General features: G+C 38.7%; 3 protein-coding genes across 4 annotated transcripts in view; 2 read left to right on the forward strand and 1 right to left on the reverse strand.

Annotated features, from left to right (window-relative positions):
- Positions 1-256: 256 nt before the first annotated feature.
- SLC6A19 (solute carrier family 6 member 19) lies at positions 257-20,462 on the forward strand. Its single transcript, XM_042869353.1, has 12 exons — positions 257-538; positions 7,338-7,478; positions 8,117-8,254; positions 10,075-10,256; positions 10,726-10,836; positions 11,584-11,696; positions 13,509-13,637; positions 14,794-14,950; positions 15,860-16,064; positions 16,704-16,863; positions 18,831-18,993; positions 19,787-20,462. Exons 1-12 carry the CDS (start codon positions 337-339, stop codon positions 19,994-19,996), a joined length of 1,911 nt encoding a protein of 636 aa, XP_042725287.1. The 5' UTR covers positions 257-336; the 3' UTR covers positions 19,997-20,462.
- Positions 20,463-22,283: 1,821 nt separating this feature from the next.
- Positions 22,284-43,083, forward strand: LOC122178959 (sodium-dependent neutral amino acid transporter B(0)AT3-like). Of its 2 annotated transcripts, XM_042869535.1 has the most exons (12): positions 22,284-22,464; positions 29,878-30,018; positions 31,610-31,747; positions 32,481-32,662; positions 33,073-33,183; positions 36,781-36,893; positions 37,200-37,328; positions 38,113-38,269; positions 39,462-39,666; positions 40,969-41,128; positions 41,483-41,645; positions 42,849-43,083. In XM_042869535.1, exons 1-12 carry the CDS (start codon positions 22,320-22,322, stop codon positions 43,062-43,064), a joined length of 1,860 nt encoding a protein of 619 aa, XP_042725469.1. In that variant the 5' UTR covers positions 22,284-22,319; the 3' UTR covers positions 43,065-43,083. The 2 variants fall into 2 exon arrangements, with proteins under 2 accessions (XP_042725469.1, XP_042725470.1); XM_042869536.1 differs by lacking the exon at positions 41,483-41,645 and having other exon boundaries at positions 42,849-42,943.
- Positions 43,084-49,004: 5,921 nt separating this feature from the next.
- Positions 49,005-72,089, reverse strand: part of TERT (telomerase reverse transcriptase) — a 28,543-nt gene continuing 5,458 nt past the window's right edge. Inside the window, exons 4-16 of the mRNA XM_042869223.1 lie at positions 68,542-68,731; positions 65,012-65,194; positions 63,514-63,675; positions 63,053-63,148; positions 61,198-61,283; positions 59,332-59,445; positions 57,483-57,554; positions 55,492-55,677; positions 54,111-54,237; positions 53,684-53,745; positions 52,089-52,213; positions 51,784-51,921; positions 49,005-49,118 (exon numbers count right to left, since the gene is read on the reverse strand). Of these exons, the coding sequence (XP_042725157.1) occupies positions 49,015-49,118; positions 51,784-51,921; positions 52,089-52,213; positions 53,684-53,745; positions 54,111-54,237; positions 55,492-55,677; positions 57,483-57,554; positions 59,332-59,445; positions 61,198-61,283; positions 63,053-63,148; positions 63,514-63,675; positions 65,012-65,194; positions 68,542-68,731 (1,645 nt within the window). The 3' untranslated portion in view covers positions 49,005-49,014. The remainder of the gene's footprint in view (positions 49,119-51,783; positions 51,922-52,088; positions 52,214-53,683; positions 53,746-54,110; positions 54,238-55,491; positions 55,678-57,482; positions 57,555-59,331; positions 59,446-61,197; positions 61,284-63,052; positions 63,149-63,513; positions 63,676-65,011; positions 65,195-68,541; positions 68,732-72,089) is intronic.

Consider the following 72,089-nt stretch of genomic DNA (forward strand, 5'->3'; position numbering starts at 1 on the left):
GAGTGGCAATGACCTTATAAGTGATTACAGTTTATAGCCAAATTATCTCCTGAATTACATTAACTGAAATCAATGCCTTATACTAGATGAACAGACTGTTCCATAAAACCTTGGCAGATAAAGCATTAATAAGTGTTGGAGCTGACTTGGTCAATTGGATGATTTGCTGACGCTTCTTTTTACCACAGCTCTGCAGTTTCAAGTTTAGTGCCAAAGGTTCACTACATATAGCTGAAGACAGCAAATAGATGGTCTCTTTTTGTGCAGATTTCTAACTAGCTGCCTGTTTCACAAACTCCTTGCTGTGGGAGCTTTTTCAGGAAGGAAATTTAAAACATGGTGAAGTTACAGCTACCCAATCCTGGCCTGGAGGACAGGATACCTTCTCACACAGAACTTGAGGTCCTTGAGAAAGAAGAGGCAGACTCCAGACCTAAATGGGACAACAAGGCTCAGTACATGCTGACATGTGTAGGATTTTGTGTTGGCTTAGGAAACGTGTGGCGGTTTCCGTATCTCTGCCAGAGCCATGGAGGAGGTATGCCTTTAATTTATCTTAACTAATGCTGTGTGTAAGCTAGGCTTAAATTCACTTTTGGGAAACAAATAGTGGAATACTTTGTTTAGAACAGGTCAGTTCCTATAGAGACAGTGATGGTCTTCTCTAGAAGACTGTCTGATGGAGAGGTTATTTCACAGGTTGTAAACTTCCACTAAGTCATGTTGGTGACAAGAGAAAAGGGACTGTTTTTATTTTGAGAAATGATTGATGCAATCAGCTTTGTACTGTCATGTAGGCAGTATGTTTTCTCAGTTTAAAATTCTAATCATGATCCTAAATGATCTTTTCATAATAGGGTCTTCACTGGTCTTGGACTGATCTGTGAATTGCTTGTAGTGTCAGTGTGCAAATGATTTACGATATCAGCAGTAAAAGCACAAAAGTAATTGACTTTTTTTTATTATTTTTATTTTAAAGTTAGTGTTATTAAGTCATTCAAATTCTGAATATATATTGTTTACCATTTAATTTACTGTGACTTCTTAGGGTTCAAGTTAGAACTAAATGACCATATTTTAAAATTCTCTGATTTGCTGTTAGTTCTTAAAAATTACCTTAAGCTGGATCATTGCTTAAATATTATACAACAACATTAATATCCCATTGTGTCTACTTTCCCTTTGAAACAGTATTACACGTGTAGATTTGTCTCAAACCTGATTTTTCTTTAAGGGAAGCAATATGTAACTTATTTCAGATGAAAAGCTGAATTGAAATGAGCTAAATGTAGGTATGTTGACAGAGAAACTCATTTGCACGTGTTCCCCACATCTACTGCTCTAGCAAGTGATAGATTTTGGGCAACTCTTGCATGCTGAGTCAAGCTGTCAAGTTGGGGATGATGCATACAACTATACTTCAGCACCAGGAGCTTGCCATGCTCTCAACAGTTTTCTGAAAGTCTGTTCAGCCTGCTATCAAGTTGGCATCTGCATTGCACTCCAAGATATGAGTAAAGTGTTTGCTTGTTGGGAGTATTTGATCCTGAAGGAAAAAGGAGCAAATCTGTGTCTTAAAGATCCGTATTTTGAAGTAATTTTCATTAAATGTACATAGATGTTTAAGAATTGATCTTCTTAGTTGGAGTAGGGATCAAGAAGGGCTTTGTCAAGAGTTACTGATACAAACTCAGGGGCATCTGGCTACACATTATTCAGATGACTTGCAAGCATAAATGTTTTTATTACTAAGTTTTTTTAAACATTGACTGATGTTTAGGGCATACAGAGTGAGGTGAAGGTCACTTGCAGCATTGCCAGCTCTTGTAACAAAAAGGTTACAGGTTGGACAAGAAGAGTCATAGCCCTCATTCTGCAGCTTTTTCCAAGTTAACCCAGACAAAACCTTGCAGGTTGACTTGGAAGCAGGCTAATCCAGCACCTGAGATGGTTTTTACTATTTTTCAGCATTTCACTGCTGAAATATGAGGAATATGAAAAACGAGGAGAAAGGAATATCTCTGCCTGTACCAAGATTTCTCCTTACAAGGTTAAATGTTTAAATAAGGGCAGCACAGGCCCCTCAGGCGCTCCCATTCCTGTTTCCCAGGGATAGCTCCCAAATGCAGTAAGGGCAGGGCAAGAACCTGCTACCTGAAACAGCAACTGTTGGCTGTCACACATCTTGTTTGGTGTCATCTGCAGGCTGCTCAGATCTGCTGAGGCCTTGGTGCCTTACTGTCAGCAGGTGGTGTGTGAGGGGAAACATGAAGAGAAGAGACAGAGGATAAGAACAAGTCCTAAGTCATCACAGAACCATAGATTATCCCATAAAGTACATGTGGATTCAAGGTTGTGTAAGTTGCATCATGAAGATACTTTCCAAGTGTCTAGAATTGCAATCTTAGCTTCTTTGTCTTTAAAATACAAGTTACATGGATTACAGTTTGGAGCCATTTAGCACCAGTGAGATCTGCTAGCAAGGGTGTACATTTTAAGCAAGGATTCTTTAGGATTAAGTTGGATGTCCATCTCGTTTGTGAATCAGCATTTGCACATTTGATAGTCCTCATGAAATGCAAATGACGTACAGGGATTTACAAAATATATCCTTGTCATTTAATGAATTTCTTTGAAGGTGGATTTTTTTTTCAGGGGGTTGTGAAAAATTGCCTTTGTTGGAGGTACATAGGAAGACAATGTTATATAGACAACTCTTATTTTCAAATGTTTGTATTTAAATACAGAATTATTTGAGGGCTGCCTCTTCCTGCACATAAAACTGTGGTCACATTTTAACTACATCCAAACACAGAAAAAGAAACTGATGCTTACACAATTTGCTTTTGTTGCTGTAGATTATAAGTTCATATTTTTAAAAATGAACTATATTCTACTGTAAAAATAAAAAAGTACAATAGAGCATATTCCATCTTTTTAAAAGTAATGTGAGTCTTAAAATCTGTAAATACATCATTACCACTGGGAAACTGGACTTCAATACACACATGATGTAAAAGCTGCAGTGTTTGCCCCAGTGCTTTCACTCGTGTAATGAGATCGAGACTTCCTCTCATTTGATTGCTATCTCTGACATTACACATAGCTTTTGTTTAATCGTTATTGAGCAACATGTCATTTAATCAACTGTTAAACATTTTTGTTTCATCCCTGATGAGTATTATAAAAAAGAGGATGTATATTTAATGTTTAATCCATCAATAAAAATAAGTCTCTAAGTCTACAGCTCACGTATGTCTCTAGTAAACGTTGCCACTTTTTCATCTCCATGCGTGACACACTGAATGAAGTGGTGACAATGACACCAGCAGTCAATACAGGGTAGCTTCCTCGCTGGGACCGGTATTCTAACTACTGCTGAACATTCAGGATATGATAATGTAAACATCTCAGCCTGAAATTTTATCTGTGTTCCCTTTTCTGTGAAAGCCCTTTTTTTTTTTTTTTTTTTACATTAGAAAATCTTAGATTGCACTTCTTATGAAAAAAAAAAAAAAAGCAATAGTTCTACAGATGCATAGATATGTTCTGTAATACAGTACTGAAGCAGGATCAGAATGCAATATCTCAGCTGGAAGGTCTTCAGACTGGAAAGATTGCTCATTATTTATATACGTTTATAGCGTATTAATTACTATTATTGGGTAACTCTATGAAAGGCATCCTTTTTCTTTCTGTGTATGTGCAAAGAAGGTCATGGAGTCCCTTTGCTCTCTCAAGAGCATGCCATGTTTAAATACTTCTTTTACAACACATTAATAAAAATACCTCTCATATGTATCCTGAGGCCTCAGGAAATCCACTAGAAGTTGATGGAGCACTTGTGGCATGTCCTCTCACCATAGAAGATGGCTTAATATTGAGAAACTTGGAGCAGTACAACATGCTGTCCACGGAGAGAGTTCTTTGTGTATGGATAATGCTATTCCTGAATCTTATTACCTCAGAAAGTGAGGCTCAGTGTCTATCCAATCTGCTAGAGCTGGGTGAGTGGAGGTGCACTTTGCAGTTAAGATTTGCAAGAATGGCTCAGCCATGGAAAAAATGAAGCCCAAGACAGAATATAAATCAGCCTGCTTCCTATCTGAAAGTGAAAAATTGATACTACCTTTGAATGATTTCTAAAGGAAATGCTTCTAATTCTTCAGAGGATGGCCTGATCTTCCCTCTTTTGCTAGCCAAGGTGATAATTACAAAAATATATACTGTTTTTCTTGATAAGTATAAGAAACAAGTGGCCATAGGTTAAAACGACTATAAAGGCTGTTTACTTCCTTATACAACAAGATCTTTGACCATGGTGAGAATTTCTAAGTCCTTAAAAGACCTCACTGTTGCCTGATTAAGAACAGAGATTATTAGGAAATTCATCTTAGGAGAACTATGTGCTGGTCCATTCTTGTAAGTTGAGATTCAAAAGGTGAAAAGGAGTGCAAATGAGGAGTATTTGGATCAGGTAATTATACAGATACTCATGGTGGTCTACAGCCCCTTGTGAGGGAAATGGAGGGGCAGCAGTGAGCTCTGCTCTCTAGCAAACAGCAACAAGGCCCAAGGGAATGGGATAGAGATGTGTCAGGGGACGGCCAGGGTGGGGATTAGGGAAAGGTTCTGCACCTGGAGGACAATGGGCATGGAAAAGGCTGCCCAGGGTAGCTAGCACAGCCCCAAACTACAGGAACACAAGGAGTGCTTGGACAACACTTTCAGATTTGTGCATTAACTCCCATTTTGTCCTGTGTGGAGCCAGGAGCTGGTCTTGATGATTTCCTAGATCTCTTCCAGATCAGGGCATTCTGTGATTCTGTGATCCATTGCTGAGGAAGGTCTTTAGCAGAGAAAAGTGAAATTGATGTATGGTAGAAGCCTCTCCAGCAGCCAAAATGGAAACTAATAAAGCAAGATCAAGATGGAGCAGGCATACAAACTCTGTAGGGTCAAGTTGTAGACTATTATAAAGTGTCTTGAGATTCTGGTATAAAACTGAGAGAACACTCTGGAACTAAAATTGCTGGTATAAACACAGTCATATTGTCCTTGTCTCATCTTACCCTCAGGAGAGCTCTGGGACAGAGTGGGACACGAGGGCAAGTGTGAGCCAACCTGATGTGAGATAGGAGAATATGACCAGCTTTTATCTCCATACATAAATAACTTGATCTCTATGAAAGGGCAGAGGTTGTGTGTGGTGAGGCTGTCCCACTGACACTCCCATGCAGAGAAGAAGTCAGCAGGATGTACAAAGATGGATCACAGTGGTGAGAGAACACTAACCACATACACTGCATAAGTCCTACTATCTGTAAAAGCAAGAATGAAACAGTTGGGAGAAGTTACTTACAGGAATAGGGTGGAGTATCAGTTGAGTACAAACTCTCCGGAGCCAAATCTGCAAGCACTGCATGCCTTATCAGATTAAGAGGGGCCCTTAAGCGTGTATCAGATCACGTTCCAGCACACCTAAGCAAGTCTATAAAGACAAAATGGGACAGCTAATTAACTGTTCTGCATTGTTAGCAGTAGTGGGTAGCAGTAGTTCAGTTTCCCCAAGTATAGGCTGGATCACCATCCTCCATTCCTTTCTGGTGTTACAAATGTCCTGATTTTCCTCTAAAGTGAGAGAGTAACAGTCTGGGCCACCTTGATCTAACTTGTAGCTGCAAGGCTCTTGATCTTGCAAGGACTGCCTGGTCCCTGGAAAAGGGAAAAGAAGCTCAGACATGCAAAGTGGGGAAGAAAACAAATGGAATACTGTTCTCCTTCATGATAATGCCTACGTACTGCATTTACCAAATCAACAGAGTGACACAGAAGAAACTGAGAAAGAGTCAGTAGAGCTGGAATTTTAGCAAAATTCCTTACAAATATCAGTTCATTTTTTTCACTAGCAAAAACCATTCCCCAAATTATTCTTTTTGGCTCTCTTTTGAGGCCTCTTCAGTCTGTCAGTCCTGCTTTTGCAGTGATATCAAATGAGCTACAGTGATTTTGAATAGTTTTAGATTTTTAGGAAGAAGTTTTTGTGTTGCTAAATGAAACGCTCTAAAGAAGTCTGGGAAAACTGTGTCTGTACAGTTACTTTTTGAATCTTGATTCAACAAAAACATATTTTCTAGTTCATCAGTGGTTATCATTCAACCTGAGGTGTGGCATGCACATTTTCAAAGTGCTCAGCATTCTGAATAGCATTTTATGCATTTAAATGTCAGTATCAACAGTGTTTACCAAATCTTTAAAATGTAAATCAAAGATAGGTGAATAACTAGAATTGTTTGAATTCTATAAGAGTAGAAAGAAAAGGAGCATAGTTGGCTAATTTCACTGTAATAGTGACCACTTGAAACAGCAATGTTGATTTTAGCAGACTTCAGTTAAGCCCATAGAAAATTTTAATACAGATTATTTGCCATGTATGCCATTATAAAGATATACAGTGAAGCAGCTGAACATATACTATAGATCTTCCAAAAATATTCAACTGCCTTGGATTAAAAACCGTAGTTCCCATTCTTCAAATTTTCTCCATGACTTTCTATACAGTTTTCATTGCATACATAAGGAAAAAGTCAACAGGTACCCAAACATGAGCAGTTCATATGGCGTTATGCATTTTTTTTGTTCATGTTCCTGTATTATTTACCATCTGTGATTGGAAGCTGATGATAGTTTGTAATGACATTTAGCTATAACTCTATTAAGACACAGTTTTCAAGCATTTGCCTCTGCACTTTGGTATTCCAGTGTGGTGTTTTATGTTATCTCCATGTCTGCGGAGCACTTTATTAAGAAAAAAAATGAACAAGGATTAAACTCTGAACTTCAGATCTCTCCTACTAAAGCATAACACTTGTTTTATACAGTTTTCAGGAAGAGTTATTGGCCATTTTATGGAGACAACCTTATTGGGGCTGGCACCTTGCTCCATGCTCCTGCCTAATCGTTCTTAGCTCATTCAACAACAACTACTTATAATTTGGATGATTCACGGTTATAAAACTTTTACAGAAAAAAATGAAAGTCATTCCAGGAAAGTAATAGTCTTACCTTCATTGCCAATCCAAAGGTGGCTCCTTCAGAGTTTAACCTTGGAAGTGAATAATTTAGGTGTGTGTTTGCCACTTGGGAAGAATAACAATTCCCATCTGGAATCACACACACAGTGAGGTTTCCTGCTTGGACATTATTCAAAGGCATTGTAGATAAATTAGAGAAGGGTTTCCACAACTCACTGTTCGAAAACCCAGAAGAACTGAAGTTTGTGCTTTACTGTTGTATGTCAGTGACAGGAAGCTTTTTTTTTTTCTTGTCCATTACAGGAGCCTTTATGATCCCTTTCCTGATTTTGTTGATTCTGGAGGGTATCCCCCTGCTTCATCTTGAGTTTGCCATTGGTCAAAGGCTAAGGAAAGGCAGTGTGGCAGTTTGGAGTTCCATTCACCCTACCCTGAAAGGTGTTGGTAAGTCTGATGAGAATATAAAAAGCCACATAATAAAGCACTAGAACTAAGAACAAAGCTTCAGACTTTTCTTGTAGTGTGCCATATTCTGGTTGGATCAAACGGTCGCCAGAGGAACTTTCCAACCTGGACCATGACACTCTGTGATTCTGTGATCGTCACACACTTGAAAGGGATACAGACAGTTAAGATCACCGATGCAACAACTGTGTCTGTTAATCAATTACAAAAGATATTGCATGTGGAATTTTTCTAAATTCTTCAGAACCTAATTGCTCTCAGGACCTAATCATTAGCATTTACTCTCTCACAGAGAAGTCACCACAGGTTACTGGGGAGCAAATGGAGAAGGAGAGATACTAACTTGATTCCTACAGCTTTTCACAGGCTTTGCCTTCTGGCAGCTGAACATTCCATAAAAATAAGATTAGTTCACACACCTCTACCTACCTCTGTGGTGACACTGGAGGAGAAAGACAATCTGGGTCACATTTAGGAAAAATTCAGTTGATCTGTACATATACTTAGCTTCTCAGATTTCCTAGATATCAAAAGGCAAAACTGTGAATAGGAACTGTCCTCACTGGTGGGAGTTAATCTGCCCATAAACTTGGCTCCTAACTTCTGTTGTTTTTCAGGCATAGCAGCAATGTGTGTATCTTTCCTGGTGAGTTTATATTACAATACTATCATTGCCTGGGTAATGTGGTATTTCTTCAACTCCTTCCAAGAGCCCCTGCCTTGGAGTACCTGTCCTCTCACTGATAACAGAACAGGTATGTTCTATGAAATGTTGCATTTTGCCTCATAGCACATTTATTTGTCTGCAGCAACCAGACTAATGAGGGCTTTTTCTGTAAGACAACAGTAAGACAGGCCAATACTGTCAGGAATATTGGGCTATTTTAATATTTGTGTTCTGTAAAAATGCACACTATATAAAGATCGATATTTAATCTTTGAGGCCAGCATGGATGCTTTACATGAGACTTTGAAGCTGAAGTCACTGGAAAGATTTTGACAGATGTATTTACATTCAGAATATCCATAAAGTGCAAGTTTAGCATAAGCATTAACATTTTCCAGATTTAAATGTGGCCCTTCGTAACTCACATATGCCAGCCTGATTGAAATACTGCTGAATAGCACTTCCATGTTTCTTACAGCAGTTATCAATGCTAATATTAAGTAGCAGAGATACTGTGAAATGGCAAAGTAATCTCATTAATAATTTGGATTTACAAAAAAAGAAGAAAAAAAAAAGCTAATTATATTTTGAATCTTCAATCTGTAACCAGGAGTAAAATGGATAATTTGTTCTCCGTACTGATTTAAAATAGTGCTGAGAGTTTCAAAGCAATCTGTAAGTTATGAAACAGTGTCTACATATTGTAGTCAGCTTTGAGCTTCTCACCTGAACAGAAATGTAAATCACTGATAAAAATGTGGGAGGAAATATAAAGGTTTTGTCTATACCAGTGAGAGATGCCAAGACAGCAGGTTTCACGTACACAATGCAAAAATCAATTTCAGTCCCTGTTTGTGCTCTCCCATTTCTTTACCAAAAGCCCTTTCATAGCTCATTGAAAAGAAAAAGAAATGAAGAAGAAAACATATGCATGATCTACATTAAATATCATTGTCTCATGACATGTGAGCAACTTTGTTGTTCACAACCAGCCCTGCACAAGATTGCATGGAGCAATGGAGCAGGTTGTTCCCATGGATCAGTGAGCGGCTCTTTAGGGCTGCACTCCTCTTCTCCAGCATCATGCAAGGTCAGGGCATGGCAGAGCATTGCACGGCTCAGCGTCTTGCAGGCAGCTGGAAGTCCAGCTTAGAATCATAGGATCATAGAATATCCCAAGTTCAAAGGGATGCATAAGGATCATGGAGTTCAACTCCTGGACTCCAACTTGAGCTGACAAGTCCATAAATGATGCCCTACAAGGCAGAAGGATGAAGTACTGCTGACTGGTGGGAGGTGAAGAGCCCTCAGGCTGCAGGAGGCTGTAGGCAGGTGCCCAGACTTTACCAGGCAAGACACAGCAGAGTGTACATTGAAAGCCCAAAGCAGTTCTTTGGCTTGTTTTTTTTTTTTGGTTGGTTTTGGTGTTCTTTGAGATGAAGCGTGAAAAGTGCACAGCCATTATAAAGGTCATCCTAGCTACTTTTCTTCTGCATAAAAAAATAATCCATTCAATATACATGCATGTATTCTCATAAGTCCTCTACTTATTTTCCTTGGCACAAGAGGATTCTAATTGCATTTGTAGGAAGAAACAAAAAGCATATAGAAGGAAGAATCTTTGAAAGAGCTTCAAAGAATGGTTGAATTAGCCATGGATCAATCCTCTCACTTTAACTAATAACAATGACAAGACATGAAGAATGACTAAGAAATAACAATGACAACTGTACCCCTGTTAAATAATACTCTTTTTGAAAATTTAAAATCTGTTTAGCAATGAAAATTTTAAGGTCTGTTTAGCAATGAAATCTTTCAACAACAAATTAGTTGACTTTACATAGTACAGTTTTGAACACCGGTATTTATTATTTAACCTGCAGAATGACCGTAATTTTGTGGTTACAGATTACATAGAAGAATGTGCCAAGAGCTCTCCCGTGGATTATTTCTGGTACAGAGAAACATTAAACACCTCCACTTCTATTGAAGATTCAGGCACTATACAGTGGTGGCTTCTGTTATGCTTAACATGCGCATGGGGCATACTGTATGTGTGCACAATCAGAGGCATTGAAACAACAGGAAAGGTACTCTATTTTGTTTTATATGAAACAGATGACTTTCATTATGCTGTTGTGAGACCTTATTCACACGGATCTGAACACAGTGTAGAAACTGCCTGTTTCTTGACTGAATGCATGTCTAAAATTTCAGGTGTCATCATAGGGTACGTTTTTTGAAGGAGAAAGCTGAATGAGATGGAAATTGATCTGATTTAACCTGATTTTATTGATGTGGACATTGGCTTGAGCAGCTCAGCTTCCTTGTCCATAGAGACTCTAGAATAAGAGTCTTTAAGTATCACCACCTTAACGTTAACGTTTGCAGGATTGAGGCACTTGCCTTTTGCTGACCATTTTCTTCAAAACATATCTGTACAAATTTACCTGGGTGTGTGCCAGTCCTTGATATCATCTGTGCAAGTAAACATTATTCTGAGACGCCCTCAGCTAAGTGCTTCATTCTAAGTGTTTTATTTACATACTCCTTGTGCAGGCCGTGTATATAACATCGACTCTTCCATACCTTGTGCTTACCATTTTTCTAATCCGTGGCTTGACACTGAAAGGATCAGTCAATGGAATCGTGTTTCTCTTCACTCCAAACGTAAGTCACTGCTTAGTCCATGCCGTATCGAAACCACGATGGAGTTCTCTCTGTAATTAACAACTGAGTGAAAACGAATCTCCTCTGGTCGTGCCTTTCTGGCTGACCCTCAGGCATCTTAAAAGCCTTGATTCCGACAGGTGAATCAGATGTAAAACATACACAGACACATGTATACTCTCTCCCCATCTCCTCCATCAAAACCTGTTATAAAAAATGGAAGGATCATTGCAGATATGCAAGGGAGCTCTTTCAAGGGAGCTTGCTTTCTTTTCCAGGGATGCCTGGCATTCTAGTTAAGGGTGAGTCTAGATTGAAGGCACAAATCACATAGCTGGGAGGAAAACCATCTAATTGGGATAGCTGTACAAAAGAACTACTAGGATGGTTTAACTGTGCAACAGATTTTAAACAAAATTTGAAAAGATTTTCATGTTTGATGAGCAGACCTCTGAGTGGTCACTGCTAATGCAAAATAATGACCTTTCTGAAATGGGCATGGCAACTGTCAGCTATTTACTAGAAAGTCAATTGTTTATCAGTTTTCAAAATACTTGTAGAAAACCTGCAGATAGGCTTGCATTTGAGGGGAAAAAAAGAAAAAAAAAGTAAGTATGATGAAAGAACAGACAATTTTTACACTCTTCAAAAATGTAAGCACTGCATGTCTGACATTCTTGTTGTTTTAAATTCCTCATACTCAGCCTAACTAGAAATGTTACATAGACTGTATGTCTGATGCCCCAGGTTACTGAGCTGGCTAACCCAGTGACATGGCTGGATGCGGGTGCACAGGTGTTTTACTCTTTCTCCCTGGCCTTTGGAGGCCTCATTTCATTCTCCAGTTACAACCCTGTTCAGTAAGTATTCAGGCAAAAGCCATTTTTTACATGACTATTTAATTCTTTCAAAAGAAGCCTATCCACTTTGGCCCTACTGTTATGCAGTAATCATGAGACTGGGACACCATCCTGTCTACCAGGTAAGGCACAACTTGTCTTTCTGATCCTGCTCTCAGGAGCCAAAGATTCCAGGTCCAAGGGCTGGCTGACTTCCTAAAGAACAACAGTGTGGGTCATGTTAGAAAGCAGGGACTGGCTACGTGCCACAAGGCGGGAGCATGGCTTTGCTATTCCTTTTCACACAGCTAATGTTACATGCATTTCAAAGCAATTCACAGATGACAGCTGTAATCTTTTGATAAGGGATTAGAAGAGGTATTTAGGAATTTTTAAATTCAGATTCAGTCGCTTCCTTTGTGCATGAGATGGGGCCAAGAAAGAGATGGAGTACAAACACTCTTCACCCAGGGACTAACCCAACCAGCAAATTATGATGTAGTGCTGCATTCTGCCTCCCAAAATATTGGAGCAGCCATCAATGCTTCTTAGTGCCTGCCATCCTTTCATCATTGTCTTTTTGAAAGGCAAACTTCATGGCATTCTCTGAGCCCAATATTACTGACAAATATCTCCAAATTACCACAGTTTAGTGCAAGCTTTTGTTTGCTTTTTCCTCTTGGCTGATTTCAAACCCAAATCTTTCACCTTGCAGCAGAATACTCTACTTGTGTCCTACAATAATATGTGCATGCATACATGCATGTGAGGCACAAATGCAACTGGTTTGGTTGCATTTGTGTCGAGGAGGAGCCTGAGCATCTCACCTTCTCTGAAAGAAAGAAATACATTATATAAGCCTGTCTCACGATACAGTGAAAAAAATGACAGCAGAAATGGCAGAGAACTTCAACCCAGTGCCCTCAACCACTTACATACCTTCTTGCAGTGCTATGAATCAGGAAAGATCACAAGTCTTTGCTGGCTTTCGTCGCCTCTCGAAGGTGATCATAAAATTAAATATGACAACATCAGATTAATCCCAATAGCCCTGCCTTGTCCAAGAGAAATACAATAACCAGAGTTTTATAGCCTTCTAATAAAACCATTAACTAATTTCATATTGATTCTTTACCTATCCTCTCAGATGAAAGTCTCTTCCTGGCTATGTGGATTTTCCATCTCAGCACAGACAAGAGGAGAAATGTCTGCAGCAGAAAAGTCTTTACAAGGCAATTTAGCTTTCTCAGCAGAATAAATTACCTCTCCCACTTTCTCAGCCTACCATTCCCATAGTATTTCCAAAGTTTGGAGACATTTTGAGCCATCTTGCATCCAACGGTCAAACAAAACTCTTCCAAAATACTGTTGGCTACTGTATCTTCACCATACTACAGTTTACTGGAAGCTTTTGTTTGCTTTTTCCTCTTGGCTGATTTCACACCCACATCTTTCACCCTGCAGCAGAATACTCTACCTGCATCCTACAATATGTGCATGCATACATGCATGTGAGGCACAAAGAGGAGGAGACATACTTTTTTGCTCCTCCTGTTCCACTTGCCATGGAAGTTAGAAAAAAACAGAGGCAATTATTCCTTATGCACAGGGTTATTTGAGGGGGAAAAAAAAAGAAAAAAGAAAAGCATAGCTATTAGTTTGCTTAAGGCACTGAGTTTGAATTCACTAAATCTATCTTTAGCAGCTGCATTACAGTAACCTTAGAGCCCATACTGATGTACAAAAGCATCTGTAAACTACTTTTCTGTTCGTCTTGGTAGCCAGTTTTGGGGATGCATTTGAAATCCACTGTCTCTTCTCTCTGAATTGCAGCAATAACTGTGAGAAAGATGCTGTGATTATCTCTGTGATCAATGGTTTCACATCCATCTATGCAGCGACTGTCATATACTCCATCATTGGATTCAGAGCCACAGAAAGATATGATGACTGTTTCAACACGTAAGTTATTGAAAAAGCAGAGTATCCAGATGTTTGTTTGGCTGAAGCACTTCTCTTAGCATGACCATAACGCCTCTATCATTTCTGAGTAATTACAGCTCACAAACACGTGCTTTTGGACCACCCGCTACCCCCCAAAAAAACAAAAGAACCTCACAGGGAGTGATAATTGTATGAGCTACTTCATTTCCTACATAGATGTTGTATAAGCAATCACATTTTACATTATTCCTCAGCGTTTCCAAAAGTAACAGGGGAGGTCATTCTGTATTTGAATGGTGGTGGCTTTTTTCCCTGAAACACCTGAGATATAACTGCAGTTAATGTGAATATCTGCAAACATCAAGGCAGATTCAGTTCATGACACATTTTTTTCATCAGAACACACTATAATACCTACAGTTTTAGAGTGAAATGAAATAATGCTGAGAAATGGCCACATCTGGACTACAGTGTAGGCACTTAATTACTGCTAGTGACTCTGCATGCTACACAATTACCCAGAGCTAGAGTAACTAATCTTCCCATTTTACTTCATTTAATCTTTATCAAACACAGAAAAATTGTGCAGCAACTTTGCTAAAAATTGCAGAATTCAGAATTATCTCTGTCAGCTGAGCCAGTGCATGGCATAGATGCAATATAACCTTAGTCAGTTCCACATTTACTCTGCTTGTCACAGAGGTACCTAATTTCAATGGAGAAACTGAGTCTCCTTTCTCAGATGGGCTGCCAGGTGTCACAGGTACCAGTTAGCTCTGCCATACCCAGCTGGGAAAGTCCATGATGTGTAACTGCAAGCACCTGACACAACCCCAAGAGCTTCCCAGGCTAAACGGCTAAGCACATCCATTTGCAGTGCAAAGAGGAGCAGCCAGCTGTTGTAGGGATCTCCGAAGTGTCTGATCCCTTCAGCTGTGATCTGGGTCCTGAAAGACATCACTGGGCTCATGTGGGAAAAAGAAAGGAAGAATTTCACTTGTGTGAAACCACTGGACTCCCCAATTTCCTAATCTGATCCCGAGCAGCAAAAGCTTTGATTCCTTTGAAACTTCTTTATGAAAGACATTGTGCTCTTAATAACTCAAGGATGAAAATGAATTCTGAGGGTGTTACAAATAAGCACTTTCAAAATACCTGTATCTCACTTTTACAGAAATATTCTTACCTTGATAAATGCATTTGATTTGCCAGAGGGCAATGTAACCCAAGATAACTTTGAGCAAATGCAGCAGCTGTGCAACATGACTGATCCTGTCACTTTTGCAAGCCTTAATTTTGAAACCTGTGATCTGAAAAGTTTATTAAGTGAGGTAAGTTTTACACTATATCTCATACCGATACCACTTATATTGCAAAAACTGTAGTAACATTTTTACTTTTATTCAATTAGCATTTTTCATTATGAGTGTGGGTGAGTTTTTTTGGTATTGCATTTTTTTTTTCTTTAATTATATTTCTACTCACTGTGGTTTGCTTGGAATGCTCTTGGGCGAAATGTTTACTTCTGTTTATTCCAAAGAATATTGTTTTGCTTTTGAAGAGAAAGGCATTTTAAAAGCAGTTCAACTCCTCTGAAAAGTCCTTTCAAATATGGCCTGGTGTAGCTGCTTGCTGCTGTTTTGACATTTCTATACAGCTACTGGCTGCAGCTATGGTGGCAGCTTCTGGCACATGTGATGTACAAACAGCTTTCCCAATGGTCATAAAAGCTTCTTTTGGCTTATATCATCCTTTGATGAACAGTTCATCACTGCTACCACTTTCCACCACAGTCTCACTTAGTAGTAGTGCTTTATGGATGGCAGAACTATGCTAGGATAAACAGGTAATCAAGGCTAACTTGGAATTATAGAATCACAGAATGGTTTGGGCTGAAAGGGACCTCAAAGTTCAACCACTGCCACGGGCAGGGCTGCCCCCCACCATTTCAGCTGCCCAGGGCCCCATCCAACCTGACCTTGAGCGCCTCCAGGGATGGGGCACCACAGCTTCTCTGCATTGGAAATGAAATCATACAGCTTTTTGTTTTTTGGTTCCATGAAACAGGACTTGTATTATAATTACAGTGAATACATGGCTGCATTTGGAGATCTTTGTGAAAAAAAAAAGAAAGTATAATTATTGTTGCATGCTGTAGCATACACCAACTCCAGTGAATACAGATGTACATTTGTGATGTTAGTGAAGCTAATTTTTGAAGCTTCTGAAATCTTACACAGGGAGTTGAAGGAACTGGCTTAGCCTTTATTGTCTTCACTGAAGCTATCACCAAGATGCCTGTCTCACCTCTGTGGTCCATCCTCTTCTTCATCATGCTCTTCTGCCTGGGTTTGTCATCTATGTTTGGAAATGTAGAAGGTGTGCTTGTACCTTTACAAGATCTCAAAGTCGTACCCTCTAAATGGCCTAAGGAACTCATTACAGGTAAGTGCTTTATCAGAGACAAGTGATCTCCACCCCCCTCAATTAGCAACTGATATGCTAAAAAATGCAGTGCTACCCAAACAGATTTATGGGCAAGTTTCTCCTAAAACTGATAAAAAATTTGGGGTATATATATATGTATATATATCGATAAGCATACACATATATATATATGCAGAAAAGTTTCAGTGAGGCTTTATTCAGTCTAAAATCAAGTACTGCCCAAAAATGGAAACAAAGGGCCTTCCCTTAGTCCTTGAGTCATAAAGCCCATAGCAGTGCCATGTGAGGAATCTTCTGGAATAGAAGGTATTCTGAGCTTGAGCACTTTGTGTCAGATACCCAGAAAATGCCCTGCTTCTATTCAAGGGGATGTGTCTCAGTTCTCTACCAGTCTTGTTCTCAGTTGCCTAGCAGGCACTTTTCCTCTGGAAGCCTTCCAGAAGGTGATGTAGTTCCTCAGCAGCAGTGGCTGCCCTGCTCACCTGGACATGGCCACAATGTTCTGATACAAGCAACTCCTCAGCACCCACAAGGAACCCAGAAGCCCACCACTAGTTTCACTAGTTTTTTGTTGATTCTTTGGTTACTTTTGGTTTTGTGTCTAAATGTACTGCTGTTTTGTATTGTTTTTCACAGGTATCATCTGCGCAGGGTCTTACTTGATAGCTTTCATTTTTGTCCTGAGGTCTGGCAATTACTGGCTTGCTCTATTCGACAGTTTTGCTGGCTCCATTCCTTTGCTAATAATTGCCTTCTGTGAGATGTTTGCAGTTGTCTACATTTATGGAGTAGACAGGTATGAAACACAAGTTAAACATCACTAGCCAGTAGTGTATATATTGAGTAGTTGTATAGCTGCAGTCCTGCTGTAACACAGTGCACATCATTTCTGTTATAGAAGTCACTGGAATTATGCAACTGTAGTTTAGGGTGGCTTGTATGATTTAGGTTTCTAAAAAAATTCTCAACAAGAAGAAATGATGCTTTGTTAGGGATTTGGTGAGGATTTTTGTTTGTATATGAAAGATATAGACTCTTTCATTAATGCACTGGTGACAGATAATCCTCTGTAACAATCAGCTAAAATAAATACGTTCCTAAAATGCTAGAAGGGAATATCAAGCATTACCAAGTGCCCTAGAGTGCATAAATGCCACTGTAACTCCTTAATGTTGTAAATATCATTTACAGTAAACCTTTATCAGAAGAACTGCATAAAATATTTCATTAGCAGAAGCAAAGCATAAGCACGCTGGCACTGAGCTAAAAGCTTAGAACACAGGTATATTCCAGGATTGTTTAAAGCAAATGCCAGATGTTACTGCCCAAAGCAGGCATCGCCATGCAGATTACAGATACTGCTTTACAACAGGATTCTAATCCAAGGCTACCGAGATATGTTCCTGTTAGACTCAAGACCTTATCAATTCCAGCAGCAAGTAATTATCCTAGCAACTTTTTAGAGACTTAGAAAGTTCAACTTCTCCATCTGCCCATTCATAATTAATACATAAGAAATAAATACATTAAAAAAAAAGTGTAAAGCCTTCAGTCACTCATAGGTTCTTGCTCAAATCTGTATCAGCCCAAGCTGTGCTGCTCCTAGCGATGGGCAAAGGACCTCTGGCCCCTGTTCCCACACTGAGACTTTAATGCTGCGTGAGGAGGTGAGAGTCTGCTTAGATAAATTAGCTCCCTGTCTCAGCTCCTCATCACCATGTTCCACACACACTGGTGGGCTCTCCGGCCTCCAAAGCCCTGAGTCTTCCACAAGATGCGGTCCTGCCTTGGCAGGAGCTGTGTAGAATGCTCCATCTGCATCCCTCAGAGCTTGGCAGGCAAGACAGAGCACTCTCCGCAGAGGGACAGAGGACATTCATTCAGGGAAAGGAAGGAAGTGGATCCAAATCTGGATCTGAAAATTCTATTCAGGAATGCTGATTAGATCCCAACCAAGCTTCTTTAGTTTTGTTGGCTAATTTGGCTTTCGTGTGTGGCTGCAGGGGACCATGTGTGCCTAGCTAGGGAAGATAAAGGAATAATAGAGGCCTCAAACTGCCAAACTAGTTTTTATTTAATAGTGTGTGCACATAGCACTGCATTATGTGTGGGGGTCATAAACAGGGTTCAGGATTGTGCTCACAATATCTGCAATACAGGGATGGATTCTTCTTGGGAGAACATATTTGTTCCATTTTCTACTGTGTGCTCAGTGCTTAACCTGAATGACATATTTCTAGGTGCCCTTAATGAGCAAGTATGAAGATGAAATACTACTCAAACCAAGAAAACTGATAGAAATCCAAATTAAGCAAGCATTATCCACAGAATGTAATTTTAAAAATTATTCCAACTTGCTTCTTTGGAATACTGTGTCTTTCCTTTTAATCGATGCAGCTCTGAGATGCTTACAAAAAAACCCAACCCTGAAACAACTACCTGAAACTCCACCTACACTACCTCTTATTCTGAAACTATTTCATATATGCTTCACAGAACTCTTGAAGAAAGTACCTTTCCAAAAATAATTTTCCTACCTTACTTTCGGGAAGTATGAATTAGAAACTTATAATTACAGTAATCTCTCCCCAGATTCAGGCTGTGTGGGTCCATCTTGGGTGTCAATGTCAGTCCTCCACTCACACAGACATCAGCAAAGTATGGGGAAGCACGGTTGAGTGTCACTTGAACTCTCCTGCTTCTGGGCCTGCTTTTGATCCTTACGTATTTTTATTGTCCTGAAGTTCCTGTTCTTGCTCCTAGGTTTAACAAGGATATTGAGTTCATGATTGGACACAAGCCCAATATATTCTGGCAGGTAACCTGGAGAGTTATCAGTCCTCTCATTATGTTAGTTATCTTCTTATTTTATTTTGTGGTGAAAGTCAATGAAGAACTGCTCTACAGTGTTTGGAATCCTGAATATGTAAGTATAAAAAACCAAAATATTTATTTAGAATTACTTGGTATCTCCTTCTTCAATGTAAGAGTCATAGTCAGTTATATTCATCTTTCATCTCAAATAGGTTTCAGATTAAAAAAAAAAAAAAAGTTAAAATACAAAATTAATAATAAAAGAGTAGCACTTAAAAAAATAAGTCCTAAATTCAGCTTTACTGAAGTGAACAAAACCCTCAACCATTAATCCAATTTTGAGTGGGGCCTCAACAGGACCACTTCAACAGATGTCTGTTGCACGGTAGGAAGCATAGAAGAGCTGGAAACATCATGAATTTTCTGTGTTGACAAAAGACCATGTCTGTGAAAGCATTTTGTATTGGTTACTGTGTCCATCTAAAAGCACAGAACAGCAACGGTGCTGGTTACTCATCACCGACTGAAGAAATTAATATTCTCCTAACCGGATTTCTTCTTTCGTCTTCTAAATATACTTGCATCATTTAAATTACAGCACTAAATCACCTACTTTTCCTTTCTTCCTCTTGAAGAACAATAGGCTGTATGTGGTACCAGGACAACAGAATAAAAACAAAGATGAGGGGTTCATCATTTTCTGCAGGACTTCATCTCCTCCTTGCTTATCTGTTTTTCTCTTCTCTGGCCTTATGAAACTGGAAACTGCTCTTGAATCAGCAAATCCATGTGCCCTTGTGGCTAACTGCTGCTGCAGTACTGTTTCTCTTCTGTTAAAATACTGAATGCACATATTTTCAGGTATTTGCTCCTCTCACTTCATATAACTTGCTTTATTCTTTCAGGAAGAGTTCCCAAAACCACAGAAGATTGGATATCCTGGCTGGGTCTATGTTATTATTGTAATCATCGCTGGTGTGCCTAGTTTGATCATCCCTGTCTTTGCCATCTACAAAGCCATCAGAAATTGCTGTCAGAAGAGAAGTGATCGTACAGGCCTTATAAGCTCAATATCTGAGACGTCTGTTAATGGCAACTTAAAGAATTCAGCATAAAAGCATGTAAAAATGTGGAAGAATGCCTTGCTAAGAAAGCCAAAAGATTTTCTTTAAAGAATTCAGAATCAAATTTATTGCCATAAAAGGATAACTACGTGTTGTTTCTACGTAAGCGCTTGCTTACTTAGGAATGCAAGGTACAGTGAAGAAGTGATAGCTTGGATCCTGGGAGCCACATTTGCAAAACAGGCCAAATAATTTCTCCTGCTTCTGGTTTTGAAGCCAGTTTGTTTGAAACTGGCTTGGAGGACTCTGTCTGGGGATGCACTGCGCTTGGCAAGCTTTAAGTGACTCTTCCCTGTCTAAACATTCTGGTTGGGTGACCAATCTGAAGGGTAATTTATACTGACTTCTATTGCACGTTAAATTGTTTTTACTTTACATGCCACTGTGTTGCACAAAGCCACCACTATTATATCTCATTCAGAAGTTAAAAATATTTAATAAAAACATTTCTAAGAACTAGACAGATTGATTCATGTATAATTCTGGGTATTTTATTATTCTCCTGTCCAAGTTCCTAGCAGCCTCAAGTTGCACCACAGGAGGCTTATATTGGACATCAGGAAGGATCTCTTCACAGAGAAAGAGATCAGTCATTGGACAGGGCTGCCCAGGGAGGTGATGAAGTCCCTGCTCCTGGAGGTATTTAGAAGATATGTGGCCATGACACTAAGGGACATGGTTTAGTGACGGGAGCCAGTAGGTCAGGCTTATGGTTGTACTTGGTGATCTTGAAGGTCTTTTCCAACCTAGATGATTGTATGATTCTCTGGTTCTATGATATCTACTCTAGAGGTTATTTTTAGACTACAGCTACACCAAATAAGACAGTGAAGTACCAGGCAATATATTTATTTGCATTTCAACTTAAAAAAAAATATTCTTTGAATATTAAAAATATGAATATTAATATTTATGCACAATAATAATCTGAATAATAATATCCAAAGGATAATTAAAGCAAGAGTGGGGTTGTGGTTGGACTCAATGATTTTTAAGGTCTTTTCCAACCTGAACAATTCTATGATTCTATGAATATATTTTATTTAAAATCTTTCAAGTTGCTATTCTGTAATAGGAAAGGCAGTCAGATTTTCCTAATGAGCTGAGTCTGAAGCAGCTGCAGGGGGCAGGGATGGAGGTACTGCCAGGACAGCCCCAGCACAGCACTCTCTGGTCTGGAGCACAACAGCGGTGGGGGGGAGGGTGGTAGGTGCTGTAGCTGATTTCTGTGATGTGGATGTTCTATAAAGGTGTGGAGTGCAAAACAGCAAAACCCTGGTATTTTGGAAAGAGAACATTAAAGTTTTTCTCACAGGCTTTCAATTGAAGGCAAGCACTCAGCTGTTACATTCCTCAGTAACTATTTAATGAAAAATAAAAATAGTCACTTGGGATTCATTGACAGGTGGGAAGTGATTAACCTCAGGCAGTTATGGTGAAAGCAGACAAGATTTTGATGTCTGAACATATGTGGTCTTGTCTAGAGAACAGTCCCATCTTGGGTTTGCTTAGGAACAAATGTTGAAGGGATCCTGAAAGAGTCCCAGCCATAGTGTGTTGTACCTTTCAAATAATTTCTGTCAGTCACAGGTATGTGTGTGGATGTTCAGAGGGAAAAGCAATATGGAGGACAGCGATCTATGCAGCAGGAGCTGTGTGGCTGCAGCTGGTCTGTGTGTCCCAATGGCAGATCTTGAGGTGGGCAAAAAGCTACTGCAAGTACAGCCATGAAAACACACCTTTATCAGGTTCTATTTGAGGTTTTGGTATAACAGCAACAGGTAAATCTAATTAAGACTAATTTAGTAAAAAAAAAAAATCACTTTTTGTACTTACCAAAGATGTCTTCAGTCACTCAGCTAACAAAAAGTCAATGCTTCCTTAATTCACAGATCTACACATCTTACAATGTTAATGTCTTAATGCTGTAAAGGTCTCTTTTTAATTATATTCAGCGTCACACTTCTTTGATGGTATCTGAGAACAGAAGGAGAACAGAAAATAAAAATCTGTTTGATCCCAAGTTACCCATTAACAACATATTCCTAAGTTCCCTAACTATAGAAGGAACTGCAAAACATCAAGAGTGGTCACTCTGTCTATATAATAATAATTCCTGGTTTGGTATTTAAACTGTGGCACTTCCAATGACACGTTCCTTTGCATTACATAAAAACAAAGCACCGCCTTTTTTGGAGAAACCCTTCTGTCATTCCCCATAAAACCTGCAGCAGAGACACGTTTTGAAGAATCTTCCCATTTATAAGGAAAGGGACTAGAAAGCCAAAGGTACTTCGTACTAGAAGATTTACCAATGGACATGCCACCTGAAGTCCCTAAAGAAGATGGCAGACCAAAGTGGGATAACAAGTTCCAGTATATCTTAAGTTGTATTGGATTTGCCGTCGGCTTGGGGAACGTGTGGCGGTTTCCATACTTGTGCCAGATACACGGAGGCGGTAAGGCTGAAGTGGGACTTTGCCAAAATATTAAGCCACGATTCCGATATAATTGTGCTAACTTATGATGGGCATGGAACTTACATATTTGCATCACTTTCTTTTTAGCTATTGAGTTCTCAAATTCTCATAAATATTTGGCTTTCTCTTTAGATTGGCTTTCTCTGTAGAAATACATTTTGTTTTTAAAGGATGCATTTGTTTAGGAAATAAGACCAACTTGTTGCTCAGCTCTGACGCTGCTGCTACAGTCCTGATGGGAGGAGGAAGATCACTTGCAGTTTGCTACCTTTAGGAGAAGCCAGAAGTCCTGATAAGGCTTTAGTGAGGCAGTTCCCCCAACAGTTGGCTGTGGTGCTTAGCCAGGGAAACAAGAATCACTCCTCTCCCTTCTCTGCCACCTTCAGGAGGTAACCCACAAGCCATGGCTGAGTGAAGCTAAATGGCACTTTTTGATGGCTGTGAAGCTGTCTGAAATGCTTGGCTGATTTAACACAGGCAAGCTGATGCTGACACCTGCCTAAGCTTTTCTGTGGGCACCATTCCCATGAAGAATTGCTTTAGAAGCAGCCAATTTAGTAAATACGAACGGATCAGAAATAGTAAGCTCACTGCTTACAGCAGCTTTTGAGAGGTACCATGGTAACTTGTCTCAAGTAGAGCAATGTAGCAAATTCTTCAAGCCCAGTTTTATTTGTTATCGTTCAATTTACGAGATAAGTACAAAATTGAAACTGAGAGAAACAGGCAAATGGCAGGAAAAAAAATGGTTCAATCTAATTCTATCAAGGTATCTCCATTGCTTCATGAACTACATATATTTGAATAAGCCAAGGAACCACAAACAGATGCTGCCATTAATAGCAGGAGGTATTTCAGAAAGAAACATAAGGACTCTGTGAGCATCTGAATGAGTGAAATCAAGCAGGCTTTCTCAGCATAAAGCATCCTGCCATGCACAAACACTGCACGGGGAAACAGAAGGAGATACTGCTACTGATGCTAACACAACCTTTGTGCCCATTTTTCAAAATCAAGATGAAAAAAAAATGCAGAAGATCCTCAAGACTTATTTGAGATCTGGAAAATGCATGGTATATGGACTGAGTTAAGCATCCAGCCCATTTAACTCACCAAGTTGAAAATGAATGAATCTATTTGCCCTAGTTTACAGATGAGGACATGGAAATTATTTTGACAGCAGGGAGGTCTTTAGCAGTGAAGATGTAACAGCTGGAAGCCACTGTTGCACTAATTCAAGTAAGAAAAAAGAAGCAGCAGTAGGTAGGTGTTTCTCAGGAGACCTTATACTTTATATTATTTATATTCAAAGATGGGAAACCCAGTGAAGCACTCTCAGCTACTTACCATAACCAGGTGGCTAAAAAGCCATAGCTGTTAGCATGCTGTTTCTCTGTCAATTGAAATGGCTGGAAAAAGCCTGTCACTGCAGCTAATGACACACACATAGTGAGGCAGAATACACGCTTTTAGAGGAACATCTACAATGCAGAAACAGTATGTGGCTGAAGGGGGGGTGTTCTGGAGTTGGACAAACAACCTGCAGCATCTCAGATGGCCTGCCTGAGAGCAGGCAACTGAGCATGTCCGTGAACCCAGCACGTCCAGAGCAGAATTTTTGAGTCCTGGGACAGCCTGAACAGCAAAGACAAAGCAACACACGTCTCTTGGGAACAGCCAGCACTTACACGGATTCTTCAGGATTTCATTTTTCCAGAAGTGAATTTCAGTTTTTTTCTCTTGTAGGTGACTCAGTATTTTTTGATCCCACTCTAAACTACTACTGTGAGTGAAAAAAAGGTACAGTCCTACAGCTCACTAAGCTCTAGGAAATGTGAACCAATGACCTGTGCTAGTGACAAGTGAAAGGAAAGCTGCTTGGTGCCATGCTAAATCCTATGCTAGCATGTTTTCAAATGACTCATAAAGTTTGTCTTTAATTAAGCATCTTAACCACAGGAAGCCAGGAAATAAGTCTGGGCCCCTCTATGGAAAGTTAAAAACTTAAGAGAATGCATAGGATGGAGAGGGCTAAGAAGAACACTGACAACACCTGGTAAGCCAGTGGCACGTCATGCTACTGCCAACACAAGTAGCTAACAACAGCCTGGGCAGGAAGGCAGTCACAGGTTTCTCTCTGCCTTTGGTTTCAGATGCTCAGCTCAGCAGGGATTGTGCTGGGCATGGCTTTTCTACTCCACCTGTTTCTGTGGTCCAATGCTTTTAGACTCAGACAAACCCAGTCTGATCTCTCATGTGCTCACGCCCAACACTTAAGGCAACCATTTCACAGTGAAAGAGACTGAAATGAATGAGGAAGATATGAAAGGGTACAAAAGTTATGTACACCACCCAACACTCTCCTCCTGCATCCTTGCCCTACACACTGCTCCCATACCAGATAGGCCACAAGACTGAGGGCAAGGACACCTTAGAGAGCACACTGTGACCAGAAAGTCTGTTTGCTTCTGTGGGCGCTGATGTATCTCACAGGCACTGGTAGGACAAAAAAGGCAGGTCCTAGAAGAGTTTTAAAGATAATAAAAATTGGGAAAAGCTACAAGGACAAAGGCTGAGTATTCTTTTTCACCTTAAGAAGTCGTTTTATCAGTGAAAAAAAATGATAAAAAACAGAGCAAGGAAGCAGAATCTGTGACACCATCCAGAGTATTTAAGGGTGGTGAGGCACTGGAACAGGTTGCCCAGAGAGGTGGTGGATGCCCCGTCCTTGGAGGCACTCAATGTCAGGCTGGAGGGGGCTCTGAGCACCCTAACCTGCTGTAGGTGTCCCAGTTCGCTGCAGGGGAATTGGTAGGAATGGTCTTTAAGGATCCTTTCCAACTCAAATTGTTCTATGATACAGATACTCTGCATTACTACAAGCAGTGGCACAAAGACAGTGATGAACGAAGCTCAGTGTATGGTCACACGGCCAGTATTTGGTCATTGGATTTTAACAAAGGGCTCAGAGAGCTCAGCTGATGACTATAACAATTTGCTGACAAAATTCTCTGGGATTGATAAATAATTCATCCTGGACAGCAGGTGTTGGGAGAATGTAAGTGATTGATGAAGACCAAAAAAGAAGACAGAGCTGTTAGATTTTACAAACGTGCCTAATGTGGTTGCATTTTCATTCAGCCAGTTTTAGACAGAGATGCGATTTGGGGTTGCACTTTCGAAAGCAAACAACTCAGATGCAAAAGCCCAGTAGATCTTCAGGTGTACTGCAGTGTACCTGAAGATGTGAACAGCAGCATAATGGTTAACCATAAGACCCAAGAGGTGGTGGCTCAGCACCTCAGCCCCAGCCACGAGCACAGCAAAACCTGGTATGGAAATGTCATAGAAGATCCAGTCTATGGCTGAATGTCTTCGGGGGTGTAGATCACATTTTCACTAATGATCCAGGTGTTTAAGAGTCAGGCAATGCACTTTTCCTCATTTCTAGATCTTTTAAAAAGCAAGAGATAAAAATAAGTGCTTGTATATTTGTTCCATGTCAGCTGTTCTCCTCAGACCTCTGAACCTTATTCATCGCACATTAGTGTTACTCAGTAACTTGGATCTAATATAATATCAGTTTTGCTGACATTTATCACCTGCTTTCGTTTACTGATTATTTGGATTTATTGCCTGAGTTAAGTTAGCTATTTACTTTTCATGACTAATGGATATGAAGGCTGTTTGCCACAGCAAGCGGAGACAAATACAAAGGTTCCCAGGCAACTGGGATTGAAAAGATGTTTCTAAATGGTCTGGTATATATTTTGTCACCTAGAACTGAGACTCAAACAGGTCATATAGGCATATATCTACATACATATGTACATGCATAGACATCTGAAAATACTTAAAAAAAAAAACAAACAAAAAACCTTCAACTAACATACTGTGAAGTTGTACCTGATTACAGCTGGTATGCACTGGTCTAACCAAGGGGTATGAAAAATTATGCGCGTAGTGCCTGAGCCCAGAGAATAACTGGAAAATGCCTTTAATATAAATCACAGTTCTTTTTAGGAAAATAAATACACCTTAGACTCCTGCTAAAAGGGCAGAATGTCCACGTGCTTCTGAGGGAATGCTTTCCAGATATTCATAACCTATGGCCTGTCTGACCTTTTGCTAAAATCTGAATGACAACTTGCAAAGAAATGCAGTTGCTTGGCTCACTGCATTCAGAAGGAACTAAAATCTGAAACAACACATAAGCCTAAAAGATATTGTATAAAAATAAACAGATAAAAAGAAAAAAAAAGTATATTGCAAAGAGCAGAACTTTTCACTATTTGACAAAACAATTAATTCAATGATCACCTGCTCCAGCTTTTCACTGAGGAATTGAGCAAGACACAGTAATAGTTCAGGAAATTAGGTTTGCTTCTGGGCTCAAGAAATGGAAAGAATCATCACTGTGAGGAATCACAAAACCCCAAGAAGCTCAGGTTTCTTGGGCTGTGTCCTCATGAAGAAGCAGTACGGACCTGGAAGAGCAGGTCTGTGGAGCAAAGCAGCTGTCCTTGAGACCCAGCATCCATGCCATACACATCTGAGGGTACTATCTTTTAATTTCAGGCTTGCTTCAGCCTGAACTTGGTCCAACCAAAAGTTGATTTGTGGATGGAGTGCTTTACACACACTTCCAATAACAGGGCAGCTACTACAGTGACTGTAGAGCTCTCCTCATTCTAAAGGCTCTTTGCAGTTAGCAGCAATACGAAGCATGACATGCCAGCACTCCTCATTGCTTGGGGCTTTACCATAAACAGAAACAACTTACCAATAAGCCAACTCTACTGCATTTCTGTTGTGCCTGTGCTACACATCATATACACACTGATACGTTAACTATCTGTGTTTGGATGATGAGCTCTGTTTTGTGACACACACTCTGTGGTAGGTACCAACATGAAACTTCATTCTACTTCTTGCATTTTCCTCTTCCTAGATCTCTGATAGCAATGTTCAAAAGATATACAAGTTCTGCCTTTTGGCATATCCTCCTCTAAGGATTAAACAGACCCTCGATCATACAACACCAGTGGGTTCTTATTCACCATTAGTATTTGCCACCTTTTTTATTCTATGTGTAGGAGATTTTATTGAGAAGGAGTGCAAGCTTCAAATGCTTGAGCAGACTGTGCTTTTCCTATTTTCCTTTTATCTAAAAACAAAAGCAAATAAATAACTAAGCCTGTGAGCTGAACCTCTGCACTCTGAGCCACCTATTTGAATTTGGTTTGAGAAAGATTAGTTCCATGAACTACTTTTAACCCAATCTTTTGCCATCTTTTCACAATTGCAGGCATCACACTTTTTACATTGCTTTCATGAAAAACAAATATTTTTTTTCCCCTCAAAGCATGACATTATGTTGCAAATACAACTGGAGATGCGTACAAACCAACACAAAGTAAAAGGCCTTCTATCTGCAGAATATTCAAATGTGCTCTGCTGTGAACTAGCAAACAGAGGAAAGAGAAATAACACAGGGCAGTTTGCACTCATTACTGCAGGGTTATTTCCATGGAGGTATGATACAGGAGATCGGTGTCTGGTGGAATGGCTGCAAGGAAGAGCTCAGAATCCTCAGATTACTTGTTCAGGAGCCACCACCCAGAGATGTGACAGCCCAACCATTTGACTGCCAGCAAGGCAGGTGCGTTGCAGAAGTGGCTTATTCTGACAATCTCACCAGGCCTTGAACAAGAGCACAGGGCTGAGGGAGGGGAGAGGCTACAAAGCCCCTGGAAGGGCATGAGAGTTCCCTCAATATTTATACAGCATATCCAGTGACTGCCTCCAGTCTAGATTTCATCACTTCAGATAAATGAGCTGCTGTGGTTCCCACACTCTTCTAAATCTCTTGCTTTGTACCTGGGTACTTAAGAACCTCCTCCAAATAGGGGGGACTGCCAAGCAGGGCTCTCAAGCATGTCAAGTGGGGACCTCATGTCCTAAAAGTCAACAGTGAGACTCCTCCAAATCTGCTTCTTAGTGTTAAAACATCTTAGGAAACCAGGTCACAGAGATGTTTGTTTCTACCTTTAGCAAATTAAGAGCAGTTCCTCACTGAAAGGGGCATCATGTATGTTTTTTTCCCCATTTATTTCTTTGTAGAAAAAGTGAATAAACAACTCACCTTGTCTGGGTGTTGCATATAGTTATTGCAATTATCTAGCAATGGGTAGCCACGTTATTGCAGTTTCTAGCTCGAAGTGATTTGATTTATGTGCTCCACCTTTCTAAACAGTCATTACAAAACAGAAGCAGCTCCAGGAAGAGCTCAAATCCATGGTAACTCCCCACTGCCTTTTTCTTGCCAAGGACTGCTGTGCTCCCTCAGCACGAGGACTCTGGTGATAGCATAATGAGGTGCAGAATTGCCATTAGAGTGATGAAAGGGCACAGAGGTGGCATGAGCTGGTAGGAGGATAGGAAGGTGTGGACATAGGATTTCTATTTTTGTTTCCCCAAAGAAAAACTATTTTGTGGGCACAGTGACTGATGGCCATGTCATAGCACTAAATTTCCATCTCTTAGGCCATTTTGACTCAAGTGGACAGGTGGGCAAAAGGGATGAGCATGCCAGTGAGTTGTCACTTGGTCTCATAAAGATCAGTGTCTGCGTAAAAAACAGAGATCCAAGGCAGTGCACACCATCATCCTGCAACGGCCAGAAGTACATGCTGTCTCCCACTCAACAGAGAGAAAGATGAAAGAGGTAAATGACAAAGGATACAAACCCGGATTAAATCAGATGTCATTGCTCCCACAGCTTACAGAACAGTTTTCAGCTTGTTTCCAGTTACGCAGCACCTATAGGTTCTTGTAGAATGTCATGCAGAAACTTGTTCTCCTAGGGGCTTCCAGTGCAAAGTCTTGCTTTGCCAGAGGGAAAGGGCAACCTCTTTGGTTTTGGTCTGACCATTCTGCAGAAAAGAGATCACAGAAAGACATCAGAATGGAATGACACCTGCATTTCAAGAACTGTGGTAATTGTTAATGCTTTACAAAAGTTAGCCATTAAAACCTCTTCAGTGTTTAGAGCGCATACTTCCTGGCTTGTGTATCTGCTGCTATCCCCCTAGCAAAAGACAGGGAAATGGTGGAAGGGGTGTGGATCCTTAGAGCTTGTGCTCATGAGATGTCAGAGTGCTGAGGGGATGTGCCCTGCAGCATTAGTGGTCCTGGCCTTTCCTCCTTCATTACCACCAACAAAACCACCCACAATCAGCAGCTGTTCCTGGGCAAGCATCCACATCAGCACTGCCTTTCTCAACACTTCCTACAAAGACTTTGTTACAGCCGTGAAGTAGAGGAGATAACAGCAATATGAATGAGGTGCAGAAAACTGTGTGGCTTAATTGCACTTAATTATGCTTTCAGGGGCGTTCCTGATTCCATACTTCATCGCTCTTATCTTTGAAGGAATCCCACTGCTGCATCTTGAACTTGCCCTAGGACAGTGCCTGAAGAAAGGCAGCATCAATGCTTGGCACACCATCTCACCTTACCTGGGAGGAGTCGGTGGGTATCTGAGCTGAAAGAACCACGGCTGGGCTCCCACTCAGCACTTATTTCCTGCACGGCTGCACCTGATGCTCATCAGGATATCACTCCCATCAGGTGTCACTCCAGACAGATGGGAGCCTAAAACATGAACCTTTTAGCCTTTGATGTGGGTGCATGAGATAGGAAAGCTAGGGTGTGTCTTGCTGTATGCAGGAAAATGGGATTGGTGCTGACAACTATGCCTGTGGAAGAAAAAGAGTAGGTAAGAAGTTATTGAGGGGTAAGAGGGCAACTGGGAAGAACCAGAAAGCAGCAGGATGGGACCTCCAGCTAGATTCTTCTCCTACTGCTTAGCAGGTCCAACTTCCCTTTGCAAAAAAAACAGCAAGCAGAATCTGTGGTGTTGATACAGAAGGAACAGAAGATAGTAGTTTAGTGTGTTTCTGCACAGTATGGGATAAAACAGTGCCCTTGTGCAGCTATATTGTGCTGTGAAACTTCAGTCTCTTTTGGTCTGCTGTTAAAGTTGTGTCATGTTGTAAAATAAATAAATAAATACTGAATTATATGCTATGTCAAAGCACTCAATCCTCATCTTCTAAATAAGTAGTTTAAACCTCAGACTTTTCCTGGACCAGGTAACATCCCACGTGTTTTGTAGGAACTGCGACAACTCAAAACCCAGTGTTTTGGAGAGACCACCTCAGGTAGATCTAATGTCTATCTCAATTTTTACTTTTATTTTTATTAAATGAGCAGCATTCTGTACTTGAGCTTGTCCTACCTGCCCTATTTCTATGCTGGCTGCTCAGATTCCTGGTAACCAGGAGCCAGTGGCTCAGTCTTCACCTGCTCTGAGCAAAGTGTCATCTCCATCTGGAAGCCACAGGGGATAAAAACCCTGCCTAACTTTGACCTCAAAGCAAGAAACCAAACTACAGATTTAGTGGGATCCCTTCCAGTATGAATTTTCCTAGGCTCTATCCAAATGTGAAGCCACTTTCAGAAGTGGGTGGCCAAAAGTCAGGAGTTGGGTATGCTTCTCTATCTGAAGAGGACTCTATGGCTCAGGCAACCTGAATGTCTGAGCCCAGCAAGCCAGAACTCTTAAAGAAGGCAGCTGTTTCTCACATTTTTCATATTAGACAACCTCAGTGAAATCACAGAAAACTTGTTTCCGTCCCTACAGCTGAAAGTGACTCTGGCACAAGCTCAGATGTTGTCTTTTAAGTGCTTATAGAGCTGAGTGTTAAAGACCCAAAGTTGTAGGTCCTATGTCTCCTGTTTTTGGTGCCACAGTGCCCTACTCTTAGCATTTGTCACCTACTTGCTCAGGTGGCTGCCTGCTGCCACAGAGTCTCCCAGAATGGAGAAAGGCTGAGCCCAGGGCATGAAGCAGAGGAGCGCCAGCCTTCTTACAGCAGTGCTGGTGGAGCCAGGGGCTGCGCATCAGAGCCGAGGACACAAATACACATCATCCCTTGTGAAGATCTCTGGAAGAAAAAAAAAAAGATCTTGAGAAATTAGGAGATGGGAGATTCTAAGAGCAAGTGCTATGACTGGTAACTTTTCCCTGGTTTTCTAAGCTGAAATCTGTCATCTGCAGGGGTTGCTTCATTGATGGTGTCGATTCTGGTGAGCTTATATTACAACACCATTCTAACGTGGGTGATGTGGTACTTCATCAACTCTTTCCAGGAACCCCTTCCATGGAGCACCTGCCCTCTAAATGAAAACAGAACAGGTAACTGCTGCTTCAGTGTCACTGCAATTGGAGCATCACAGACATTAGAGTCTGGGGACTAGGGGGAAAAGGGAAGATTGGTTTACTTGTTTTGCTGACATGATAGTACAGGGACAATTTGAAAGAACATCCTGTGCTCTCTGACTATGGAGAAACAGTCTTTTATCAAGGCACTCATGACTGTCACCATAAACTACGTATCAAGACATATGAGACTGCTGACATAATTGCAAAGCAAATTTAAGACTTATTTCAGTAACTGGTTTAAAGGAGACTTGTGTTTTCATTGGGTAGTGATACCTTGGTTATTACAAGCCAGAAAGTCCGCTACTCCTTTGATTTCAGAATAAAAAATGAGGTTTTTAAAAATAAATAAAATAAACAATTTTTGAGATGGCAGAGAAACCATTTGAAGACAATTAGTTACACATTACCCATTACAAAAATACTAGTAAGACTTAAAAAAGCATATCTAAAGACTGAATAAAAAATAAAGACTGTTCTCTGTTCTTTAAAATGACTTTTTGGCTTTTTTTGAGTAACATTTCTTTACCAAAATTGTCTTTTTTTTCATGATAAAAAAATATACTGCTGAACTTGAATGAGACTGCATGTAAAAACAGCAACCCTGCTGCTCTCCACTCCTGTAGAGCATTGTTTCCTTGTGATACAGTGAGTGGCAAAATATTACCACATTTCAACGTTTCTTCTTATGCACGCCATCCTTTTCCAGGGCTCAACAAAGAATGTTATGAAAGTACTGCAGTCAATTATTTTTGGTACAGGAAAACTTTGAACATAACACCTGACGTCACCGACAGCGGCACATTACAGTGGTGGCTTGTTTTGTGCTTAGCAGCTTGCTGGGCAATTGTGTATCTCTGCACCATTCGAGGGATTGAAACCACAGGAAAGGTAGGCGAAGGACACAGAAGTAAACAGCTCAGGGTCTTATCCTGCGCTTTGGATGTCATTTTCCAGAGTTCATCAGTTTCATCAGTTTCAAGTACCACTTTAGACCCATTTCACTGTGCTCCTTGTCCAACTGAGTGGTAACAGCAGCACAGATTGCTCAGAAATATGCTCCTCTCCTTTTCCTTTGCAAATGCTTCTTGCCCTACTAGTTCCCCCTCACTGTTCTAAGAGCATTTTTTATTTTTAAGAAATTATTACTAAATATTATTGAAGTAATTTATAATTTTTAACCATGCTCACTTGTAACTGTTTTATCTAAAAATATTAGGATGGCACAAGGCAAAAACTTAAAAAAAGATCCATTGATGTTACTCTTAATAACTTTGTCTTAATTATCACTTTCTGACTAGGCAATTTATGTAACAGCAATATTTCCTTACTTGGTCCTAACTATATTCCTTATTCATGGACTCAGTCTACCAGGAGCCACCGAAGGTCTAGTGTACCTTTTCACCCCTAATGTAAGTATTACCACTATCGTCAGAAACACTACTTTTCCTTTTTCACCCCTCAGATCTCATGCTATACATTCATTTTGAGGTTCTCTCATTTTTTTTCTCATCTTCTCAAAGGGGTAGGAGTCTTAGGTCCCTTTATATGCTGGTCACTTCAAAAGGGCCTCTTAACACTGCGCAAACTCAAAGTGCAGTTGGACTGCCAAGTGCTTGCTGTGAGCTGTGGGCATCCTCATTGCTCTGCCTCAGCGCTAAAAATCGCCGTAAAGCGGAGAGCTGAAAAGAAGAAAGGCAGCACCCACTGATAGAGCAACCTCTGAGCTTGGCACACAATTGCAGAGCTGGCCTTCAAGTCCCCAGCAACTGCCCTGTGAACACCATACCCCTCCTCTGTGGTCTCAGTGCCCACAGGCAGCCTTTGCCTTACTGAACATGTCCATCCTCTGCTTTTCTGGGGAAAAAACTGACAAAACTAGTGTGGAAAAATTCACTGATGAGTTACCTGCAATGGAGAGGTGTAAGACCATCACTGTTGCTTGACTACACAGCCCTGATTGACTGACACTGAAGATGTTCTTAGACCTCCTAGGGATCTGGTGTCACCTCGCTTTCCCATCTGTTAAGGTGTAAAGGGAATACTGATTTCACTGAAAGGAGCACCACTCTCCTGTTCTGAAGGCATTTGTTGGCTGTCAAGGCTAGATGTGGATAAGCCACATATTCTGTAGGTAAGCTCACACATTACATTACATAATTACATACTGCTCGAGTGGGGCAAGTCCAAGACCTTTTCCCCTCCCAGCAGGGATACGCAGTGGTGTGAGAGGAATGGGCTTGTACTGCTGGCAGTACTCCAGGTGCCCAAATGGCTTTGGTCATGGTTTTCAAACTGAAAAATAGAAAACCACGCAACTCCTATGCCAAACTCCTATGATAAAGCAGTGGAGAATGGGTATTTGGCCAATTCAGCTGTAAGAATAAATCAACACCAGCATCCTGAATGCCATCCAGGTGATTACGGGCTCTGAACTGTAGCAAGGAGCTGTTGGGCTCTCTCCCATGGCAAAGTAGTAATCAAGGTGGCAAATCATGCTGAAAGAGCATGAGGCCAAGGTATGTCTGTCCCATCTTTAACTCAGCCCACCAAGCCACAGCTCAGAAATACTGGATATTTTCCTCCCTAACCCTCAGGTTATCAATGCCCTGTTCTTCCTCAAATGTAGGAATTTTAATCTCCCTTTCTCGCTCTCTCCTGTCCCTGCCCTCCAGCCTATGAAAGTAAATAAGCTGTTGGATATGTTCATACAGGTTCCTCAGAGTATCTAACCAAAAACCTCTTTAGATTTCTCTACAAAGCCTCTTTTCCTCTGCTCTCTCACTTGCTAATAATTCTTTTCTCCTTCTCTTTTTGGGATTCACATTACGTTGGCTGTTTGATCTGAATGACTTTGTTTTATTAAAAAAATATTTTCCAGTGTAGAGGGGCCTGCTCTTACAGGCAGCAGAAAAAGGATTCTATCAAGCCTTTATGGGGCTCAGCTTCCATGTTTTTCCGCGTCTGCTCAGGAGCACAAATACTTTTTTTTCCAGCCTCTTTCACATCTGAAAGAGTTTCAAGGATTGTAAATACCTGGGGTGTTCTACATCAGTGAGTGCTTACTTTCCACATTACTCCAGTGTTCACTTGTTCACATTCTGATTTGATATCTTCATCTATCTGTTTCTAGTTACAGCACATTTAGTCTTTTAAAAACCTGCATGGCAAATTACTGAAAATGCAAAATAACTTTTAGGCTCTTAATTTTGGCTTATGATCAGATAACAACCTTGTCACGATGTTCTAAAGCTGAGCAGTATTGCTCAACTTACTGCACTTGCTGGATTTACAAGGGTCTTTTCTAGGAGGTCTCAGTACAGCCCCCCGAAACAAAGGTGGGCCCAACAAAATGCAGTGATGTTTGGACACACGTAGATTAGTACAGTGAGTTGGTCACGACACTTTTCACTTGCCTTTCTACTGATTGTTTTTTCAAACTTTGAGGTTGATTAGCATGTTCCAGTGTCAGTGCATTGCATCTAACACCAAGCTACACTAACTCCAACCTCATATGCTGGAAGACCCGACTCAGGAAAGATGGGTTGGTAGCAACTGGATCTATCAGCACCAATCATTGGCTTGGCAGCAGGCAGGCCAGGCAACAACGTGAATACTTCATTTCTGCATAGCAGTCTGTTTCTGGATGTGCATAAGCTCCTGTCGGTAAGCACTTCAGCATTGGAAGGTTTGGTTAAAATCTTCCAAAGTAAATGTCCTAACAGGTCTGTTAGCCTAAGCTGAAGCATTTCAGCCAGCAATGGTTCCATGTATTTGCTCATTAAACTATGCTGTATGAAATGTAACACCTGTTTTCCTGTGGTCAAAGCACTGTCACACACACTGCCACAGCATATGTGGTTCATCCAAACTGAGGGGAATGCATTACTGTAATCCTTCAAGCTCAGACCAACTGTAGAGAAATCCAAAATACTACAACCTTTCTTTGGCACACTCTTAGTCCTACACATGACAGTGGTGTACAGGGTCAACAGCCTAGAGATGTAGACACGACACACAAAACACACAGTTCAGCCTGAATGACGGAGATGCCACATTTCTCTGTGCTCAGACTGATGTAAAACAAAGTGATGCACTCAACTGCCCAGGTATTACTTGTGGGGCAAATGATATTTAAAACACCAGCTCTTAGCTGATACTCCTTCTGGTCCCACAAGTTGATACGGGATTGGAAAGTAGTTGACCTTGCAGAGTATGAAAATAACATATTTCTTTGCCAAATGCAGGAAATATATATTCAACACATCTGTATTGTGCACGTTACTAACATTTTTGCTTTACTTTTAGACTAATTTTAATGGTAAACTTTAGTCCAGTTATTTACTTAAAATTGCATACTATTCTTCGGAACCAAAAAAAAAAAAACAAAAAAAAACCCACAGATTTTTTTTCAGTTAATTTCCTCTATGAAATCTTCCCTTCTTAAATCAAATTCCAAATTTCACTCTGTTAATTTTCTCTTTTTCCTTCTTTTTCCTATGCTACTTTGCATTTCTGTTTACATAGTAGTTTGAATTTAAGATGCGCATTCTATTTTTTTAATGAGTACTCAATTCTTGCACTTTTAGAGTTTTTGTTGTTGTTTAGTTTTTTAAAATGTGATGAAGGTTAAGTATTTGTACAGTTTGAGGAAGATAACAACCTCAGACTGTAAGTTACTCACTATGTATAATAACAGGAAGAAACACGTTGAAGAAAAATGTAACGTACTGTCTCCATTGTGTGCCTATTACCTGTGCAGAAACACTTCTATTATCAGGCAGAAGAGCTGCATAACTGCATTAATGAGTTTTAAAATGAAACAGATTTTATACATATTTTTAATGTGCCTTCAGAAACATCTGCTCAAATGACATATTTTGAACTAATTTCCACTTTCAGTGTATATAGATGGCATCACAACTCACAGTTTCGCACATGTGAAATAGAGCAGCCAAGGGAACAGAAAGTTTAATTCCTAAATAATGCATTCATTCCAATTATTTCAGCTGAACATCCTGAAAAATCCCCGTGTGTGGCTTGATGCAGCCACCCAGATTTTCTTCTCTCTTTCTTTGGCTTTTGGAGGGCTTATTGCGTTCTCAAGCTACAATCCATCAAAGTAAGTGGAACTGTGACCTTTACAACTTGGATAGGCTCTTGCAGCACTTCATGCAATTTTCTAAATTTCTCAAAATGTGGCATACTTTTAGGGGATCTCAGCAGCTGCTGTCCTTCCAGGTTTTAGTGATCTATTTTACCATTTTAACAATTTTTTTTTTCTTATGCTCAGCAAATATATTTGGTATAGATTAATTTTTTGCCTACCATACTAATCGTTAATGTGGAAGTCTCTTCTATATCCTGGAGGGGGTGTGGATAGATAATACTTTTTTAGCCAATTTGCTTATTAGAATTCTACTTCTAGAAATGACTGCGAAAAGGATGCTGTGACAGTAGCCGTTGTGAACAGCATAACATCCCTCTATGCTTCCATCCCAGTCTTTTCTGTTCTGGGATTTAAAGCAATCACAGGCTATTGGGACTGCTTGGACAGGTAAGAAACTTCCATTCCAGTGCTATATACCGTAGTTTCTACACCTAAACAGATAATGTGTTACTTGAAAACATGCATTTCACTGAAAAACATCCGTATGGAGAAATCTAATAGAGAAATATAGATCACCATGGCACTGAGGAAAGAATGATCACAATAGCATTTGTATGGAATAAAACATTATAGAATAATATACTGGAATTAGTGTATATAAAAACACACAAATTAAGGATCACATATTAAGCTAGCATTAGAAATAGTAAAAATAAAACATTTTTCTATTCCACAGGATTTGTTATTAAACACAAGTGGTGGAAATGATGTGGATGTATAAAATAAGACTTGAAATATATTTTAGAGATCTGTGTAAAGTACTCTGAATTTGTATCTCAAATAAGTATTAATGAATATTTTCTCCTAGTCATTTACAAATGATATATATTTATTTTATATATATAAATACATTAAAAATCTGTATATAGGAGGAAATATATATCCCTCATATATATATTTTATAGATGAATATATGTTATTTATAAAAATATGTAAAAATATAGAATATGTATATCCTCATATAATTATTTATATATATATAAATATATATATATCTATACATATAAATATATATATATACCTATACATATAAACACTTAGGAAAAAATTGCATACATGTATATCCTTGTATAATATTTTCTTTTATGCTATAAATAACAACACTGGAAGTAAACAATTTTCTATCAAAGTTCAAATGCGTAACATTTGCATATGTTGGCTTCTCTGTCAGGAATATTATCAGTGTCATCAATGAATATGATCTTCCAGAACAAAGCATTACACGACAGAACTATACAGACTGGATCACGTTCCTGAATTCATCAAATCCAAAAAAACTCGCTGGTCTCAAACTGAAAAGCTGTGACCTTCAAGAATTTCTTGATCGGGTACCATAATTGCTTCTCACAAAATAATCCTTAAATAAATATATATATATATATATATGCAGATAGAAGGACCAGCCACTTTGTTTAACTCACTTGTAATTTAGTTGTAATTAATATTTTTTATGAAATCATAACAATTTCAAATATCAGCACCACTGTAGGGCAGTGTGAACTCAAAGCAACCTCATACGTTATTCAAAATAGTACATAATAATCATAGAATTAGTGTTCAAAGGGACTCCTACACAGAGCATACACGACGGACACTGGATTTAGTTCTACTCCAGTTTAGAGGAATAGGCCCAAGAGAGAAAACACAGCTAGCTGAAAGATTATAGAGAAAAGGTGCTGAGTGAGAGTTTCCTAAATCCCTATTTGGCAACTGAAGTATCAAAACTACATTAAAACATACACTGTTTGCCTCTGATCCCATACCTGTGCAAATACAAATTCTGATCTGTGATGATGAACTGTCAATTCATACCTAATAGACCATTTAAAATTAAAATGGAGCTCTTCATTCCTACTCCCACAAACACTTCCCACAACTGATTTCCTCCAGTGCTGACTGCTACATAGCCTGCTAGACTAGCCAGCATCCTTGATTCCAGAGAAGGACACAATATAAGAGGTGACAAAGTTAAAGCTTCACAATTTCCACTGGTTTTACACAACTTTTTGATTGTCAGATGCCATATTTTCATATACTCTGGTATAAATATTTGTATCCCTTTTTGACCTTAACAGGCCAGCTTCAGAAACACATTTACAAACTGTACAGCTTATTTAGGTGCAATGACCAGAAACAATCACTCTGATTATCTTGCCTAGCACAAACCCTAAAAACAATAGCATTCTCAATTATTCTTAGTTTAAGTCAAACTTGAACTAGACTGTATCTCAGAAAATAATACAAGCTGAAATTCTGATGTTGACGTTCAGAATACGAAGATACGTGCGTGTTACAGAATCACAGAATCATAGAATAGTTTAGGTTGGAAGAGACCTTAAGTACCACTCGGCTCCAAGCTCCTGCCATGGGCAGGGTTGCCACCTGCTCAGATCAGGCTGCCCAGGGCTTCATCTGATTTTGAACACCTTCAAAGATGGGGCACCCACAGCTTCTCGGGTCTTGAGAAATTACATTTAGCCCCTTATAACATTTATTTGAATTTCTTTGTGAATTCCACAGAGCGTATCAGGATCTGGCCTGGCTTTCATCGTGTTCACTCAAGCCATTATCCTAATGCCAGGCTCACAGGCCTGGGCCATCCTGTTTTTTGTAATGTTGTTCAGCTTGGGCCTCTCTTCCATGTTTGGAAACATCGAAGGAGTCTTCACTCCTCTTCTAGAACTTCAAGTTATATCTAAATCAATACCTAAAGAGCTTCTGTCTGGTAAGGTATTTGGTTTGCTTTGTTCAAAGAAGGTGACTTCTGTATAGATGCATAATGATCAACTGCTTAGTAAATATTGTAAAGGGATTAAGAATTTGTAATATTAACTTAATTATTGTGCAGTGCTAGTCAAGGTAGTGGATTGTATTTGCAGAAGATAAAGACATAGATGAGGTAGCACTTTGGCATATGGTATCACATTGCCCTTGCCATTGTTCTTAGCTTGCAAGAGGTCTTTCAGTCAGTGAGCGCTCATTCAATTACTGGGACTGGAGCCAAGCTTGCTCTAAGTTGTTGCAAACATCAGGAAGAGCCTCGTCTCCACTGTGGCCTTCTGACAATAAGACAGTATTAAGGTAACAAGTGACATCAGCCAGTCTGCCCAAGAACTTGCTGTATCACAACATCAGCATGACTGTAAGACAGATCACTCACCCCAATTTCATTCAGAACTATAGTACTACCAATTATTTTACATTTACTGAACAGATAATGAGGAATGACTGCTTACTGTTCAAAGCTAGAGCCTCTTCCAACTTGAGACACCAAATCCAGCCTTCTCTTCAGGAATTGGGCTCTGAGTTGAATTTGTTCATTTTGGCTTTCTTTGCTGAAACATAAAAGCCTGCATTAGCAAAAAGAAACAGAAGAGAATAATAGGAGAGATCCTACTGGATTGGTCTAGAAAAAATTCAGCAGTTTCAAGTAATGGATTAACACCTGTCTACTGTATCATTTTAAATTAATACATGGAATATTGCTACCATGCCTTTTCTAAAGTCTTGCTGGGGCACCTAAATTAGATTCTTCTAATTTAGATTCTTCTTCACAACTTTTTATGTAAAAAAACCAAATCTATCTGCAACTTGATGAGGTAACCATCCATATGCATGTACTTCCATCTCGGGACATAAGGACGTATCCTTCTCAGCTCTAGGTCCTTACCCACCACAGGTCCCAGCTGTTTATGTAGACCAATGACTGCATGAACATGAGAACAGCTAAAGCTCTCTGCATCAGTCAATAGGCAACATCCAAAGACTACCACAAGGCAAGGCACAGTGCAGAGTACTTGCTTGGAACTCTAGTAACTGAAGAATACTTGTCACAGGAATGCTTTCCTCATGCAAAAGAATGGTGTCTTTGGTCACCACAGAGGAGAAAACTGAGTTTAGGAAATGGTATCAAGTAGGTCCGTATAAGGAAAGAGAATAAAAGTTACTCAAACATAAGTAAAAACAATTTAGAACAAAAATGATCTCAATTTCTGTCCTCCAGTAACAAGTATCTCTTTTTCTTCAGGTATAATATGTCTAGCTTCCTTCCTTTTTGCTCTGTGTTTTACACTGGGTTCAGGGAGTTACTGGATTGACATTTTTGACAGCTATGCAGGCTCAGTGCCTCTTCTAGTTATCGCTTTCTTTGAGGTGATTGGGGTTGCGTACGTCTATAAAATTAAAAGGTAAGCTGGAAACTTTTTTCTCTTAAGAGGTAAATTTTCACTCTGGTATTTGAGTCCTGATATACGTTGGATTAGATGCTACAGAATTGCTGTAACATGTTTATTACTCACTATAGTTAGAAAACTTACTCAGGTTATGTAAACTGACATAGCCACATTCATCTCTGGGGGGAAAAAGGTTCTAGTTCTACTTTCTTAAATATTATGAACACCTACAGCAAGTAGGAAAGGTATGGAGTAGAAAAGATTCAAGGAGTTGTGTCACATTTGAAACTTACAGAAAGACTACAGAAAGAGAAAACAAAATTGTTACCCCTAAGCTCTGACATCTTTATATACATGCCTCCTCTTAAGGTTCAGTAAAGACGTGAAATGGATGACTGGACGAAAACTAAATCTCTACTGGCAAATCACATGGAGGTTTATAAGCCCTCTGCTCCTGCTAATTGTCTTTGTGGCCTTTGTTACTCTCCAAATACAGAAGACACCAACCTATGCAGCCTGGAACCCCAAATATGTATGTTCTCTAATATTTGCAATACTTAACAGAAGTGAATGTTTTTCTCTCCCACCGGATCCTTTAAAATCATTGCTGTTCACACAGTGTAGTCTGAAGTGATAAAATGCTCAGATCAAGAAGGCTCCAGTATGTACAGACATTACAAGGTTACAAATAATATAAAATGGCTTTCCTGTTATCAAAGTCTTCTTTCAGAGAAGTCTTGTGTCACCACACTCCATACCTCTCAGAGATGCACGTGATGCAGAGACTCCATATTTTCATAAGTGGCTCATATGTATAGTAGAGCTTCAGAGCTGCATGACAAATACCAGGGATGGAAACATTTTCAGAGGCTCAGGGGAGACCTTATTTTCTCTTGACAATGACATGGAAGGAAGTTGTAGCAAGGTAGGGGTCAATCTCTTCTCCCACATAACAGCAGTAGGACAAAAGCTTTACACTGTGCCAAGGGAGGTGCAGGTAATGTATCAGCAACAATTTCTCCTCACAAAGAGGGGTGAGGCACTGGAACAGGCTGCCCAAGGGGGTGGCAGAATCACCATCCCTGGAGGCGTTCAAGAAACATGTAGATGTGGTATTTTATGACATTGTTAGTGGGCTTGGTGGAGAATGGGTTGATGGTTGGACTAGATGATCTTAATGATCTCTTCTAACTTGAATGATTCTATGATTTGCCTTGAGAACTACTGATACCACTGGGACACTGATGAATGTATGACTGTGCAACTTGGACAGACAAGGAGGCAGTGGTCCAAGAACAGTGCTGGTTAATTCTGTGCCAAAGTCTTGCTGATGTTGAAAACACTTAATCTGAATGGGGGTGACTCGTGTCAGTTGCAGCTTCTTGTGTCTCTCTCAAATAGAGCCTGTGGAGGGGATCAGAAAATCGATTCCAGCCTTACACTGCACTCAGATTGCAGTAATCCTCAAAGATTGTCATGAGCCTCTGTAGTGTGAATAGAGGCAGAGACTGGAATAAGATCTACAAAAGAAAAACTATTAAAAAAATTTACAGTTATATTTAGACTCACAAGAAGTGAGGCCAGAGGATATGGCCACTGAATGCTATCATAGAGGAAAAATGAAACTTCTGCTATCTTTAAACATATATGGAAATCATAGAAATGTAAGTGCCCTAACGACTTTATTTATTTTCACTTTTTTTTTTTTTTTTTTTTTTTTTTTAAATCTCCATAGGAACACTTCCCTGTGAAGGAACAGAAAGTCTATCCACCTTGGGTACAGGCCATCTGTGTGCTTTTGGCTGCTCTTCCTTGTATATTTGTACCTCTGGTAGCAGTCATCCATCTGATCAAACGAATGTGCAGAAGGAAGGACCCAAGCCTTGTAACACCAGAAATGTTTTCATGTCAAGAAGTTAACAGCAACTTTCCTCATTCCCCCGAAAAATAAATATTCTTTCTGTCTGTAAGTAAAGATGACAGCTTTTGTTAGACATGATGTGTTACTCAGCTAATATGGTTAACACAGTTCTGCTTACAGCCTACCATTAGCACTCGATAACAGTGCTGCTATGTTCCCTTAATTTTCAACCAATTTCACAACATTTGTTGCACCTGCATCCTGTCCTGAATCCTACCTACCAAGAAGCACCAGTTCCACTGCCTTAATTCTATTCACACGTTACCAATTTCATGTCTCCTTGCAGACAGATTTTACAAACCTTGAAAGCCCACCAGTTATTTCAAGTGTCCTCTGTCTTTCTTCACTTATTCCAAATAAATGCGGTTCTTAAGGATAAACAACATAAAAATTAAAACCCATTTTACACAATTTTCTTTCACCAATCCCCCCACTTAGAGAGCTGGAATGAGAGCTCATGAAGGGGACTCCTTGCTTAGTCTACTTTTTGCAAATTCCTTTAATGCATTTAAATAGTAGTTATTTTATGATTATTCTATAATCTCAAGCATTACAAATAAAGCATCAGCAGTTAAAAGAACATGCACTAAGCAAAGCTGAGTAATTAATTTTGCACAAACATCTTAGCTAGCACATTCCAGGGTTTACTGTAGTGGAAAATACTGTGAGAACAAACATTCCCGAAGATTAATCCTTACTTTCTCATATTAAACATGATAAATTACTACTGTGATAGAAATGTTTGGAAGCATCCTAGTGTGCTGCAACGTTACATGACCATGAAATACATCTTTACTTAAAAAGAAGTTACCTTCTACTCGCCTGCAGATCCTGGCCATTCTGATGGGAGACAAGGGTTCCCTTTGCAGACATACTTTTGAGCAACCAGTAGCCTGTGAAAAAAGACTGGAAAAGCATGGGAGGATAAGGCATGACAAAGGCTTAGGTGGAATAATTAATAGAGCCAAGAAAGATATAGGGATTTTGAGAATAATGGACACAGTTTTAGTATTTAGCCTTGTGCTAGGCTATGTATTAATAGAGCTTTATAAGGGATAAAAGGGATTTGAACAGAAGTTGAAAAAGAACGAAACCAACTCAAACCCCTCACTGACATGTTGCTTCTCTCCATGAAAACACACCAGTTTGCAGCTGATTCTCTAGCAGCGTGGAAACAGAGTTGTCTCTGATTCCTTTGCAACAGCCTGAAGGGTCACAACAATGGAGGCCTCATGGAGGCATGACCTTGACAAGATGATGACTAAGAGACACGAAGGAAGGAGACAGGCCCACCTGACGGATGAAAACAATAGTGAGGGAGAGCTGCATCTTTCACAGCACTTGTTGGCACGGGTACTGACTGCCAATGCTATTTCTGTGAGAAAGTCAGCAGCAAACCACAAAGCCTAATGGAGAGAGCCATGCTGAGAGGATCCAGAAGCTCATGACAGTTTTTGCTCAGACATTAATATTGATCCACTGTCAGTGGAGCTAGACTCTCCAGGCAATCCATTTCGAATCCAAATGCCTTTCCCAACCACACCAACTCTCACTAGATGTGTCAGAAGCTTGACAACAGCTAATTCAACCTACTCACTCCCTAAGGTTACCACTAAAAGCTCAAAGCAGTACTACAAGGGCAATCTCCCTGTTAGTGAGACATGGTGTGCAGGAACAAAACATAATGATTTGCTCTAACAGAAGAGTTGGAGAGATCTGACAATCCTCACGCGCATGGCTCTGACTCCTTCCTGCTCCTGGGCTCTATAACTTATCCCTGGATGTGCCCCTCGTGTAGTCCTAGTTACATCAATAACAGCATTGCTGCCTTTGGCTGCTCAAGACATTTCTCCTGTTGTAATACTAAAATAGAAAAGAAAATGCCAGAACATCTATTTTTTATAATACTTCTGCAAACTGCTGACTGCTTTTAGAAGGGTTCGTTGCTAAAAGTGAGCTTAGGGACACCAGAAAATAAAATTATAGAAAAAATAGGGGAAATTATGCACATAACAGATAACTAACTACATATCACAAATTAAATTTGAAAGGTTATTAGCTAAATTAGATTTCCATAAAGAATAGTCTCAATAAAATCTGTTCATATAAAAACTAACTACGTAAATAGAAATTTTAATTGAAGTGTACACTATACATTCATATGTTTGATTACAGATAGATGTTCATTAAAATCATATACACAGGGGTATGTCATGAGGCTTAAGATCTTGGTCAGAGATACGCCCATAACAAAAACTGCAGCTAAATAATATAGACACATGCTGAGAAAATAGTGAAGCTATGTATAGATTCAAAGACTTGAATCTTCTGGATGTATCTCGAGTCACTGTCATGACACAGACAGTGGAAATTTTGAACTCCTTGACTTCTGAGCTCCTCATTATAGCTGCTCTGATGACAAAGTGCATGGATCACTGGACATATGCTTCAGTCTGCAAAAGGAGGCAAAGGAGAGAGACTTTTCCGTCTCAGTAACTGAAGTTCACAACAGGGAAATGCACGAGGTTAAGTTACTCTTTAGCTGAAGCAGGCATGTAGAAAATCTGCTAAACAGCTCCTTCAGGAACACTGCCTTGCTGTTCTTGTGCATTTTGGATGTGATCTATACCAGAATTCCTGTGCTAGAACTGTAGCCTCATTTCAGTAAATTTTAGTGCTACAACCCCCCCTCTCCTATTCACAGAAAACATGGTATTTTATGAGGACCTGTTCCCTTAAATAGCATGACTGACTTTCTCTTGAGTAGCATAACTGAATAAGTCTTTTCCTAAGACAGAATAGAAGAGGATAAAATTCTTTAGGCAGGGCTGCAAGTAGAGCTTGAGAGTAAATCAGAATGAGACATAGCTACAGGCATTGTGATTTTCAGCCACAACAGAATTTCTAGCCTTAAGATATGAATTTGTATAACAAACTGAAGTATCTACTAATACAAAACAAACAAAAACCCCAAACAAAACCAGAGCAAGAGCACTGCAACTGCACCAGAAATGAGGAATCTTCCAAATGATCCTAAAACAGAGAAAACCTGTAGAGAGAGGACCATACTCCTTCTGGAACACAAGCATTTCCCTACAATGCAAAATTTCATACCTACCTCAAAATGAAATTCACAGTCTGAAATTCCTTTCCTACAGGAAGCAGTGAGGATACCTTTGAAGCATGTTGATGCTTCTATTTCCTCTAGAAGTTTGTGTCAAGTTTCTCCCTTCCTGCTCTGCATAGAGATAGTATAAAAAACAACTTTTATCCCAACCACACTTCCTCCCCAAAGTGGCCCAAATAAAGTTTCTGACTCAGATCATAGGTTGCACAATACAGTTACCGTGGCTGGCCTCGCTCTTAATCTTTCTACTTACCTTTTCCTAAACACTGAAACAATTTTAACATTTCCCCTTACCCATAGAGTCTCCTGAACTTTTCCCAGCTTTCCAGTGATTGTTGAAAACTCACAGCATAGGTTCAGAATGTTCTTAAGCAAATTATTTTAGTATTTCCAGCCCAAAGTTACTCAATCCACCACGTTTCCTGTCACCAGTTGCTGTTCATCACACTTTCTACTAGTTAAGCAGAAAATGTTTTACCATTGTGATATATTGCACCATTTATTTTAAAACAGTTCATTACAGAAGCAGCTTTAAGGAATATTCCTACCTTCTCTTCAATGATTTGGACCAATCATTTTAGTGCAGTAAGCCCATGCTACTGTTAAATTCATTCCTTAAACATGTTCCCAGCATTCTCTTCATCAGTCCTGAGCTGTAGCAGCAAGTTTCCAGTACAGTACCGTACAGAGTGCCATATATTCTACAATTTTCCATTTGCAAAACAAGTACTAGTTTCAGCACTGCTTTCAATGGCCTTCTTAAATAGGCTATTTTAAAAAGAAAGTGAATTCTGAGAAATATTTGCATTTGTTTACAGATAGCCTTCAGAAACAGCAATGACTGCTTTAAACTGATAATTTAGCAAGTAGTTACATGTAAAGGCAAACATCAGTTCAGAAAATTGCATCACACTTCACATACTTTTTCCAAAAATACACCTTTAACTGAGATACTTCTTTGTTAGTTTATATGCCATTTAGTCTGCTGTGGTACAGAGTAAAAATGGACTTGTCCTGGCAATACACCTGCAAGTCAAAGCATCCTGTGGAAGCGGAATAAAGAAACAATGAAGACGGGACCCCAGTTGTTCTCAGTTTTAAGGGGGAAAACACCCCAACCTCTTCTAGAAGGCACTATGCTGAAAGACATTACAAACCTTCAGTCTATTAAACACACAAAAAAAATTAAAGTATGTTTCTTTCTCAGTACGCATGGAAAAGTCTGCATTTAAAAGCTTTAGAAGCAAACCTATCCATAACCACTACGCTCTTGGATGAAAGCAGAGAGGTTTTCTTCTAGTCCTCACAAATCCACCTCTTTCCAATGTTTTTTAGAAACTGAATAATTCAGCACAGTTGCTGCTCCAGTTTTTTACCACAGTTTTCCAGGACACTCTTTTGATCACCCCAAAAGTTTGCCTTGAGATGGCTGTTAGGCACAGAACAGAACCCATTCTCTCAGCATGGATTCACATCGTAGGATCCTGGCTTCTGAGATATTTTTCACTTCCCCAGCCCCTATCCTGCACAGTTCTTTCACAGCAGGTGTGTTTATCCATTCTGAGGAAATGATTAGGCTCATCCTTCTCAGGAGGTTTATCCAGAATACAGTGATCAAGACAAAATAAACATGCATTCATTGTTACTGCTGCCCACCAGCAAGGCCTTCTTCAACATGATACACAAAATGCATTGAGCAGTGCATTAAGTAGCAAAGAATCAAAATTTATACCACCTGCACCTACACAAAATCTTATTAGTATAGCAGCAGATGAAAAGAGCAGCAGAGAGGAAGGAATGCATAGCTGAAGAAAGACTGAGTGAGGAGTAAACAGTCACAGGAAGTAACAGCTCCCTCAGAAGTGCAGGAAGTTCTTGAAGTGCTTAAGTTTCATCCCTGATAAGATATTTTATTTATCCTACTGAAATAGCTCTACTTTATAGCATTGCAAATTCAACATGTGAGCCTAGAGAAAAAAAGACACGTGGGCAGGCTTACCAGAGCAGTCATAGAGCAAAATTCAGCCCTGTAAAACATGCCAACAAAAGGGCTAGATAGTAGTTCAGTACTATTAAGGAGCAAAAGATAAGACTAAATAAAGAACAGGAAATGCAAATATACCAAGCAAGTAACTTTTCTATTATCTAATCAATAACTGGCTCCCCTTGTTTTTGTAGTTATGAATACATCACCATTGTTTAATACATCTCTATAAACTGACAGAATATATTAAACATGTTGAACATACCCAGACATAGCATACAAATTTTGACTGTGTTCTCCAGAGCAAAAAAATCTTTATCCCATGTATCTTGCTAGGCACAGCCATGAAATGCACTTTCCCTGTACCTTTCAAGACACTTCCAAGTTGAGTGGGATTGGGTTGAAGTTTACTATAAAATAAAGGTATTGGAGACAAGTATGCATTATTGCAACTATGTAGACAATTTATTATAAAACTGTCTCCAAAAAAAAAAAAAAAGAAATCAAAGAACAGTTCTTCTGTAACAATACATGGCAAAAATGTTGATCTGTTTATACAGATAACTTAAATATGTCTTCATCAAGAAGAAAGGAATTACTGAAGGAAATCAAGCCAAGTTCACAGGTTGTACTTCAAACAGCCTTCAAACTTACAGAAAAACACGAAGATGTTAACAGAACAGCCTGTTCTTTTAAAGTTATTGTCTGGTACCTAAAAAAAAAAAAAAAAAAAAAAAAAAAAAACACACAAAGAAAACTTTCAAGTAAAGATGCTTTCAGTTCATTCTACCAAAATTAACTACAGAGAAAATTAATCTAAAAACATTTATTTTTAAGCCTGGAAGGATCATGAAATAAACCTTCATCGCTTAGTCCACTATAGTTTTGAAGTCTTGACAAAGAGATGGTTCTGTCACTGTCTTCAGCAGTTCCATAGTATCCCTTGGTATCTTCCCAAACAGATGCATCTTATCTACAAAAAGCATCAAAAACAACATATTACTACTGCAGGTAACTAACAATTCATTCTTAGGCAAAATGCTAGTAAGTCATGAAATCAATAGTAACTTAATCCAACAAAAAAAGCTAGAACACCTGGAACGCGAGGGTAAAAAGGCTATAGGAAAACATGCTGCTCTCCTCCTGCCCTTAAACACAGCAGACAATTGCCAGTTAAAAAATCATATGTTAAAACATTAACAAGCTATGGAAAACCAAGGGGTACATTCCTCCCAGTATGTCCCTGCAATACTGCTTGTACATAAGACTTCTAAAAGTTTTTAGTAAAGTACAAGACCAATTACTTAGTAACTATATCCACCAAAAAAGTCTGTCAAAGCAGCGTTACTCTGAAAGACCCTAATTTAAACAACTCCCAGGACACGGGACACATCCTTATCTAGCTGATTATATTTATCTATAGGAAAATGGTATTCCCAAACTGTTTTTTTTCCTCCTCTAGTTTCAGATATGGCATTAAAGAAGTCTATAATTGGAACTGACATCAGCAAAAAGAGGAAAAAGAATTTAATGGAGAAAACACCTTTCTAATTGTGGCTACAGCAGTTCTCCTGACTGTGTCCCCTTGTAAGGCTACCTGAAACAATACCCTCAAGGAGAAAAGTTGTGAAGAGTTAAGATTTAAGGGCCTTGTTTAATTACCTATTTTTTTTTAACATAACATGTCAGTTTTGAAATACAGAACGTCATTGAAGTCTACGGCCAACAGAATTAAAGACAATAAAAAGGACTTCTCCAAGATTAGAAAAAACATGTAAAATCCCAGCAACAGTATAAGTCTGTTACCTAAACAGGGTTGGTAAAATTGTCAATGGTGCAGAAAGGCAGAAGTGCTCAATAAACATTTGTTCTGTATTTGGCAAGGAGATAGATGGTGTATTTATATCTTATCACGATAAGGAAAGACTCTTGCTCCCTTCCCAACTGGTAATAATAGGAGGGATGTTAAACAGTAACTATGCTTTAAATACTTAACTCTGAAGAATGATTTTAACTTGTACTGACAAGGCACTGATGTTGATATTTAACAGGTTTTGGAACGCTGGGGAAGACCTTCTCCCCAAAGCCCATGAGCTCAATATTGATTTCAAAGGAGAGTAACAGAAAGGCATGTGCAGGGACACAAGTGAAAAATGAAGTTTATATCAATTTCTGTCAAACAGCACGATCTCACAGGGGCAACAGTTTTTATATAGCTGATACAAGCTCCAAAATTACAACAAAAAATATAGTTGTTAAGTCAACACAGGTGCTGTTACCAGTCTTAGTTATCTCTACGCTACAGATGATGTGCAGTACAGATATACAAAGCTAGCTTTGCTTTAGAGGAACACACCTGAGTAGCAACAGCTGTGATGTCACAGCTTCTCTGACATCCACACATGCTATCTGATTTCCAGAAACATGACAGAACTTAAAATGCAGCATTCAAAATTAGCTCTAATACTTTAATACTGTGCTTGGATTGTCTCTACAACATGATGTACTGATTACAATAACAATATTACTCTGGACTATATCTGATGCAGGTGAAACAAAAATGTGAGTAGAAAGCTATGTACCAATGTCTCTTCAAATGGATTTTCAGTGAATTCCTGCAGAAACTTCAGTTCTGCTCCCAACAGAAAGTGCAGAGGACATAGGGCTGTGGACATGCCTACTCACCCCTCCATTTGTTTCCTATAAATGTTCAGGTGTCTTCTTTGTCACACTGTACTGACAAAAATAAGACTATGTGCATTCAGGATTTGCCACTGGCCTTTGATACAGGAAGGAAATGCCTACTTTCAAAACCAGAACTGCTCCTTCTCCAGGGCACTATGTCTCAGCACAGGTACTAGAGGAAGCCTGTGATACATTTACAGATGAAGTATTGGTTATTCTTGAACTAGAATAAAAGAACCCAAGTAGCATCTCATTCAGAGTGCAATTACATGGTCAGTGCTGGGAGACTGTGAAGTAGTGGCTACACCTAGCCTCCACTAAGGTTGAATTCAGCAGCTCTACTAAGTACTTCAGGAAAAGCTACTAGTGTTTGTTTTTAATAACTTACAATTAAAAGCTTTGTTATTTTTATGGCTGTTCCAGCTACAGAATACACTACTGGTCAAGGAGAGGGAGCTGCTCAGAGCCCATAGACATCTTCTTTTAACAGAGTGAAAGAGTCAGAGATTTGCCAGCACCACTCTGTAACAATGAGACACACAGCACAGCAAGTGCTTCTATTTCAAAATGTCCCCAGTGACTCCTTTGGGGGTAAGATTTTACACTGTGGGAGGAAATTATTTTGTTGGAGTTTATCTACATTGTTTAAAAATAGAAATCTGAGCCTTTGTATTTTATTAGATCAATATGATCAACGCAATCATACTAAAGTTTTTGAACTGTACAAGCATGGTGAGTGTCAAATAATAACAGATGTGCCTTAAGAGCAAGGTTCTAGAAAATGAAATGCTGAAAAACATACCATTTTAATTTGCCTACTTAAAGTTAATTGATTTCATTAAGAACAGAAAGCTTGTTACTGTACATTTTAGAACAAAAAACTTAAAAAAAACATTAGATTGGAAGATTTTATGAAAACCATATCTAAACTGTAAAAGTAATTGAATACTTACAGACTTTAAGGGGCTTAAGTAAGCATTTGTAAATAACTTTGTGGTTGGACAGTTTGACAATGAAGGCATGGTAACAGAGCCATTCTGCTGCCTCAAAAGGGAATATGCCAGATGCATCTTTGCTACCTAAAGAAATCCCTAGAGACAGAACAAGACAACACCGAAAATTACATATATTCAGAAGTACAACTGACCCTTCCCACTACTTTCTATAAAACCAGAAGGGCTACACATTCAGGACTATTTATTTATCTTAAAAAGTAAATTTAAAAAATGCTACTTCGCTGCCACTGAACACACTGTACCTGGATTTTTAGCTTTCAGGATAAAATAGCAGCATGAAGCAGTATCAGAGATGATCCTTAGGAAGAAATACGGATTATTCCTAACTTTCTGGTTGAATGGAAGCTGAAGAACACAGGCATGGAACCTGTTAGTAAAAAACAAACAACAGCCTTTTTAATCACAAGTCATTTTCTATTTCAAGTGAAATTATGATTATGTACCTTAGGCACTACACCACACTTAAAAGCACCTTTAGCCAAATAAACACCGTTAGCATGAGAAACCTCTGCTATACACAAATTCCTGCAGTGTCAGGCTTAAGATGTTTATTCATAACTTCTGTGGTGAAATAAGAGGTTGAAGTCATCTCCCTCAGTAAGAGAATTCTCTTCTGAGTACAGCGAATATATTGTGATGAGGGAAAGTTGAACTCACATCCTCATCAGGCTCATATCACAAACCACTGGGACAGGGAACGCACACAAGAGGCAGTGAGGAGGTGGGAGAAAAAGAAACAAAAACAAACTCAACAACAACAATCTTGTTCTTCAGGAGAACAGACCTCCAAATGATGAATTTAAGAAAAAAGCTCAAGTGCCACTTCCTAAGCAGAACTCCAGCAAAATAGCAACACCTGATGTTTCCCTATTTACAAACAACTCTTATGCTCTTTCTGTGCTAAAACAATAAACAACAAAAACTCTTAATGGATTATCTCTTTATTCACAGTCACAACAAATAAGAAACCGACCTTTTCCTTGTTTGTCATTCAGAAGCTGACAAACAGGCTTAATAAACTCAACCAGAAAACAACATCAACAAAAGTATATTGTTCTTTTGTCATTGCTAGGGTTGTGTTGAACAGAAGAATACTTTCAGTGTATGACAATCCTATGGTAGTAACATAAGCAACCACCAAAAATTATTAATAAAAAGGATTTTAGAGCCCTGAAGCAGAGTACCACTCAATTTTTATGCTATTCTTTAGACCCAGGATCTTCCTGTTTTACTCAGCACATGCAATCATGCAACCTTTTTGGTGCAGTTTACTTTTTTCTCCCAACCTCCTTATCAACTCTGATTTCTTTCCCTTCATCCTTGTTTAAAGTGCTTACTTTCTCTGCTGGTCAAGAAAAGCTCACAAGTCAATAACATTTTACCAGTTAAGAAGCAATTAAGACATTATCAGCAGCTAAGAAGTCAGAGTTAACTTGGAAAAATGAAATTCCATTTAATGCAAAGCTATACAGGTCAAAGTTCCACATGATTGTAATGAATACAAAGTTCTAAATATAATCTCAATATAACCTGCTTTTCATTGCTCCTAGAACAAAATAAACCGTTCCTCTTGGAAGTCAGCTACAAACACCCAGAGATATTGAAAATTAATTTGTCAAAGTGTCATTTAAACACACATACTAACATCATCTCTAACCTGAATCTAATATTATGCAAGAACAGTCTTAAGACACAGTTATGTGACTTTCTACTGACATTTAACAGTGTACGGTATGTATGTAACAGTTTATGGTACATATTTTACTAAGCAATAGCTGCTGTGTGTCAAGACAGTGTCATGGAACATTCACAATTACTGCAAGAGGCAGTCACCTACCTGTAAGCCTGAAGTAAAAATATCTTGTAGATGTTAATTAAAACTGTTTTAAGGCTGTTGATCTGGAACAGAATCACAAGAATATTTTTGTCTTACCATATCATTTGTACGAGTTCAACAGAAAAGATTTAGAGACGTAGAGAAAAAAAAACAACTTATGCTATACTTCCATTATTTTCTATTATGTACCTAAACAACAATGGGCTCAGAACAGAAGGCGAAGGCTCAGCTCTGGAAGCTACTGTGACCTCACCCACATTTAGTTGATGCCAAGATTTCAAAGTTAAGTTTATAACCTTTCCAAATCATCTCTTTTGTTAGTCCTCGATGCTGTTTATTACTAATGAATTTTTTTTATTACCTTTTTTAATTTTTTTTTTATTTATTTTTATTTTTTTTTAACAAACATCCATTTCCATAATCTCACCTTTAAGTCAAGAAATAAAGGATGGCATTTCAGTTTGAGGACTGCAGTCAATTTGCATTTCATGTTTTTTCCAGCTATTCTACTTGAATTGAAGGAAAGACTCGATCTGATAGAAGTAAAAGCGTAACTAGAATGAAAAATAATAATAATAATCAGACTCCATGGGCTAACAGACTGAATTAAATTCTGTGAAATAAAGCTCATTTAACTTCTCATCTTAGAGAAACTGCCTCCAAATCAATAAGCCAAGTACAAAAATATGACTGTAACAAAATTCAAAACTAGAAACAAACAGAACATAGTGGCATTAAGGCTATCACCTAGGGAATTACTTCAGAACCTTAGAACATAATAATTTCCAGTTATTTAAAACACCACCATCACTGCCACCAACAACCTTTAAACTGACTTCAGCAATAACCAAGTTATATTCTGTGATCCAAGCAAGCAGGAGCTAAGCTTACCTTGGCCCAGCAACCTTAGCATTGCAATTACTGAAGTCAATCTTATCTAAAGCAAGGAGATCACCCCATAACAGTTTCTCTGTTTAGTGCCTCCCAAACCACGAGCACCAATGTCATCAGCAATATAAACTGTTTCTTCTGTTGTTAAACAAACAACAAAAAAAACAAAAGTCACACATTCCTTCTCCTTATCTCATATTAATTGACCAAACTTTTCTCTTTTGGAAGACAGTTGAAGAACCATTCTGGCAGTGCAAAACCTCCTTCTAATTTCTCACCTGAATGCATTCATGGGCTGTTTATAGACAAAACTACAATATTATCCTTCAGCTTAAAGTTATTTTCTGTTAACCTTTGAGAAATGTCTAATGCCATCTCTAAGAGTCCTTTTAATGTGCCTACAAAGCTTTTCAGCAAGATACATTCTGAGTTTTATGGTGCTTTAGTCAGACTGCTCCACATGTACACCATGATGCTGGTTTATAGGCAGGTTACTTCTACCCTATGTTAACATCTGAAGTACATCAGAGGAAACCTAAAGAACTACTAGTCCCTCTAGTGTGCAGAAAGTGAATTCCAACCTGTATTCTTGCAATACTACTTGCTGAAAGCAAGAATAATAAACATATTCATACTAACTGTGAAAGAAGTTAAACCAAGGTGATCAAACAGTTTCTGAAAAAGCATGTAGTCACCATGTGGTATGTGTGATAAAATGTATGTGCATTCCATCAGGATGTAATGAAGAAAGCATCGGAAAAAAAAAAAAAAAAAAAGTATAAATAGCTGTATAAGACAAAGAATTGTAAAGTGTATTTTGCAGTTAATTCAACTATACTACTTACAAGATACTTTCTTGTTTTTAACACTGTGTATAGCATACTGTAAAGCTCATGCTGGAATATACAACCATTTACCTGGAGTAATCACAATAAACCTCAAGCGTCTGCATATCCAGTAATAAACCACACCACGAGATCAAACGACAATTTGGCAGCTGTTTGAACTTAGAACATCCCGGGATATCATCAACAGGAAAATTCACCACTGTCTTCTTGGCATTTATTAAAAAGCCATACTCAGGAATACCTGCTGCTATAGTCCTAAAGCAGATAAAAATGGTTACCCACAAAAAAAGCAGAAAAAAAAAAACACAAAAAACACCACCATGCTGCATGATGCATATTAGGTTGGCATAAAAGAGCAAACCCAATAATGAAGAGAAACAGCTCTTAAGGTTAATGAACACAACCAGAAATACACAAAACTGAAGTCAATGCAGGTAAATAAATAAAAAACTTAGTGGAGAAGAAAAGCTTTTACAGGTCAGTGCCAAAACAGGTATTAGCGTTTTAAATACTTGAGACCAGCTGCACAAACCAAACTCACAGAAATCACTAGAAAAAGATGGATGCAGAATTACTGTTTTGAAAGTTCATGAAAACAAGGATAATCTAGATAACAGGAAATTCATTTATCTGATGAAAAAATCTTGAACTTTCTTCAAGTATCACAAGTATCTCTTTATTGCAGCAGGCCTGCTGATTACCTACCACAGAATTAGTACACATTGGGTCAGCAATATCATCTCATGGACAAGCAGCAGTTTGATTTGGTGATTTATTCAAGTGCAGGCTACATGCTTTTAAAAGGAGAGAGGAAGAGGTAGACTCTTATTTTTGGGAAGTAATAGTCAAGACATTGTCTCCTCAGAATGAATTTCTCGTGTCCCTCACTTCTAACAGTACATTAGGAAAACTGCCACTGCTTCCTTTGTTGCAGAGAGCTCACAGGACCTGTAAGTAGATGCAGAAAGAGGATCTTCCACAGAAGAGGCTACCTGTGTTCAGAAAACCAACACAGCTTGCAAAGAAGCTAATGCACAACTTGCAAGTAGGAGAATATCTGCAATACTAATGTGAGTGACACTATATTGGAAACTATTACATGGATTAATGGCTTGGAGGCATCCCCAGCCTACAGGTTCGACTTATTTCCAGAAACACAAATTCACACATATCTAGAAATTTCCTTTTGTTCTGAAACAGAACTGAGGACTAATGAAATCTTTGAAATACACCATTTCACTGCTTAGGACTACTAGTGCTTCAAACTGTACTTAAATGACTTCCCCATCACCTGGTAGGGTCACAACAGAGCTGTACCTTTCTGGCTATGAAACACATGATACAACTGACTGCACTGCAGATGTTAAGATTTCCTTCAAGACCTCTCCAATGGATCCTTTAACAGAAGAGCTTTGACATCAGAACAGGTCTTCTTGGATACTGTGTGTTGAGATCCACAGTAATCAGTAATCTCTAACAGGGCCTAACTTCTTTTTTTTAAGGTAGATTTGCAGCATTCTAAGGAATTAGTTTGAAAACTTCTGTACAAGTTGCATGCTGCCATGCTATCAGCATCTTCAAATATTCACCCCAGAATATTAATGATTAGAAAATTGTTAGCAATATAGCAATACAGTTGCATTCTTCCCCCAGGGATAGCAAGTAGCAGCAGGTCTGCTCAATAAAAACCATTTCAAGGATGTAACTAGAACACCTTTTGAAAATATGAGGGAGAACAGTCATAAAACTGTTAGCTTCCTTAGCTTGGTCTACATTACTCGTTCCTGCCAGAAGTATTAAGTTCAGAAGGTAGGTCCAGAATTTAAACCAAAGGAGAAAATGATCTCTGATCATCTGAGCTTTTTAGTTTACAGTCAAGAACATAGCTGTTAAGATGTTCCTTGGTACAGGCTACCAGCAAGGCCTCCAAAGTATGCCTTGATTATTAATCCATAAAATCAAATGTATCTACTTGTACACAGAAGTACAAAGGAGATCAAAGTAAATGACCTAAAAGGTGCTAATGCTTATTACTATAAAGAATATTTTCAAAATCATACCTTAGAAAAGTTTTTGCCTGCATTAGATGTGGTGTAACCAGCAAAAAGTCATCAATAAGTCGTATTAGGACTCTGTAATCAAGAATAAAAAGAGGAGATGCTTTATGTTCTATAACACTGTCTTCATTTAACATGTAGTAATTTTTGAAGCTGCAACTTGGATATAAAACAGTCAGACACTGTGTTCAGTTTTGGACACCTCCATACAGAAAGGAGACAGGTGCTGGAGCAGATCCAAAGAAGGGCAACAAGGCTTGTGAATGCCTTGGAGAATATGCCCTACGAGGAGGGACTGAAGGAACTGGGGCTGTTTATACTGGGGAAGTGGAGGCTGAGGTGAGACCTTACTGCTTTCTTCCAATTCTTGAAAGGTGCTTACAGCAAGTACAGGGTTGGTCTCTTCTCACTGGTGACAGGACGAGCAGAAATGGCCTCAAGTTGTGCCATGGGAGGTTTAGGTTGGACATCAGGAAAACCTCCTTTACAGAATGGGTTGTTAAGCACTGGAAAAGGCTCCTCAGGAAGGTGGTTGAGTCACCATCCCTGAATGTGTTTAAAAACTGTTTGGACGTGGTGCTCAGGGACATGATTTAGAGGAGGGTTGTTAGAGATAGGGTAGTATGGTTAGGTTGTGGTTGGACTCAATGATCTTTAAGGTCTTTTCCAACCTGAGCAATTCAATCATTCTATGAAAAGTCTACCATTATAAAGGCTGAAATTTTCTTTTAAATAGAATATATATGTCCCAAACTTGCTCATATTTTTCCAATAAATCCTGCTAAGAGACGGATCATAGAAAGGAAACTCTGGAGATGATCTTTTCCAGTCTCCTTTTTAAAGTGGGACTATGCCATCGCAATGATCAGAACTGATATATCTTCATCTATTCAATAGCCAATTGGTTGTTTTTGGGTTTTTTTGCAGTTTTTTTTTTTCCCACTGTTGCTGTTTGTTTTTTGGGAGAGGGAGATGTTATGTTTAAAGGCCAAATGAAACTATCAAAATCATTCAACGGACACCTATGTAATATTCTAAAAACTACAACATATACAGCTGCTACATAGAATTCTTTATGTGCACTCTTCTGAATCTTGGTTTCTTAAGTTCAGTATGTATAAAGAGGGTCCTTTAGAAGCAAAGAAGTAGCTCTGCAGAATCCCACCATCACAGTACACTAATGCTTATCAAAATGAACTATTACTTGCTTAGGAAGACATTTAACATTCTGAGGCTTTCCATTATCCAGAGAGTCTCCGAAGAAGAGGCACCAGACTGGTGCACTTACCCAGAGTACTTTTACACACTTCCTTTATCTTGTTTTGGACAGCATTCACAGGAATGGAGAGAGATGTGAACATGAACAAGCTTCAGGGGACTCACCAATACCTAGCTCATGCCTGCAAATCTGAGATTCACCTGGCTATCAATTCACAGGGACATAAAAAGGATGCTGTATTTCTTACTGTTAATGAAAAAGCAGTTTTCACCATACAAACTTTCAGCAAGGCTCCTAAGAACCAAGCACACGAACGGCATGGAAGATGTTAGAAGACCAATGTGGACCAGCATGTTTTTAAAGCATCCCTAAATACTGTGCTTTTTGTAAGAAGTCATCCATCCATCCAACACTCACACCTAGGACAACTCCTCCTCTATTTTATTCCCAATCATATGAAAAATAAGACAATTCCATCTAAAACAGTTACAGTGACACTAAATCTAAGTTTACCATGCTTCTGCTGGAGAACTGAAAACTCTTGAAATTCAAAATTAAACTTCAAAGAAAACATATACACACTATACAATACCATAACAGAGTACACAACAAAAAGCACCCAAATCTTCCTACCCATCCTTCTGGATTCCACAAAGTAATTTGTTTTCCATGTCTCCATAGCATAAGCTGCAAAGTAAGGTTGACAAAATGGAGCCCTGTGGGATTCCAGAGCACTGTATATAGTACCTAGAAAAGAATAAAAGAAAAGAAACATCAAAACACACAACAAGGCTCCAGTAGTCACTAAACATATGCTTAAGAATATCAAGTATAACACGTAAGTTTCAGTAATGAACAACTGAAAGCCTGCTAGTTAACCTTACCTCAGTTTTTCTTTCCTCTAAGAGTCTAGACATGACTCCAAAAAACCTTTATCCCCACTACTGAATTTAAAATGCACTAAAACACATCCTCTTATTAAGAAACTCTAGTAGGCAACTGCCATTAAATGAATGGTATTTACAGTTGAAATCAATCCACAATGCTTTTTCCTTTACAAAAGAACCTCCAGAGTCACATTTCATCTAAATGTTGTAATTGTTAGTCTTGCGTTGCTTTACAAGTGCTCTTCTACAAGAAATGTAAAGTTCACGACTCATCTTTCAAATGATACATTTATTTTTTAATTATGATCCAAATAATTTCCAGCAAGTACTCACTAAAAATTCATACACTGAAGCTCATAATGTTCATGTACAATAAGAATTGAATTCAGGCAGATTCTGAAATTGAGAACTTCTAAGTTTTCACATAAGAAGCAAACATCCACATTAAATCCAAATACAAAATTCATCACTATCAAATCCTGTTTTCTTAAAGCATTTGTTTCAGACAAGTTAGAGTAAAAGTGTTTAACAATACGAAGTACTTTAAATCAGGCCACTTGATGTGCATATTATAGAATCATAGAACAGCTGTGATATTCTTCATTTATGATGGCACAGCACGATATGGTCAAGCCATATATTTCCTTGTTTGTTTTGTTGTTGCTGTTGTTTGTTTTTTAAACAAATGAATACTACTCTTTACTTTCAGGGAAATTCTTGATGAATGCCTGTTAAGGAACACAATATTGTCTTCTACAATCCAGTTTTGTTTTTTTTTTTAATACGACCTCTACTATAAACTGCAGTTATTTCCTCACTTAAGTGTTTCAATGCTAGAAAAGCCTACAGACACTTTTCCATTTGCCTCTATTTTCCCCTCTCTCTGTACAATGAGTTTAACTACTGTAAAATAAAGTTAGCCTCTCAACAGCAAGAACTTAGTCACTCTAACAGACTTCACTCTGAATTCAGAAATAAAGGTCGTATTTGTAAGTGGTTTCTACACTTGGTACACGTTTGCCACCTAGAGGCAAAAGCTAAATAGCAGATCAGCATTTCTAGCAATGCAAGAAATTTTCATTTCATCCTCTTCCGTAACAGCAGATTCCTAATTTGGGGGTTGTCATTTTAATTCTTAATGATGCTATTTTATATTTTTATTGCAACTTGCCAAAGAGCAAGGCTATGCAGAAAAAGTTTTATTTTGTACTACAGACTGACAAGGCTTAAGCACTATTGCTTGGACATCCCCTTGCTTCTGTGGTCACCTCCAAGGATTTCAACATTTTTTCAAACAAGATCTGAAGCTCTAAATGAAGGTTATGTATCTACAGAATGATGCAGTCTGTGCATGATCAGCATCACCCGCATGGGAAAGAAACTTCTAAAACTCAATTATTTAAATGTAAATGGGTCCAAACAGTTCAGCTTTTTTATAAGGCATAAGTTAAATTTCAAAACAGATTTCAAATTAACATGAAATAAAATTCTTTAAAAGATACCCAGCAGAACTTTTCTGAGCCAATAAAGGCAGAGAAAAACAAACATAAACCAACCAAATAAACAACAAAAAAATCCACACTTCACAAATGTATTTGATTTTATTTTTTACCTGTGCCCAATCTCCAGGATGTTATTATGTAACATTTGAAGAAAGAAAGTAAACAGGGTGGAACTGTTCTCATTAAAAGTTAAGCACTAGAAATGAGACAAAATAAAACCAAAATTGTACTTTAGAAATGTGCTGAAACTAAAAGATTAAGTATAAGTTGAAAATATATGTATTAGCTTACCTGAAGAATTAGACTGTAACAGTTTAGTAAAAAATCTCTAAGGTAAGAAACAAAGCAAACATCTAAAATTAAAATCTGAATATACACTCTAAAAAGCAACTGTCAGCCAGCAAATGAGCAAAGTTGGTTGGGTTTTTTGGTTTGTTTTTTTTTTTTTTTTTTTAGGTTTTACTTCAGGAAAGAAAATCATTTTGATTAGTGTTTGGAAAATTGTATATTATATTAACAAATATAAAAAGCTTTTAAAAGTGCTTAAATATTATATTGGCTTACCATCATTTATGATACCTCCCCTCTTTTGGTCATGTTCTGCCCTTTTTAACTCTTACGTTCTTTACTATTCCGCAAGTACAGACAACACTCTCTTACCAGTTCTGCTACAAATTGCATCTCTTTCCCCATGTTACCAATGACTCCATGCATGAGAGCCTATGCAATTACATTAAGTCTTTTGTGTTAAAAACATATAATAGAAATTTCATTTAGAGCAGTGGAAGATACCTGCGTGGTCATCTGTGGCTCATGATTTTGTATGTTGTTATCATGGAACACCGTTTCGCCAAGCCACAGAACGTCTTTGGAAACTGACTGGGTGCATCACCTACCTCTACACTTCGTCACACATCTTTTACTGAGCAAGTCTTAATAACAAACATTATTTAGAATTAATACTGTTCTCTGAAGCATGTGAGTTAAGCAACAGAAAGGAGCCTGCTTCTTGTAATAGCACTAGCTGGAGCAAATATAAAAGTCATGTAATTTTCATCCATTCCCTAACTTAGAAAGCAAGGTATCTCTTCAAACAAACAGTAACAACGGAGTTTTTCCTGTTTTGTAATGCACTAAGAAGGAAAGTTTATTCTTAGCAACTTTGGCATGAGATCATTAAAATAAGCTGATTTTTTTCCAAGTCATTTCTCTATTAAGTGAAGTTTGCTATTCAAAATGCTGTATCTATGTTACTTAGCTTAGAATACACTTTTCACATCCTTAGTTGTGTGCATTTTGGACTCAGACCATGTCAAAATGCTTATTTACTGCACTAGAAAGCTGTTACAATACATAATGGAATTCATTAAGAAAGAAAAAAAAAAAAAAAAAGAACATGGTGGTTCAAATGAAAGTTTAAGACACCAACGAGAAAATCTGGGAGAAGTCTAGAATTACGCATTGCCAGAGTTCCTGCCTGAGGCACTAAATCCCCTGAAAGCCTGCTAGAAATACCAGATAAGAGATGCCAAAAATCTATCTAAAGAAGGTGCTGAGTAACCAGAACACAAGTGGTGTCACCATATAATACATACATTCATCTAAAAATAAACAAAAAAAAAACAAACACACAAAACCCAGGAATCTTCATCTACTTAATGTAGCTTTCTCTTTCAGTTTAGGAGAACCCTCCTAATTTGGGGAGAAATGACTCAAACTAAAAGAGGAGAGATTTAGACTGGATATAAGAAAGAAGTTTATTTCACAATAAGCACGGTGAGGCACTGGAACAGGCTGCCCAAAGATGTGGTGGATGCCCCATCCCTGGAGACACTCAATGTCAGGCTGGACAGAGCTCTGGGCACCCGAATCTGCTGAAAAGGTGTTCCTTTTCTTGTAGGGAATTTGGACTACATGACCCTTAAGTGTTTCTTCCAACTCAAATGATTCTAAGATAATATTTACCTGTTCAACTACTATTGCATTTCGTAATGAAGTTCTCTCTTGAAGTTTGGACACAAACTGCTTCATGTCTGGAATAAAATCCTCGAAAGTAGAAACCTGTATATTTAATATAAAAAAAAAAAAAAAAAAAAAAAGACAACAGCAATAGAATACTCAGTAGCAGATGAAATTTATTCAGTGAAAGGGCATGTTTTACTGCATTATTTTAAACCAAATAAGTCTGGTACTGTTAAAATGAAATTCCACCCTCACCCATCTCCATTTACCTTTACCCTTACTAACACCGAAGAGTAAGAAACAGCTTTGTTCACTCCAGGAAATTTCCAACACTATCAAAATAAAGGTTTTCTGAAGTAATTACCTAATTCACATTCAGAAACACAAACAAACAAAAAGAGCTACAAATATATTTCTTGGACAGAAATATAGTAACAGTAGTAATTAAAAGAAATGAGTCATACGTGTCTCTTATAAAGCTTCCTGGCTTTTCCAGTTGGGGTAATCATAATTACAGCATACCACCTTATTCCATACACAGTTTGGCTCTCAGGTTTCAAGACCTGTGAGATTACTTCCACTAGTTTCTTGTGAGGAATAGTATCAAAAGCTCTGGACACATCACCCTGAAACAGAAAAAATATCTTCCATCATGTGCTATATCTTATGTTTAAATATCTTTCATATTCATCAATATCACCATAAATACTGTGACAATATGAGGCAAAAATAACCATTGTAGTATATAACCACAATTGAAGCATCACATAGGAATGAAATTACAACATTAATCATTCAAAATTGTGACAAGCAAACTCATTTCTTATCTGAAGATTCTTTCCTCAGTCATCAATGAGTTTTCCCTTGCAGGGGACAACAGAACTCAGTTTTAGTACAATGTCTGTTACTAGCAGAAAATGGTACAGCAGTCCCTACATTCATCTGTACTGTGTAGCACTTCTTTTCATGATTAGATACCAATGGACACAAAAGGTAGCATAGTGGAAGTCGCATACACAGCCTTAAATATTACATTGCACTGAAGTTTATTGCTGAAGTTTTTATATGATTATTATTTTAAGAAACTTTCTCCTCTATATTTAGTTCTGACCATGACATCTTAGACTTTTGGAAAAACGTAAACCTAGAAGTTTCGCTTTTTCTAAATCTTATACTATGATCTTAACTTTGCTTTTATTTGCCATAGTCACAATTCAAGGCCTTCTGAAGAAGCAAAAACTTGTAAAGAACTGTATCAATGACATGATCCTTTGTCCTTAAAGATAAGACAATAACTGAAAACAATTTTGTGACATGACAACTGATGTACAAGAGCATGAGGTAGGAGCCCCGCTATATTATATATAAGCTGTATAATTTTATATGAATCACTCAAATAGCAATAGCCTGCTAGCTACTACTTAACACAAGAGTTAAGTAAATGCTCCTTCAAAAAAAAAAAAAAAAAAAAAAAAAGAGATTTTACAATAACTCAATTATTTAAAGTGGTAGAATAGATTTGTTGGACACGCTTTATACTTCAGGTATTTAATCTCAAGGGACATCCATATTATGGAGATAGAGGAGACTTATTTACTGAAAAGATACTGAGTTTATCCAGAAGCACATAGGATTTTTTTTCTGTTTTTAACTTAGGAAAATGACCCTAAGAGCCTATTCAAGTTTGTATGTTTGTCCCATCATTATACCCAAGTAAATGTAACTGCAGAAGCACAGCATGTGTCTAGAAGCAAGAGCTGTTGCATGACAGAGAAATTAATAAAATTATCAAAGTGAAAGAAGCAATACTTCAGGAAAAGCAAACAAACAAACCAGTCTAAATTAGCTATGTACAAAACCCAACTATGACAAAGTAGTTATGCGCACAGACCAGAGCTATAGAAGATTTGCAGCAGCTGTCTTTGAAAAGTTAGTCTGAACGCAGGATTAGAATAGGCATACCTTCACAAAGTAGAAATGAGGCATTTCACCACCTGATTCAAAAACTTTTGTAACAAACTCCTTCCATTTCCTGTAGATATCATCTCTCCCGAATACTGAAGAGCCAATGATGTTGGTGTTTACAGTTCGTTCATAATTTAACACACTAAATAGATTTTTTAGCTGAGTGTTATAGCGCTGTATCTATAGAGACCAAAGAGAAACATCCTAAGGCTTTGAAACATACTAAATGCAATACTGAATGTTATACTAAATGTCTCTCATTTAGATGAGCTATGAGAGTAAATCTGTGTATTTGCTGTACTACTTTGATCAAATAGTTTTCAGAAAGAACGAATATAGCAGCAGTGACTTCCTGGAAGTGACAAAACAGTCTCAAAGACACCAATGTGCTGAAACAGTTATGGACATAAATAAATAGACTTGGATAAATAAAATAATCACCAGCTGTAAGGTAAGAAGAAATAACAACATGTGCTTGAGACTTTAAGTTAAACCCAGCTGCATCGCTTCATGAGCGTCTACAGATAATTTATGCAAAGATTTACTCTACTTCAGCAAAGATTTAACTCTCTTAGTTATGGGAATAGTGGAGTGCAGCAGCGTGGCAGTGAAGTCCTGCAGGTCAATCAGCTCTGTCAACACAGATCTGGCTACAAGAGTTTGGAAAAGGCAAGCCATAGTATTAAAGGAAGTAAACAAACTGCACATGCGGCACGCTAATGAATCTGTTTAGAACTCTGGAGAATTCCTCCAAATATGCATAAATAAATTCTAAAAGGTTTCTTACTCTAAATGGCAGCATTCTGATCAAGCCATGCATGCAATAAAATTGCCAAGTATGAAGCATACCAAATTCATCTGAGAACATTATTTTTGCCCTGAAAAAATCAATTCCAGGTTGCAGTGAAAAACTGACAAAACTAAAGCACACCAAAACCACTTGTACTGCAGTCACCGACTACAAACAACATGATCCAACTTTACTGTTTTTCATTAGGTAAATAGTTTGTTAATTCACTGGCTGATCCTGCAAAATATTTTTGACTACAAAAAATTAACTGCTGAATTGACTGCTGAAAATTAAGACACATTCTTGAATTAGTGCAGTGGTTTCTTTTCTGGTATATGCCAAGTTCCTATGAAAAGCAGTCAAAAGGGTAGAGATGTAGCTCAAAGATAAATAGAAGCAGCAGATCAAAGTAGTTATCAGTAGAGAAGTTCCTCCCTTTCTTCTTAATGATTGTGTCCCCAGATGGCTGCCTTAAGAACTTCTCACAAAGCTGATGGCCATCTGGGTGTTAGCACTGAGGTCAATAAAAGAAGCTTTAGCATTCAAACCTCAGTTTCAACTAGGCCTGTGAGACATCCAGCAGCAGTATTCACAGCAGTAACTTCTTGTAATGCTGGCAGGAATTCTCTCCTGTCCCTCAGTTTTCCAGAACAAGCCTAATCTACAGTGCTATCAGTATTTTTGCAAAACCTAAGGGTTTGCTGGAATCTCTGCAGAATGCAAAAAAAGATTATACACACTCAAGCCAATCAGTTAATTCAGAAATCCTCTTCAGGCTTCCCATTATGTTTGTGTATCCATGTATGTATCTATGTATTTACACACAGATATGTTGAAGTTCAAGCAAAAAGAAGGTTGAAAAGCAAATACATAAAACCTCTATTAAAAGAAAAAAGAAAAGCATAATCTACACTGTTTGAGGACAAACTCACAGAACTAGATTAATTTCACTACAGTTTTGGCAGCAAAGGTTAAGAGCTGCCCAAGAGCTGGAAGTTAATTTGCTGGGTACTTGAGAGATTTTTTTCTGGCAATTCATCTGGATGCATTCCACTGCTGAGCTGCAAGAACTGACAAAGTCTACCACTGCAGTTTCAGACTAGCCTTAAAATTCCAAACCCTGGAACGCTGTCAGACACAGAAAGAATCTGAAGATGGTCTTCTTCCTACAATTTAAATACCTGGAGGAAACTGCAGAGCAGAGACATGCTGGAATATAAGGCAGGTTGAAAAACTGGAACAGACCAACGGATAGCAGGCAATGAAAGAAAGAAACTGAGCAGCCACGCAAGCTGGGGAAGGAAAGAAGGGAGGGAAAAGAAAAAAAACAAACATTACTTCCATTAGGTTGTAAGCCCCAAATTCTTGAATTTGGATAATTGTCTTGAATTTCAAAGATAATTGTTTTGGATGACGTTTTCTGCATCTGTCTGCTATCACAGAAGAGAGGTAACACTATCATTACCTTTCATGGATTTATAAAATCATTAGCATTGCTTTTTGATGCTCTCCCATTTTTTGTCAGATGAGGTCTTTTCATGACAGCTGCTGTTCTTGGCTGCTTATCAGCACTCATGAACAGAAGTCTACAGTTCCCTCTTTCTAGCATGCATCTTGCCTCTCAGCTTCAGGGCTACGCAGCAAGCTGAAGCCACTTGGCCAGCAACCATAGTTGACTTTTAATCTTCATCTTCTGGGCATTCAGGTCTGGGGTCATCCTTTATCCCAATTTGTTATGGGAGCAACAGAACCTTTTAAAGTACTGCAGCTATTTTTGGATTAACTGTGGGCATACTCTGACAGTATGATAGCCACAGAAAGACTAGATGAAAGTAACACTTCAGAACAGCTTTTCCTTCATGTCCTTTAAATGCAGAATGGGATTACTCACTGAACCATCAGCATTAAGAAGCTGTTGAACTCTCACCCATTTGGAGAGCTTTTCATCTATGGAACTCGGCCTTAAGGAAAAAGAATCAATTTAGTCATGGGAGATAGTGAAACTGTGCTTCCACTATATTTTGCAGTTAACTCGCTTGTTAAATGGATTATTGTATGCACTCTGTGTTAAGCCTTTGTTCCCACGCAGTAGTAATTCCCATCTTAATTTCTATTTCCTTACTATGCTTGATCCAGCCTCCTCAACCCTTTTAGGCCTTCCACTGCAACGTATATGGTTTATCATTATTTGGCCTGCTAACTTGGCAAGATCCCCTGGGCTGACCTGGCACAACAGCCAACCAGTCCAACGATGCACTCAATCAGTACTCAGGTAAATCCCAGCAGGAGAGATTCATCTGTCCCTAATTCTCTGGTGTGCCAAACAAATACAGCATTAGCTCTGAACACTGAGCACTTAGTGTCTGACTCTTCTGTTCCTACCCCTATGGACAGCTGTGTCCATCACAGTCAGACTCAGTAAGCAAGGCTGAGGGAAACTGACAGAAAGAGGAGAGAAGGCAAACACGCTTACCCGACAGCCTGTGCTATTTTGTTAGACTAATATCATTAAGACAGGCTTACAAGCAGAAGTATGTAGCTCTGGAACTGCAGGCTAATGATGAGCACTGGGAAGGGAGAAGTTAAGCTAAGTTGCAAAGAGTAGGTGCATTCAGTCCTTTTGATTTTAATGTTTCAGTTCACCACTTTAAAACTAGTTAAGTGAGCGAGGTTTTTTAGTTAACATGAAACAGCTGCCTCCATCAGACCGACATAAAACAATAAGGAAAATAAAAACCTTCTTTTCTCTGCTTTCCTTGCTGAGTTTCTGTCCTTCAACAACACGGCTTAGTCTTACTACAGGTCTTAAACCATTGATTTTAGGAATGAACCGGAGCCTTGACGCAATAGGAAAATACTTTTTTTGATGGATCACTTCCATCTCCTCTGAAGATAAAGCACGCAGATGTACTTTGGCAAAATGGTTTCTAAAATATAAATACATATTGAACGTAAGCAACAGGAAATGCAATAAAATATTTCACTCTTAATGTAACTGAATCCAGGTATTTTACTAAAGAGATAACTACAAATACTAATCTCTACAGAACCTGGTATGAAATCTGAACTTCAGAATAATTCCATATATCAATGTATACTACTGACAACATAATACATTAATAAAAGAGCATATATGACGTAAACTAATGTAATGAAAAAGATCTAAATTAACACAAAAATGTAATCACAGACTAGCCAAGTATATTTGAACATTATGATTTTTTTTTTTTTTTTTTTTTTAATTCAACATCTTTCATGGTTTCAGAATCTTGGAAGATATAAACAAAGGATAGGATTTTCTGAAACTGTATGAAGACAGGCCCAGGGAAGGACATACACAGTGTAACAGGCTGTTGTACTTCCAACATTTAGAGCAGAATCACACAGAATCACAGAATGGCCTGGGCTGGAAGGATCTTAAATCGTAATAGGTGGCAGCTACCACATTAAAAGTTACAACAGAGAAAACAAAAGGACAGTTAAGCATTCAGCAGCAATCAGATTGATGAGCAGCAGTCTGCTAAAGTAAATAGAAAATAATAGAGAATGGAAGGCTCTTAAATGACAGTCTGGGAAGCGTGCTTCCCCCACACAGGCACCACTTCAGGATTTACAATTCAGCGTAGCTCAGCCCAAATTAATACTAATAGGAAAAGGAAGCGGCACCAAGACCTCGCTTTTACTTAAGATGGTGAAGGTGCGCTACCTGCAACATAAAGGAGCTGGGTCACTGTACTACACTGCCTATGTAGTTCAGAAGGAAAAAAAAAAGACTGTTGTTCATTCTTCCCTGGGAAGTAAAATGAGACAGTTCAAACCCCTGAAGAACAAGGGCTGCAAATCTAAATTCGCATTCGGATTTTGATATCCCAAACAAACCATCAAGTTGGTTTAGCAAAAGGAAACCATGGTATAACATAAGGCAGTGGATGGATGGAAGACCAGGTCAGCACACTCTAGGAGATCTCTGAAAAGTCAAGCAAGCGGACAAGACTCAAAAATATTTCTCTTGTGTATACCAGCACAATTCAATAAGTCAGTGATCCAGTTGTTTCAACTGTGACAGCCTGAGTGATACAATGCATGCCTGGGCCACAGGTTCAGCGTTTTGAGGATTTATATTCAAGACTGGAATTAAATTTTCAAAATTCAGCTGACGAGGCAGATCATGTTTTCATAGCTAGAGATCACTGCTATTTATTACGACTTCTTTCCTAAACTTACAGAACATAACATAGATACTGTATGCATTAGCTAGAATACCAAGATAAAATGAAGAACTCCAGTTCATCAGAAACAACCAAGTAATCAAATCTCCATTGCTCTGAAGTTCACATTTCTGGCACTGGATGGGAGAAAAAAAAAAACAACAAGACACAACAACAAAAAACTACCAACACACCAATTTTAAAACATGACTTCTTCTAAAAGCGTAGATAAAGACACCCTGTCAGCATATCTTCATCATTACTCCCTGCCCAGTTGTGGAATTTGATGTCATTTTGCCTGAAGCAACACTCACTGCTTATTTCATGGCAGTACTGCTGATTTTGAACATGCACTAATCTAGTGGCCTTTGAACCATCCTCATTCATATTCACAGTGCTGTCACACAGTGGACCTAGTAGGAATTTGAGTACAAGGTCTGCCAATCACTCCCTGTGAAAACAGATGCTGTCACTGTGACAAGGTATACATCATTTAAAAAAAAAAAAAAAAAAAAGGCTCTGCATTACATGGGCCAGGTAACTTGAAGCAGCAGTATCATGAAATACTGATATCTTTCCTTCAAAAAGAAAAAAAAACAGAACTGTTTTTCGGTTGGGGGTATGCAGTTTGGTTTAACTTAAAAATCTACAGAAAGTTGCTTGCATGCAAAATGTCCACCAAACTTGATCAAGAATCTGAGAAAATGAAACAAAGTCCCCTGTCAGATCTGATACCCATATCCTTGAGCGGGATTCTGCACAGGAAGATTTACTCTCATGTACAGTAGTACAAGATAAGGATTTTCTCCGTAAGGACAGTTCATGGAAAACTTATGAATAAAGCCCTACTCTGTTCAGCTCAGACAGTTTCATCCATCTTCTCTACCCCAAAGTCTACATCAGGGACTACACTGGCTGTAAACACTTTCTTGTGAGCCAGCTCATAGCAATCAACAAGAGCAGCTTCATCTGGAGAGGAGGAAGAACCAGGGCAGCCACCAAACAACCATCAGGGCAGCAATAGAGGCCACCTGATACTGTTCACCCAGGGAAGGCAGAGGCAGCTCAATATACTGAATATGTTGCCTGAGAAAGAGGGGATGGTGCCCTGAGAGCCTAGAAATGCCAACCCCAAACAGCTGTTTCTCAGCATCTCTAAATCCCCATTTCTCTCTTCCAACATGAAATGGGCATCTTGCCATATGCATGAATGCAGTAAACTGGATTAGGAAGAGACCTCACATTACATAGTACACTCCAAAAAGCAGAGTGCTGAATACCCTTGTGAGTGAAACAGTGCATTGAAGGTCCATATAGCCCTATACATGTCCCATAGCCAACAGCAAACATCCTGTCCTTACAGCATGCAGTTGGCTGTAAAATACACAACAGTACTTTTCTGAGGTGCTGCTCCACCTGACAGCAATCTGCATTTCAGGGCCATCCTGAAGCAAAAGGTGGAAACACTTCGAGAAGAGATAGGAAGAAACAGGATCAGCACTGATTAGGGTCCTTTGTGCTTCCTTTGTGCTCAGAGCTTTATGAGAGAAATTGGTGGCAGGGAAGAAATGACTAAAACCAAAGCCACCTGCTTTCTTTTAATCATACACCCCACTAAAAACAGCATTATATCTATTATGTAAAATCCAGACTTGATACTTTATGCATACACTCTAAAAATATGTTAGCCTTTGAAGTACATTAAAACTACACAAAACACTCATCAAACACTGACACAGCTTGAAGACAAGACAAAGTATACCAATAGTTGAAAACTATTTTGCTACTACTGTTTAAAATGCTGATTCTGGGCTGCAGCTGCAAACAGGATCAGGGCCCAATAAGTGCTAACACACATAGAAGAGAGCTGCACAGGAGAAACACCAGTGGTACCATCAGGGAACACGGAGGGCATAAGAGAATTAAAAAAAAAAAAAAAAAAAGAAAGAAGAAATCACATAGAAATTTGGAAATCAACAGACATCCAGAAATTCAAAACAATTTTTTTGAATTGAAGCAGTTAAAGAAATTTCTGGCACTGTGAATCACTGATCATTAAAAGGTTTAAAAATGTGAC

Source organism: Lagopus leucura, unplaced genomic scaffold (assembly GCF_019238085.1).
Source record: "Lagopus leucura isolate 7727_CA_CO unplaced genomic scaffold, USGS_WTPT01 Super-Scaffold_100002, whole genome shotgun sequence".
Taxonomy (NCBI): Eukaryota; Metazoa; Chordata; class Aves; order Galliformes; family Phasianidae; genus Lagopus; species Lagopus leucura.

Excerpts from the sequence above, each read along its gene's own strand:
- SLC6A19 (XM_042869353.1), top strand. The coding sequence starts at position 337 with ATGGTGAAGTTACAGCTACCCAATCCTGGCCTGGAGGACAGGATACCT. Across the intron at positions 539-7,337 it reads CTGCCAGAGCCATGGAGGAG|GAGCCTTTATGATCCCTTTC; the intron begins GTATGCCTTTAA and ends TGTCCATTACAG. Across the intron at positions 7,479-8,116 it reads CCCTACCCTGAAAGGTGTTG|GCATAGCAGCAATGTGTGTA; the intron begins GTAAGTCTGATG and ends GTTGTTTTTCAG.
- LOC122178959 (XM_042869535.1), top strand. The coding sequence starts at position 22,320 with ATGGACATGCCACCTGAAGTCCCTAAAGAAGATGGCAGACCAAAGTGG. Across the intron at positions 30,019-31,609 it reads ACCTTACCTGGGAGGAGTCG|GGGTTGCTTCATTGATGGTG; the intron begins GTGGGTATCTGA and ends TGTCATCTGCAG. Across the intron at positions 31,748-32,480 it reads TCTAAATGAAAACAGAACAG|GGCTCAACAAAGAATGTTAT; the intron begins GTAACTGCTGCT and ends ATCCTTTTCCAG.